This window comes from Enoplosus armatus, chromosome 11, assembly GCF_043641665.1.
Source record: "Enoplosus armatus isolate fEnoArm2 chromosome 11, fEnoArm2.hap1, whole genome shotgun sequence".
Classification (NCBI taxonomy): Eukaryota; Metazoa; Chordata; class Actinopteri; order Centrarchiformes; family Enoplosidae; genus Enoplosus; species Enoplosus armatus.
Window position 1 is genome coordinate 4,748,960 of NC_092190.1, and position 60,364 is coordinate 4,809,323.

Below are 60,364 nucleotides of genomic sequence, written 5' to 3' on the forward strand. Positions count from 1 at the left end.
GATCACGGGGGGGGGGGACTGAATAAGCAACACGCCTCTTTCACAGCTGCTGCAAAATAAGCTACAAAGACACTGCATGCACGTGCACACACTCACGGACACGTGTCCAGTACAGGTGGTGGTCAGTCATAAAGGGTGAATAAGGTCTCTGCAGGTAGATTTCAGTGTCCATGTTGATGTTTCAAAAAGGTGGCTCAGACTAGATGGACGAATAAATTCTCCCAGTCACCCACAGAGAAATAGTCCCTTTTGGAAGCATTCAGTTTTTAAATCTCTGCATTTGTAGCTGATTGGATTTCAAAAATTAGATTCAATTGAACCAAACAAAATATTTTTGGTTGCTCCATCTATCTTATGTATCCTCAACTGCCTCATTTTGTGCCAACTGTAGTTCAGTGTAAAGCTTTGTCCTTAAGATGGAGCCTGATCCCTCTTCCCTCAGAGGTTGCTGTTACAAATGTCTTTGTGTGTATAAAATACTTCCTGTTACTGATTGTCTATTCTAACTGACAATTTCAAAGCTCACCATCCAAAAAATGCTTAACTTACACCGGCACAAAGAGCATGTGTAGAGTTTGAATGGGGCCTGATTCTGTTTTAGCCCGATCCAAGACTGAACCGCTGTAGTATTTATTGAGCCCAAGCCTTATTAAAACCAGAAATGTCACTGTAGGCCAGACATGCAGTGACTTTCTACTCATAAATTACTGGACGAATTGGATCGGATGAAAAATGTTAACATTCTTGTTAACTGGGGGGCATAATTTTGCGTAATTTCCCATTTTTTGTTTTATTGAAAGAACTGATGAATGGAATGAAACCCAACCTGGTTCAAGAAAATTAAGAGCCAGACCTGGACAGGCCTGAACCTGTCTGGTCAGATGAGGCTGAGTTGGTTTCTGACACACACACACACGCATACACATACACATTCACCAAGATGCACAATTTTACAGCTATTTTGCAAAGATCAGTCCCACAGTTGCATTGTAACTTAACCAGCCTCCTCTATCTTCTGGAGGCAGTCATGAAAACACAAAGCAACATGTTCTTAGAACAGCAAACATGTGATAGTATGACTATGTGCAATACAAAAAAATACATTATATATAGTTTTCTAAACACTTAATATCCTTTTTGAACGTTTAGTACTGAAATGTACAAATATATTGGTTTATATATATTTCCTCTTTTCAGTTACAACATGCTGCTTATTATTGTGGTTAATATTATTTACATTATTATTATAATTGTTATTACATGTGTACCTGTTTTTTCTTTTGTTGTGGCTTAAAGAAGCGTTGGCTTACTTGCCGAGTGTGCTTGGGTTTTGAAAGTAATGAGCTGTGTGCCTTTTCTAATTGAATGTTGGGGTGTGAGTCGCCACTCGATGACGAAGGAGACGACAGTGATGATCAGTGTTTTGCAGAACATCGATGGTAGACTCTTCGCCTTCTGCAGCCAGGCTGGTCCTGGTTGCGGGAGAGGAAGGGTGTAAAGGATTCTGGTTCAGAGAGAGATGGAACAGAGTAGATAAAAGTTAGAGGAAGAGGAGGAGCGAGGCAGGTTGGCTTCAGGAAACGTAATTTGAAACACGAATGAATAGCTTTCTCTGTTTTACAAAACCGCAAATGGTTAAACTTCAACAAAGAGTTAGTTTGGTACATTTTCTTTATTTATCCGAAATGACCACAAGTTTGAGTGTTGTTTAACTCCTGTGCCATGTTCTGTATTAGAGCTCTGCTGCCCAGCAGGCGACACTACCACCCAGTACCTTCTTGCTTATTGACAATCAGTGAACAGTGACTGCTCTCTTTGTGTCAGACTGAACGGTTTGTTCAATTAGCACCAAACTGTTGCAACAGTATTCTGAATTTGACTGGGAATGCTAAAGAAGTGAGAACTTCTCTGATGCATAACTGATGGAAATGTGTGGATCAGATTTGTTACAGTTTGTTGGGTTTTTGTTTTTTTTATTTTGCTTGACAATGTATTGAAAGTTTGTTTTTCTGTAAATGTGCCTTGTTTTCTAAAGTGAGCAGCACAATCTTAAACAATTGCCTTCTTATTTTCATCTCTTTTACCTGTTATCATTCTTGATCTTAGGGAAGCTGACTTTCACATTCACCTTTCACATTCACACTGGCTTTGTTTACATGCACCAACAATCCTCTTCTTGTTCTGCTCAGTAACTTGCAGTAAATAGAATTAGATAAGGCAGAAGTTGAGGGAACGTGGGCAGAACAATAAATTACAACTCCTGACGTCAAAGACTGATGAGATGTATGATCTGATGGTGGCTTTTTCCCTTAAAGTCACATGGAAATAACATTTAGATGCCATTTTTCTTTAACTCCATGTATTTCTGGTTGCAACATATTGTTTTAGGAAAGGGAAACAGGGTTTTCACCTGTACAATGTTGCAACTCAGGTCATGTTTAAATTTATAAAGCTGCTGGTTTGTTCAAATGTTAAATTTCATATCACAGACTGACAGATTTGTTGCATGGATACACAAAAAAAACCCAAATGTAATCACTATGTGAAAGAACCTTTTTTTTTGCTGTTTGTCACAAAAGTGTGTAATTGTGGCTTACACTGGACTAAAGCCAGTGTTCTGCATGTAAACATAGCCACTGTTTAAACCACAGTCTTCTACAGAGCAGCACCACTGGATCCATTATGGATGAAGTAAGTGCCTTGCTCAAGGGTCCCATCATTGAGATTAAGGCAGACGGGTGTTGCTCTTTCACTCTTTCCCATCCAGTTTTTCTTTGAGCTGGTCCACACGTCTGACCAGACTTCTCTGAACCTCTCATTGACTGTGTTGTCAATCCGCATCGACCAGGACGGACTGCTTCGTGAAACATAGCTTTATAACGAGAGCCGCAGCTCTCTGCAGAATGTGTGGGGTGTTTCTGTTTCTAAGGTTAGAGAGTGATGACTGACAATCTTTGACTGACTTGATATCCTCCGATCTGATTTCTTCACGAGACTTACTTGTGTATCTTTTTCATTTTGTATTTTTACTCTAAGGAGCTCCTGATGCTCCTTAATGTATGATACAATTCTATTACTCTTGAATTTATATTTATATACAGATATACATATTTTTTGTATCTTTTTGCCCCCCCCCCTTTTTTCAATTTCCCTTGTGCTAATGTTCAACATGTCTACGCAGTATTATAGATAATGTAATGTGGACAGCTATCTCTTTTTTTTTTTTTTTTTTACATTTATGTATGAACTGAGAATTTGTAAAAATGCTTTCACAGTCCTTGTGTGTAAAATGTATGTATAAATTAAATTAACCAACTTGGACTTGGACGTGCTTTATTTCAGTGCATTCATGTGTGAACAGAAGTGATATATTATATGTCATAGCTCGAGTTGAGTTAGATCACGTAATCATTTTGGATTTTTATATTTTATATAACAATTGGGCTCAAGAGCATAAACTAGTTATAATTATAATGGGGTTATGTTTACTGCACTGTATTTTATATTTCTTTATTTTCTGACATAACCTTCATTTAGAGATTCATCCTGTACTTTTACTCAAATAAAATTCTGAATGCAAGACTTAGAATTAAGTAGTTTTACATTGTGGTTTTGTCACTTTTACATTTTACATTTACAGCTTTTACATAAGTAAAAGTACCCAAACCACAACGTAAAACTACTTAATTGTAAGTCTTGCATTCAGAATTGTACTTGAATTAAAGTACATAAGTATTATCGGTAAAAGTATAAAAGTATTGGCATCAAAATATACCAAAAGTAAAAGTACTCATGCAGAACGGCTGATTTCAGAATAATATATATTATATCACTGGATTATAATGAGTGATGCATTAATGTGTACATCACTTTAATATTGAAGTAAAAAGTGCTATAGTGTCCTCTGAAATACAGAAGTATAAAGTAGTGTCAAATATTAAGTACAAGAACCTCACATAAAAAAGTACTTGGAGTACATGGATAATTAATTGAGCTATTAATTGATAATTGAGGTATTTAGATGTATTTTACTTGAGTATTTCCATTTTATGCTACTTGCTACATCTACGCCACTACATTTAGGAGGGAAATATTGCACTTTTTACTCCACTACATTTATTTGATATATGTATATAGTAAATAGTATCTATTGTAAAAAAGAATAAGCACGACCTTTACCAGCTGTACCAGTGATGAACACATTAATGCATCAATAATTATTATCCAATAATATAATAAACATCACGAGTACCTTTACTTTTGTACTTTTACTTAAGTAGATTTTTAAATGCAGGACTTTTACTCGTAACAATGTATTTCTACACGGTGGTATTGCTACTTTTACCAATGATATATTTGATAATATATTTTCGAATAATTGAGTAATTGTCGGGTTGAACCAGAGACGGTTTAGATAGTAGTGTAGTATAGTATAGTATAGTATAGTATAGTGTAGTATAGTATAGAGTATCTTTGGTTGAACCGCCTGCCGGGTACCAGCGCTGTAATCCCACAATGCAGAGCGCATGGCGCGTCATTGGAGAGGGACGACGATGATGGCGGCGGTCGGTGCACCAGAAGTGATCACACAGCTGGAAAGCGCTGCCAAAGTTTTAATGGTGAGCTATTCAACGTTGTTATATAGCCGTGAGAGGGGCGGCACGTATATCTTAACTTTGTCTCAGGTGGAGTTTGGCGGTTGGGGTCTCCCGCGGTTGTTTGTTTCTTCACGGTTTTTGTTGTTGAATGTGTTCAGTTTTTTTTTTAATCAGAAACGATATGTGAGCGATGCGTGGCGCCTTGCCTTGCCTTGCCTTGCCTGTCTCCATCCCGCAAAAATCCGCTCATCATCCCAACACCTCTTAATTTCCCTCCTTTCTCTCATAAACCACCACCACCACCCTGAAATATCCCCCGTACGTTTGGACACTTTCCAACGTGGCTCAGTTGTCCAGAAACTTCAACGGCTCGTGTCGCTGTCCCTTCCAGCCGTTAACGCGACATCAAGTTTTACCGCTCTCCGGAGACAGTTGGGAGCATCCCGGTGCCGTTCGCATCAACGCGCTGTTGATTCACTCGGTCTGTAGCTTTAGCTCATCCCGTCCCTCCCGAAACACTCATTCACATCCATGTTTGCCTCTCTCAACATCCTCCAGCCTCCATTGGAATAAACGAGGCTGGATCCACCAGCTAGGAGCAAGTGGCTAACCATGTGCACGTCCTGAGCGCGTCCCAACACTGAGTGTGTTGGATAAATTAAGCTAGCTGGAGCCTGTTTATGCTTTCTGCCATTTTGCTCTCCCTTGTTATGGTTTTTAAACTGGACATCGTTGCCCTGTTTTAAATATGACACTGGCTGAGATTTGCTGCCACACCGGCCAAATAAGTGCTTCACACTTAAGTCAACATTTTAGGCAGCAGTGTCTGGCATTGTTTTAGCTATTGTGACTCATAATGTACATTTTAGTGTCTGCTAGATTAACCAGGGGTGTAACAGTAAACTGCATTATATTTTACCACTCAATACAGGGCTCTTGATTTAATATAAACTTGGATTTAACTATTTAATCAAAGTACTGTGGTCTTCAGTCTGTTTCGGGTTGATTTTATTACATGATAAAATGCTGCTTTTGATATCTGTCATCTATCATGCAGTGTGTACATTATTTTTGCCTTTTATTAATAATTAGTTAATAATAAAGAGACAGACATGAGGAGAGGGAGAGACGGAGGACGTTGTGGCCACAAGATGTACATCGACGTATCCAATCAAATTGTGAATTTTGTGAATTGGTTCCCTTAAATGAATACTTGTAAGTAATTACTATGTTAGTTACTATGTTCTTAACGTCCAGTTTGACTTTTTCATAATCCATAGTGTTAACATCAGCTATCCTCTATGTGATTTCCCCATACCTACACAGACATTTTGATATACAGTTGTGGACATTGTTGCTGTGTTAAATATGATACTAACGCCCTGTTTAGTACGTTTTATTAAGGAGATTTCTTCTGAATGGATGTAATTCAGAGCTGGGCGGTGTGCTGATGTATATCATTGATTTTTCTGGCAGTATTTTAGGGATCGTGAACCATAATGTGCAGATTTTAGTGTTGCAATTAAGCAGGGGTGTAACAAGAAGTTGTGTAATATTTGTACCATTCAGTGTAAGGCTCTTGATTATGTACATGGTGAATTGAACAACGCATTCAAAATTTGTTGAACAGTGTAGTGTAGTGCTGCTGAATTGGGGTGTTTGTAATATTTAGTCTACACTCATTGATATGACAGCACCATAAATGACATCACCTCTCTACAGTTTTGACAAAAACTGGACAATATAACCTTCATGAAGGCAGGATTTTATGGCAGGACTGTATTAGACTACTTCAGTTTGAGAAGGGTACTGAGTGTACATGGTGAATAGTAAGTCTGAGATATTTAAAGTAGAGTGTATCCCAAAACTTAAAAAGACTGAAAAAGGCAAAATTTCAGCAGTACAGGGTCGTCAACATGACAGAGGGTGAGGTAAACATTATATTGGTACTGAACTGATTACATCACACTGACAAACAAAAACATAAACATGAGAAGATATATTATCAAAAATCAAAATTGCTGCTGTAAAAAGCACTAAAAGAGGATTCACTAAAAACAGCAAATGGGCTAAAGAATCTGGTTGATTTTTTTTTTAATATATAATAAAGTTCTGTTTTGTTTAAGAAAGTACTCCTAATGGCTCAGGCTTAACTTCATTGTTTAATTCTGAAGTCTCAGATATTGTGCTTTTAGAAAGTTGACTTAATTCAATTCTGTTTTGATTTTTATAACAATTTGGTATTGGTGATGTTTAAAACATCAATATGGCTTGGAGTTATTCCTCACTGTAATAAGGAGCAGTTATGATCAGTATGTCCAAATAAACAATTTAACATTTCTACTTAATCTCACAATAACCTCCAAAGGGATTGATTGATCCGAATCAGTATCAACGTGCAACAATAAACAGTAGTAGAAAGTAGAAAATTAGAAGATAACTGCAAATCAAGAAGCGTAAATATAAAATATAGAATTGACAGTAACGTGAAAGAATTTTATAAAAATGACGTGTACAATATGACTGTTATAGAATGAAAGAGCTGTACAGCTGCAGGGATGTGCAAAAGCTCACCGTATGAAGTATGAAGAACATTTGCAATGTGCAAGATAGTAATCCAAAAGATGTTGTGGCTCCTGCTGAGGTGGGGGAGGTGGATCTGGTGGGGTCACAGGGGATGATGTCAGGACTGTCTCATTCAATACAGTTGCATCATAGCCTTTAGAAGTGATGCATTCATCTTCTTTGGAGGCACTGCAACAAGCTGTAAACACAACATATGCTTATTGGGATCATGTTGACCAATATTTACCAAAACTTTTTTACCAGTGCAGTACATATATGTACATATATGTGTGTGTGTGTATATATATATATATATATATATATATATATATATATATATACACACATATATACACAATAACAATATATATATTATTTCTAAATTTATGCTACTTTTCTACTCTTGAATGGGAGCATACGTACATATTTAATTATACAGTGCTTAACAAATTTATTAGACCACCTTTCATAAAAACAAGAAAACACAAATATTTTAGAAATCTGTCAAAAACTTGTTTCAAACTAAAAATTGTATTGTTATTTATTAGGCAAATAAACTGGAACAACTAAATAGTCCTTATTCACATATATTAACCAAAAATCTTAATATTTTGTATGACCTCCTTTGGCCCTGATAACAGCTTGCATTCTTGCTGGCATTGTTTTTATGTACTTTTCGACAGTCTCTTTTGTTATTGAGTTCCAAATCGTTTCTAGCTGTTCCCAGAGACTTGCTTTGGATGAAACTTTTGTGCGATCTATTTTTGAATTCAATAAATCCCAGATCTGTTCAATAGGATTCAAGTCTAGACTTGGCCAGTCCATCAGTTCCAGTACTCCAGATTCCTTTTTCTTGGTCAAGTAGTCTCTGCACAGCTTTGCAGTACGCTTGGGGTCATTGTCTTCTTGGTATATGAACCCACGACCAATCAGGTTCAATCCAGAAGGGATTCCATGATGCACCGAGATGTTGTGGTAGACCTTCTTGTTCATGATACCGTCGATTTTAACTAATTTGTACATGCCGTTTCCACAAATGGAACCCCATACCATAATGGAATCTCCACCATGTTTCACTGTGGGTGCAATGCATCTAGCATCAAAACGTTCTCCAGCTTTTCTGTGGACATAAACACGACGATGCTGACCGAAGAGTTTAAACTTGGACTTGTCCGTCCAGAGTACCTTCTTCCAGTCATCTACAGTCCAGTGTTTGTGCTTCCTGGCAAATTTTAGGCGTTTTTGGATGTTTGCAGGCCTCAATAATGGCTTCTTAGCAGCTATTCTTCCTTTTAAGCCTTGTTCCTTCAGTCGTCTGCTTATGGTCATTGTGGAGACTTTCTCAGATTCTGATCTAGAAGCATTAATCTCTGCCTGAAGATCAGCAGTGGTCTTCCTTCTGTCTCTAGTACTTAAAATCTTGAGGTGCCTGACATCTGCTTCAGTTAGCTTTTGTTTTCAATTTCAAACTGAATTCACGTTTTTATACCCAAATTTGAGCCAGCACACTGGAATTCTCTGAGAAGTCAGAAATTAATCAAGAATAACATACAACCACTAAAACACATTTTTCTGTTCAGGAATGCAAGTAAATAACTGTAACTTGGCATTTCAATCAAAAAATAATAATGTGCTTTACTATTTTTTTCTGCTTTTTTGTAAAACAGTAAATTTGAAAATTCATGGATAACAACAATAATTATATTTTAGCATTAAAGATATATCATTTTAATTAAAGAGCTTGCACATACTGGTGGATTAACCATTACAGAAACAAACAAAAAATATTTTGGTAATCAGCAATACTGTTAATTTAGGGCAGCGGTGGCAAACACCTTACACTGGGTGGTGGTCTAATAAATTTGTTAAGCGCTGTATGTATATATATATATATATATATATGTATATATATATATTCATTAATGCAGCTTTAAAATTTCTTGTCATCGAGATAAGTATTTGATGTTATTGAGATTTTGATTTTCTTTCAAATTTAATTTTGATTTTATTTGGTCGTGTTGTGTGTCTGCTATCTCATCATAGTATATTATGTGGTTTGAAGTGTGCGTGCGTGTGCGTGCGTGTGCGTGCGTGTGCGTGCGTGCACTCAGATAAAAGGGTCTTTCTTTCCTCTGCTGCCTTCAGCCGCAGAGCTGCTTTTACTGCAATTAGGCCTGGAATGTGACTTTCCTGCTGAGCTGTATCATGGCGACACTCCTCAATAAAAGTCTGTGTGTGTGTGTGTATGTGTTGTGCATTATCACTATTATTCATGGTGTATTCAGAGCTGTAATGCCTTTTTTGTTATTATGGAGGGTTTTTTGTTATTGACGGTCTTGTTTGTACTTATAAAGTACGACTACAATATTAATATCAGGGTGTGTGATGGTAATAGTCCTCTTAATAGTATTGGTTTTATAATGAACTCTGAATGTTTACTATACACAGAGTGATTGCTTGACAGTCTCTAATCTTAGTGAACTACTCATAATGCCTCCTTTCCTGGGAGCAAACTCCAGCTGCATGATTGGCTGTCAATTAGCCAATCAGGGCTCATAATGTCATGTTTCAGCAGCAGTTTCAAAATAAAGGGTCTCATCTGGATTTGACAAAATAAGGAGTTGAAGTTGCACCTGAAATGTCATTTTTTTCCTCTTGAAATATTACTGCTTGTAGAAAGTCTTTTTCCATTTCACACCTTATATGCACTCATGTATGCTACAGTGTAAACAGGCATAATGTTATGTAGTCAAACCTGCATCTTATGAAACTCACAAATGTGGAGACAATCTCATCCAAAATGATCAAGAAAACACAACGTTAATGGAAATCCTGAGGATCTTTAGACTTTTTGAGTTCTGTTGACGTAGCTGTTGACCATAAAATCTATAAACGTATGCCATGCGTGTACAGTGTTTTCACTATGCACATGCACCTTTCAAAGCATATACCTGTCATTGCCTAAATCCTACAGTTTTCTTGAGTCTCTTAGTACTATGCAAACAAGTTTAACCGATTACCTATTACCATTTCTCATTCACTAAAATAGCATGTTCAACCAAACAGAATCTTTAAAATCACACATAAAAACTTGAATTAGATGTTCAGAGAAGTATGGGAATTAAGTTTTCTGGAACATAGTAAAAATAAACGAAGCCTCGTTTAAAAATTGATGTGAGTGATTTTTTGTTTTTTTTATGCGTGTGTTTTGTTTTTGTTTTTTACAGGCACCGCCATCCATGGTCAGCACAGAACAGAGGCAGCATGCTGAACACATATTCCTCTCCTTCAGGAAATCCAAATCCCCTTTTGCCATCTGCAAGCACATTTTAGGTAACTGTTGACTTAACAAACCTTCTGCTGTGGTGCTTATGTATAACCCAAACATTTGTCATGTCATGAAATGCTCTCACTTATTTTGTCCACCATGTTTATATCAATGAGGGCAGACTAAATATTAGAAACACATCTCTGTGTAATGCAATACAATTCTACAGCATCACAAACTACAGCCTCCAAAATGATCATAAAGCTGAATCACACCTCTCTAAAACAATTTCAACAAAAAACTAAACAATATAACCTTCAAGAAAGTAGTATCTATTGTATTGGACTGCGATACTTTTAGCAAGCTGTACTATTATATTAATCTGGGTTTTTCACATTATAAAGAACTAGCTTTACTGTGTGTGTGTGTGTGTGTGTGTGTTAACTTTTAAACTTCTCTTTTTTCTTCTTTTATCTTGCTCATTTCTTACATTTCTCTTCTCGCACCTCCCTTATCTCCCTCTCCAGAGACCAGTAAGGTGGACTATGTGCTGTTCCAGGCAGCCACAGCCATCATGGAGGCGGTGGTGCGGGAGTGGATCCTGCTGGAAAAGACCAGCATCGAGTCGCTCCGGGCATTCCTCCTGACCTACGTCTTACAGAGACCCAAGTAAGGAAGAGGGAAAGGGGCACAATTAAATCTGTATGTGTCTTACAGGACTATTAAGTATGTATGAACTTTATTGACCTCCATTGGTGAGTGGTAGGATTCGCAAGAGCATCGATAGACCTCATCTTCTGTTACATAAGTGTGAAGCACATAAAACTGTGCAGCTAAGTAATTCAAGAGCCATTAATATGCATCAACCAGCCTTTCAAATCCCACAGATATATTATGGCCTTTTTGATGAGCTAGATAATAAAAAATATGAATCTGGGATCACACCAAATGTGTACTGTATAAACGGTAGTTCATTTGTTTGAATTGCATTTTTTTTTTTTTTTACACAATTTGATCCAATAATTCAAGCTTTTATGTGCATAATGAATTGGACAGCAGCATCAGACGGCCTGCAGGTCCTCATACATGGAAAGTCTAGGCTGATGCTCACAATCAGCTGTTTTTTCAGGTGTCCACTGGTATAAACAGCAGAGAAGAAGAGCACAAGTTACAGAAACTGGAATCCACCAAAGTCTCTGACCTGGTGCAGTGACAGGTTACCAAAACTCTGTTCAACAAACAAGCTAGAAGGATTCTTGTATACTTTTGTCTGATTAGACAGTGTGATTTGAAAATAAAAACTAACAGGAAATGCAATAAAGTTCACTCGTCCATGTGATACAGGCCAAAGAAAATAAGCTGCAGCTGTGCTTGAACCCTCAGACACAACATTTCTTTTTCACTTTGTTTTTCTCACTGTTCTCAATCCCTGCTGACGGTCAGTGTTCAGTTAACCTCATGCCTGTTGCGCTTACTTTAAGTTCCTCCCTGTTTCCTCCAGTCTCCAGAAGTATGTCCGTGAGCAGATCCTGCTAGCTGTGGCGGTCATCGTGAAGAGGGGCTCTCTAGACAAAAGTATCAACTGTAAAAGCATCTTTCACGAGGTCGGGCAGCTCATCAGCAGCGGGAACCCCACAGTGGTGAGAAAGACATACATATGTATCAGTACTAGGGCTGCAACTAACAGTTATTTTACATTTCACATTATCGATTAATTTGCCGATTATTGTCACGATTAATCGTTTAGTCTCTAAAATGTCAAAATGTTTAGGAAAATGCTCATCACAATTTCCCAGAGCCCAAAGTGACGCCTTCAAATAGCTTCTTTTGTCCAACCAACAGCCCAAAATCCAAAGACTCTTCATTTACTATAATCAATGACAAATAAAAGCAGCAAATCCTCACATTTAAGCTGGAACCAGCATGTGTTTGTTATTTGATGTATTTCCTACCTTTTAGAAACCTAAGCAAGGTCTCAGGAAAACCTCATGGACTTACAGGAACAAAGCCCTGGAGCACATGATTCCAGACAATATACAACTAACTATTTTGGGAATATGTGCACATTTAGATTCAAATAGGTGAAGAGTGATACAAATAATGAGGTGTGATGATGACCTTTTGTTGAGCCTCTCACAGTAAAAACAGTTACCCACTCGTTAACAAAACTGTGTTTAAAGTTTGATAACATTTATTATATTTGTGACTTGATGGACCACATGCGTGCCCTGGTTACAGACGTCCTGCATGGGACCTGGCTCAGATTACAGAGAGCGCAGTCTGAAAATAAAAAATGGCACAAAGGCTGCGCTGGGAAAGAAGCTCCAGGCGTGTTCCTGTGGTTAGACCAAAGAATGATATCGAGGACCTGTTTTCTTTGCTCATGCACTCAAATCAATTTTATGTACACATTTTGTCAAAGTGCATTGTCATTATGACATATTTTAGGTTTTTGATGCTGAGAACCCGTGTTCATCTTTTATGGGAAAAAAATGGAGCCAAACATTAAGGCTGAATAAGTAAGATGTGCTGTGTATAATTCTATGAAATATAGCTACATGAAGGAAAAATATATTGGCATTTGTCTCAATGCTCATCTGTATTATAAAACTGGACATCTCCTCTTAATCCAGTAGGTGGCACTATTTCATTTGTTCCCTAACCAAACCCTGAACCAGAAAAGGGCAACCACTATATGTGCCTTTCATTTTAATCACAGACTACAGCAGGTGACTTCACTGATAAGGATGCACAAAACCAGACAGGAGATAGTGATCAGTGAGGTCACCTAATGTAGTCTTTGTTTGGGCTGAAATCCCATAACTGTCCCCTTCCTAAACTACATCATCATCCCTCAGTCTTCAGAATCTCGACCACAGATGGCAAAATCCATTTACAATTAGAGGCTATATGAAACGCTTCCTTCCAAAGTACTTGAAAAAAATGTCCTTATTAAAATTCAGCACCTAATGTGAGTGATTTATCTATTGATCTATTGGGTTTTGGTCTGATGGTCGGTCAAAACAAGAAATGTAACTTGGGCTCAAGTAAATGCCTTTTTAAAGATTTTAGTATTTTTAGTAATTTGAAAAAAATAATTAATTAATGGGATTCATCCATACTGAAATAATCGCCAGTTACAGCCCTAAATACCCCATAAAAATCTAATGTAACTACTGTTCTATGATGACTCCAATAAACTCTGACGGTTTTATCCTCAATCCTTTTAAGGGCTAGCTGTATTCTTGAATTAACCGTCTAGTTTTGTGAGAATGGATTTCATGATCATTTGTCCTGTAATGACTAACCAGTGATCATTTATCCATGGTTAGGTTATAACAGTTGTAATTTTTGCAAATACTGGATGTCTGTGCACCAGAACAGAAATATTTGTGCTGTTTCCCAATTCCATACTACACCCCAACAGTATACAGTATACAGTGCACAGTAGACTTGTGCAGTTAGTGTAGTGTAGTGTAAAATCAATATACAGGAAATGATGCAGTATGTGCGCTGACAGAATATCACAGTGACTTTGGAGCGTCACTTCCAAGTAATCCTCACAGGAGAAAACAAAATGTTGTTCCAAAGACTTATTTTTGTTTTCTCAGATCTTCACTAAGCTGTCTCACCACCAACCGCAACTTGTTGTAATGTTTTGCAGCTGTGAGCAGCTGCTCCAGTTCCTTTGTGCATTGCATTGTGGAGCAATATTGTACATTGACAGTAAAAAAATCAAGATGCATACTGACTGTTTTTTCCAGAATATTTAATTTTGTAGTTTTTTCCAGTGTGACACATTTTTATTCAAAACTTGCTTGGAATTAGTATGTAGTATGGAAGTGGGACAGAGTGCCAGTCTTTCCACATGAAGCACCCCCCCCACACACACACACTGGGTCGTGATGATCCTTGCTCAAGTTTGACCTCCAGTATAACTCTTTGTATAACATTTGACCTGTTTGATCACTGTTGCAGCAAACACTAGCCTGCTCCATCCTGACCGCTCTGCTCAGTGAGTTCTCCAGCTCCAGTAAGACCAGCAGCATCGGCCTCAGCATGGAGTTTCACGGGAGCTGCAAGCGTCTGTTCCAGGTTTGTTCCCCACCTCACCTCCTATTCTGTGTTTTCATGTGCTGTCCAGCTGTAAAGTTGTTTAAAGGAGGGGTCATTCTGCACAATATCTTTTTCCTTTTATGTATTGCTGTTTATTCCTGAATTCATCCATCTTTCTCATCCATCCCTCCCTCACTCCCAGGAGGAGGGCCTGCGTCAGATCTTCATGTTAACCATGGAGGTGCTGCAGGAGTTCAGTCGGCGAGAAAACCTAAATGCCCAGATGTCGTCTGTCTTCCAGCGCTACCTGTCTCTCGCCAACCAGGTCCTCAGCTGGAACTTCCTGCCACCCAATCATATCCTTTCTTTATCAGAAGCTGACAGGGATTCTTGCACCTGGAAACGTCAGGATAATGCATTTGACGATATCTAGATCTTGACACGATTGGATAAATTCTGCAAAAATATGGCGAGGAAAAACAGGTCAGTCGCAGTTACCTACATAACTACACATGAAGTGCAGTTTTTGTCATGACTTGTTGGAATTTTTAATAATTTTAATTATGCCTTGTTTGGCACAGAATAAAAACTGAAAACAGTCTCTTATGTTTGTAGTTTTAACCATCACTTTTTGAGATTTTATTCAGCAATTTATTTGCTGTAATCTGGCACACACAAAGTCAGTTGTGTAAGCAACAAAAACAGTCAGATGATCAGGTTAGTTTAACTATTTTACACAAACATGTTGTCAAACTCATTGAGAAGTTTATACAAGGTGAACATTGAAGTTTTCGCTGTATTAACTTTTGCAGACCTACTTCACTGTTGGAGTGAAGTAAGTTAAAGTGCAATGAAGAATTATAGCAAACATGTTTCATGCTTACAAATATTCTAGATGATATGACTGAAATGTGGATTAGGGTAATTTGATCATTGCACCACTTGTATTGTTTACACTAATGGACCTAATGAAAGCACGCTGGCTTGTAAAGCATGTCCCAGAGTTGATGGTCAAAAGTACAAAAATAAGACCCAGGTTGTAAAAAGGTCTGTGTAGGAAATGAAAATGGGTATGCAGAGGCAGAAAGGCTTTTAATGTCCTCATAATTATGGTACTTTGTGTGCTTGTCTGTGGCTAATGCACTGTTTGTGTGTTTGTGTATGTATGTATGTATGTATGTGTGTGGCTCTACAAATATGTGATACCCAGGAATGCATATCCATCCATCAGTTTTGCTTTGTAGTTTGTCTCTTGTGCACACATCCATGTTATCTTTGCAGTTGGCCGCATTGTTGAGCAAACTTAGGCACTTACTGTGTGTGTGTGTGTGTGTGTGTGTGCGTGCGCGTCCAGGCTCATTACGGCCTAAATCCCAACCAGCCTGGCATCCTCTCTGCCTGTCTGAGGGGATCTGGAGTGGCGCTTTGCTGCCAGCCAGGGCCATGTATCACTTTCAAAGAGGTGTCTGTGTGTCCATCTCCGTATCATTCCAGCAACCCACCACCCCCGCCGTGGCTTGTTGAGGCTCCCCTTGGTATGCCTGGCACGCTCAGTTCGATATGTGTGCGATTCTCAAAGACGCACTTTTAAGTCCTCTCTGTGTGTGTGTGTGTGTGTGTGTGTGTGTGTGTGTGTGTGTGTGTGCGTGTGCGTGTGCGTGTGTGTGTGTTAGCTGTTGCAGTCAATTTTTATACCACTGTTTAATTTAGTTTTTTGTGTTGGGTGTGTTTATAAAGCCACCAGAGCAGTTACTGTACATGTAAGACATTCAGGTTGAGGTTAAAGCAGGATACTGTGGGCTTGAAAATTATATAAAATAACTGAATATTAAATATCTTCATTTCGGTTACTAGGGGTCTTATTTTTCAGTATTGATAAGTTTGTTGGATTGCATTTATACATAGATTAGGTGATATGATTATATAAACAATGATTGTCCGAGGTTTTGCTGTATCATTTACACTGTACGAAGGTGACTTTCCCTCTTAATATGTCAGGGTGTATGTACCATTGTGGACAGTGTTGAAACTCAATGAGCAGGACTGCTTTTGGCAGTTTTGGTTGGGGGGATTTTTGCATTAAAATGATGAAATACCTGGATTTGTCAGGTATTTATTTAAATGGATTAGCCAAAACCAGACTTTCCCCCAGGCCAATGTATACTTATAAATTGCTTTTCAGTGGAATTCCCCGAAAATGTATTATTCCATTGATTTACTGTACCTCAATATAAATAGACTTTGTGTTCTAAAGTTACATATCGTATGATAGAAGATCACCCACCTCTAAGTGAACATCTAATCTTTAATTTATTTAGAAGAGGTTAGTATAAACTCCCCTACGAAATCGTTAAGTAAATTTAAATGATATAGCTGGATAATAACAAATTAAATGAGGTTTCCCCAAGGTAGGCTACTAGTTGCATGCAAATACTCTGGTTTCTTGATGTTGATTTGTCACAAATGTTGAAATGACTGCCTCAGGCCATAGAAATAGCATATGAATTCTCAAATCAAGTGGGATTCTCCTTGAAGTTCTGTGTGCATGCGAGTGTATGTAAAGCGTACAAGTGTGTGGGCTGTTGTTGAAAAGGAGGACAGATTGATGAAGACCGCTGGGAGGCTTGAATGAGTGTGGCCGCCTGTCTGCAAGTGTCACAACACGCCTGTGCCTGTGTGATGCGATGCTAACGTATGCCAGCATGGGTATCGGGGGGCCTCTCCTTAATTGCGTGGCTGACAGCCGCCGCGCACACGAATGCACGCGCTCACACACTCCTCAACCATCTCAGAGAACCCTTTTTAAAAAGCCTCCCTCCCGCAGACGAACCGAGCGGCATGCATGTCATCTGTCCTCGCCGCCGTCTGAACCCACGGCTCTGGTGTCATCTGAAGGAGGCACACTCCCCGGGCGTCGGTACGACACCCCGTCACTCCACACTGGTCGTGACTCTGCTCAGGGTCGTGGTCAGGCCTTGAGGTGCTGTAAATGGCTGTCGGAGCTGACATATGGATCACCCGCCATCCCTGCTGCCTCCTTCCTGCTGGATCCTCTTTATGTTGTTTAGATGTGTTTGGTATGTGAGGGGATTCATCTCGGTCAATTATGCTGCTATGATAGCCAGTGGCGCTTTGTTCTGTGGCAATTTCGCATTAAGTTTCTCTCCCATCTGTTCTTGTCCTCACTAGAGAGGAATGTGTAGATTTCATGGTGTATCAGCTCACTAAAACTCAAGTTGTTTCAAATGAAAGCTTCCCCTGCCTCCCCCATTGAGGCACTTAGTTTCTGTCCCTTACTTTTCTTGTACGCATCAGAGAAGAAGTGGGAGACCACCAGCTTCGCATTCCCTTATTTTTAGTGAGGCATATTAAAAGCGACATTAACTTCTCTGAGCGACAATCACCCCCAGCAGCCTTATTAAGAGCTATTCTTGTGCTGAAGAGACGACTGTCAGCCTAACACTTGCCTCGGCCCGGCTCAGTATTCTCATTAGCTGTTCAGAGGTCAATTTATAGGCATTTTGGCCCTCAGGTTAAGGTCAGGATTTGGAGTGTGTAAGCTGATGCTGGATGTTTGCCTTGGCCCTGACCTGTATGGAGAATCCCCAACTACTGCTGTCTAAACACAAGTGGGAGGGTATGTACAGATGGGTAATACGCTGATGGACATTCAGTTGTTTTCTGAGTTGCCTGAGATACTTTCTACATGTTCATATTCTACTGTGTTGCTGCAGTGATTCAGATAGTTTCCAGTTCCTAAAGACGGTGCATTTTACGCTTCTAATTTAACTTAAATAAGTTTAACAAAAAAGACAAAAACAAAGCTTGAAACTCGCAGATTGTCATTTGAAATGAATCTAGGACATATTTATTTTACTATTATTTGCCATAATATTAATTTCTCCTCCAATATGGCCTTATTCCCCTTCTTGCATCTCTTAATAAACATGCTACTTGTTATTAAAATAAAAAGGAGGCGAGCTGTAATGCAGTTTATAGGTTAAAAATCCAACTTGCATCCAATAACCTGAAGTCTAAATCGCCACCTTCATGCACTTACCACTCTCTGATCTCAAAGAAACAAGTTGGCATTGAGCACAGTGACATAATTGATATATTACTGGTTTAATTCAGTAGTGGGAGAATTAATGACAACTGCTGTCTAAACAGATGGGGGGGCCAAACAGTAGAAGGAAATGGGAAAGGAAAGGGTGGGGGTGGGTCAGTGAGGAGGTATTCCTGGACTGTTATTTCACATGGCGAGGCTGCAGGGGAGACTTAAGGCAGGATATATCACTTAAACCCTACCACGCGCCTTAGCATAGCGCTGCGCTCTTAGCACGGCCGCTGGCAGACGCTCAGCCAGTCTTCCTGTGCAGCGGGTCCATCCTCAGTCAGGATCAGCCATAATGAATAGAGGATACAGGAGAAGCTCGCTAATCCACAGCCCTCGGGCACAAAGGTCGCTCAGGCCTGCAAAATGTTCAGATTGCTGAGATTGTCAACTTAAAGTGGTAATGAAAATACTATCAAATCGATCTGTAAAGTGCTTTGTACAACGTCTGCAAATTGTTGGTGAAAGAGGAGCCAGATTTGATTTGTGGTAGAGGGGCTTGATACACTATACCGGGGGTGTTACAAATCACATGCACTTTGCATTGGTTAACCATTTGCAAACCATGCTGTTGTGATTTTGAAATTTTAAAAATGTATTCGAGGCTTTTGAAACTCACAGGAGGGAGAACGAAAAGAAAATATGGAAAGGAGCAAAAAAGTAGAAAAAAAGATCTCTATACACCTACATATTAAATAGAAATGGGAACTAAATGGTGACATTGACCAACATTTGCAAAAACAAAGACAGACTTGATGTTCACTGTGACGGGTTTCAAGGATCTCTTTTTATTTTTTACCACACTGAAATGAAAGAAAACCAACAGCTAGCTAGAAAGATAAGATAAAATATATTAATGAATATAAAACTGTGTGCATTCCATTTCAAAATGGTTTTCAGTTATATGAAATAGACAATGCAGTTAAGGAATTGAAACATGCGTGATTCTTTTTAGCCACACTGTGGCTTCAGTGTCAGTCTGTCAGTGGTTCTTTGTTCCAGACTGAAATATGGCAAAGACTGTCGGATGGATTGCCGTGAAAGTTTGAATAGATGTTCAAGGTCCCCAGAGGATGAATCCCCTGACTTTTCCTCTAGTGCCACCATCAGGTGGACATCTTTTGCTTTTAGTGTAATGTCTTGACGACTATTGTATGACATACCACATATCCACGGTGCCCAGTGGAGGAAATGACAAATTACTTGGGGATCTCTTGACTTTTCATCGAACACTATCACCAGGTCAAAATTTTCCCTCATCCAGTGAAATATCTCAACATTTACTTGATGGATTGGCACACAATTTGGTACAGAGGCTCACGACTCCCTCAGGATGATTTGTAATAACTTTGGTGATCCTCACCTTAACTTTTTTTAAGATGGTGAACATGGTAAACATTATACCCGATAAACATCAGCATGAGCAGCAATCGCAGCATTGTCATTGTGAGGGTGTTAGCATGCTGACGTTAGCATTTAGCTGTGCCTAAGTAGCAGGCTGTAGACTCTGAGTCTTGTTAATATAAGGTTTGTGACAAAGTGACACAAATCAAATCTGTGAAGGCACTGACTTAGTTTCACGAGAGTTTAATTAATAGCTCGTCCATTTGGTAACAAAATGAACAAACCCACAAAGATGAAGGGATTAAAATGTTGCCGTTGACACATTTTGTTGTTTGGTTTTGTGGTCCACATAATTCAGCCTCTCGTGTACATTCATAAAGGGCTCAGCCCACATTTGCTGTTTTGTAGTCATGTGGTTAGTTTATGCTTAGCAACGCACGTTGAATTACAGCCCATGAAGGAAAGAATGATGGCTTTTTATTGCAACTATGTTCCCTCGTGCTTTGAAGTGGAGAGCTGTACATTGATGCACACTACCTGGGCTAAGGTTCACAAGCAAAACCGTAAATAGTGGACGACCAGGTGTCTGTCACCGGAGAAGTCAGCCTGCTTTGGTCACAATAAATAGAATCAGGGCAGGAAATGAAACTTGAAATGCTGGTTGTTTCTTTGCCAAAGTTGCTGGTGGATCAGACAAACCAACCAGCAGCAGTTTTATTGGGATTTAACTGGTGTCTGGTGTTAATTAAGGTATTTAAATGCGTGTTTATATGTGTGTCTGGCTGCAAATTTGGCAACCGCATGTGAGAACTGAGGGTGTGTGAATCTCTTGTGTTTTGATTTAAACTCTTGTGGTCAGTGGTTTACATTGGCTGTGTATTAGGTCAGTTGAATGTGTTTGTGTGTGTGTGTGTGTGTGTGCGCGTGTGCGTGTGTGTCTGTTTATCTGTCAGTCCGTCTTATCTTTCCAGTGGAAAATTGACGTGTCACATTAGTTATTCTTGAGCCTGCTGGAAGGGTTGAGATAGTAGCAGGTGATGTCTTTTAAAAACCCACCAAACCACAGCCACATGTCCTAGTCACTCCGTGCACATTACTCATCCTGGAGGCATTTACGCTACACACACACACACACACACACACACACACACACATGCTCAAACACACACTCATATGCAGTCCATCTTTCTTTTAAATTTCTTTTTTTTTAAGCAGAGTGGTTAGCATGGTTGAAGTTTTAAATTCACTTGTCACCTCAGTTAGTAGATTTTCCACAGAATCCAAGAACTAAATGAACACTTAACAATCAGGAGTTTAACCTTTCACCTACATAAAAGTAGGTGAAAGTCTGAATAATGACCTCAATACCTCAGAAGTATGTTATCACTTCCATGTCTTCAGCGTGTCTTATTTGCAACAGTAAATAATTTGGACTGTTATGCTGCTTTCCAACTCTCAAAAGCTGTCTTATCTCAGAAACGTCAGTAATGTAATCAACATGTTACACCTGGCTTTATCACAAATACTTGTTTGTTCTTTCTCAACAGGCCTTAAATGTTTTATATTCTGTAATCTAATTTCACTTGTGTTATCAAAATTAAGTTTGGAAATCTCAAAGATGATATGTGTTCTTGGTGCACTTGGTCTACTTCTGGACAAATAAAACCATTCATCCAAATGATCAGTTTAAAATATTTGGATAATTGAAAGTCTTCTGATATTCTGCTCTTAATTCTTTTTAATATTCTTGAGCTAACAGTTCCCCTAATTTAGAGAGTTTCTATCATTTTGGTGTCCCAACCTGTCAGACCCATTTTACGTCTCTGTCCGGCTGTGTGAAATACTTGTGTAGTTATCATTCCTGAGGTCTCTTGTGAGTTTTGTCTCAGTCATATCATATGATCTGTAGGACGGTTTGTGCGACCTCTGTCACCGAGGTGGTCCCTCCCTGCGGAGACGGCCTCCGTCTGCAGGCTGCAGGACTTGGTCAGTCCCACTTGCCCCAGGGACCATTTCTTGCCTCGTGTCTCTCTCTGTCCTCATGTTAAGGGATTTGCAAAGTAAAAGCCAGCTGTGCTAAGTTTTCGTGTAACCCGTTAATTTTGTGAAAATGGCTTCAAGACAGACATGAAAGTTGCAGGCCAAGAGTACTAAAGTAAAAGAATAAACAAAAAAATAAATTCAGGACATTTTCTAATCAGAAATGAATAGTTAAACCCTGGGATAAAACAAATAAACATGAAGTTAGTCACACTGCAGCACCCTTCTTACTTACTCCGATCTCTTTCTCATTCCTCCTCTCTTCAGAAAGGTTCAGTTCGAGGTCTTCTGCCTCACCACGACTATTTTTAACAAGGCCTGAAAGCCAAGCATCGGACAGACACACTCACACAACCCCACAGACCCTTAGACAGGTGCCAACTTTTGTGCCGAAAAGTGTGGTGTGGTGTGTTGTGGTGGGGTGTGTGCATGGGGAGTGACTGTGGGCTGGTGTCGGAGGAATGCGTGACCTCGTCGGCCTCTGCCGCTGTTTGGCTTTGATCAAACATTCCTCTGGAAGTTTCTCCTTTTGCTGTCACTGAGCAGCAGGCCAGTGATACGGTTTTGTGTGTGTGTGATGGGAGACGGAGAGAAAGAAGGTGTCATTTTTTATTAATATTTGATTTATATATATTTTTTACAAGCAAGCAAATAATTTTTTTTTTTTGCAGAGTATAAGATATCAAAACAAAACCTGCACAAAGAAAGGAATATTATTATTATTGGTGGTGGTAGTACTTAGTAGTTGTAAAAGTATCGTCTTCCATCCAATATCCTGGATAGGAGACAGTAAAGTAATCCATGCAGCATGTTAAACCCTCAGAACTCCACTGGTGGTCAGTCATTACAGACTCGTGCTGTGCAGCCAAACATTGTTCAAACCCACAGAACGTTATTTTATTTTTATTGGAGATTCCAAAGTTTCCAAATATACCAAATTAGTCAGGTTGAAATTTAGAGAAACATACTATTAATAAAATACACGATACGCGATATCTTAAAATATAAAAAAAAAACAACAACATATGACTTTGGGTTTGAATCAGAGCTGAAACAATAATCGATTAGTCGATCGACAGAAAATTAATCTGCAAGTATTTTTATGAGTGATTAATCGTTTAAGCACATTCAATACATGTATTTGGGTTTTGGACTGTTTGGACTTTTGAAGACGTCATCTTGGGCTTTTTGTGATTGACCAAGTGATTAGTTAGGAAAATAACAGCAGATTAATCTATAGTGAAAGTAATTGTTAGTCACCGCCCTAGTTTGAATGTTTTACTCAGCTTCAATGAACTAGCTGCTACAAGAGGGGAGTTAAAGTTAAGAAACCAATGGCCTTGGCCAATGAAGGGAGGAGTGTGTGTGGAAAAAGAGTTTTCATTTGTTGTTCTTTATTGATTATTAGGTAAATAGTGAAGAGAGATTTTATGTTTGTATTTCCCGAAAAACAAAGTGGGGAAATTCCAGAGGATCTTCTGGGCCCATTTATTTGCAATCAATAGGGCTGACAAATCTGCTGACCTGTTCCAGCATGAAGCCTTCATCAAGAGATTGTATGTGTTGTAATGAAGGAGAAAACAGTTTTTTGGAGGGGAAAGAAGAGGGTTTTGAGGGTGGTTTGTATGATGCTTTGATTGAAGTGTGTGTGTGTGTGTGTGTGTGTGTGTGTGTGTGTGTGTGTGTGTGTGTGTGTGTTGTAAGGGTGAGGAGTGAGAAAAGCCTCGTTTGGAGTGGAAGGAGTAGTAACTGGGATTGCTCTTGATGAGCTAAGGAAAAAGCATGTTGTGGGTGTGTTTAGGAGACTTGAGTAAAGACAGGAAGTGTTGTGGCTGCGTGGGGAGAAAGTGTGTGTTGTGGGTTTGTGAAAAAGCTTGTTGTGGGTGTAGAGAAAGTCTTAAATAAGGAGGACAGTGTGTGTATGTTGTGGGGGAATGGAGAAAGAAAGACTTGTTTGAAAGAAAGGAGAAAAGGGACGTTTGGAAAGCGATTAAGATGAATTCTTTTGATAGTTTTTAGAACAGAGTGTGATTGTGTTGTGGGTGTAGACAAAGTTTTAAATCAGGCGAAAGTGTGTTGTGTGGGTAAGGAGAGACAACATCTTGCTAGGATGAAGGGGGGGGGGCATTTTGAGTGTTAATAGTGTATGAAGTTTTAAGTGAAGAGTGTGTGGGGGCAAAAAGAGTCTTTGGTCTTTGGGAGCAGTCAGGAGGAGAGACAAAGTGATTGGCTGAGGAGGGAGAGGGAGGGTTTTTAGGGCAGTAAGGAGTCTCGAGGACGTCTTGTAGAGGAGTGGACAAAGGCAGAGCAACGCAGGGTCTCGATTGGCTGCAGTGAGAGTGTGTGTTATGTGTTTAAGATCTTAAGGAAGCAGAGGAGAGAAATCTGAGTGTGCACACAACGAGGGAGTGCTGGTTAGGAAGAGAGGTGAAGAGGAGGACAAGAAGGGTGTCAGTCGAGTCAGAGGGTAAAGATCGGAACAAGGCAGAGAGTTTGGGGGGGTGAAAGGGGAAAACAGAGGAAGGTGAGGAAAAGTGGACAAGAGGGTGAGAAAGAAGGCAAGAGATTCTTTGCGGGTGAAAGCTGTGGCAGATAAAGAGCTGACGAGGGAGAAAGAGAGGGAAGGGAGGATTAGAAAACAAAGCAACAAAAGAGGGGAGGGTGAGAAAAATAAAAAACCTTTTGTGGAATAAAGATTGACGGGGTTAATGAGAGGGAGAGCTAGCTAACAAGTGACTAACAAGCTTCTGCTGCCAGCCACAGGAAACCAAAGACTAACACACAGAGACCAAAATACCCATCGAGAGGCAGCTTAGTGACAGGAGCCGGTGTTTTTGAGTGTGGCGCTTTCTACTCCTCCTTCTCTTCCTCCTCCCCCTCCTCGTCTTCATGCTGTTGTTGGCCTTAACTGGCGGCGGGTCACTGGGGCGCCACTACATCGCCATGTTCGAGGCCACGCAGAACGTCACGCTCAAGCCTACGGAGTCCTGGAGGGAAGCGCTGCTGGACACCCGCGTCATGGACCTCTTCTTCACAGTGAGTATCCTGTCCATCGTCGATGAGTTTGTCCTCCGCAGACTATCTGTAGGTTCGGAAAAAGTTTTTAGAAATGTCTCGGATTACTTAATTCGCACCTTAAACCTGTTTTAAGTGTTCAGTTTTGTGAAGTTGGGCCTTCGGTTTTTCAAGTAAGTTGTCTTCGTTTCACTGACAAAATCTGTCGTCCATTTAATTTTAAACTGCGTTACGAAAAAGGAAAAACATTAAATGAACTTACCGAAAACCTGCAGATATGTTGCTCTCTGATGTACTTTATGTTTCACTTTGTCAGTTAATCTGCATCTGTCTGTCTGTACATCCTTCTGTTTTCCATCCGTCCATATCTTTCTGTCAGGGAGGTCGCTGTTCAGGTTTTTCATCTAAAGTTAAGGTCTCATACATTTCCATTAGAGTTTCCTTGTGTCCTGCTTTACCCTTTCCTCTTATTCTTTTTCCCCTGACCTCAAGATGGTGGTTTATTATTGATAAACAAAGAGAGACAGTTTGCCTTTTCATGTTGGGCAAAGAAATCTCTCTTGACCTCCGTCTTTTTGGCGGCCGTTAAGTTTTTACTAGTTTTGTGGGTTTTTCGGACGCACCATTAAGTAGATTTATGGGTGCTTTGCAGTGGGGTCGTGTTATTGTGTTACTGTCCAGAGGACCGCCCGGTGAAGTAAATGTGTATTTTTGTGCAGTGACTTGTGTGTTTAAAGAGTCGGCCCACGCTGGCTAAGCAAACGGTGTGGGAGAGAAGTGTGGAACAAACCAGTCAGCTCCTCTTCCATTCAGCAGCATCCAAACCTTCTGGCTGCCCATCGCCAGATACTGCTCCACTACTCTGCCTTTCAGCTGCCTGCTGCCATATACTGCTCCACTCGTTTAGTCTTTACCTGCCACTACCTGTTTCACGACCACAACCGCCGCCTACATGACCTCTGTCAAATGCCACTCTGCAGTTACACTGCTGTGTGTTGCTGAACTGAACACGGCCATACTGCGTGCACCCTTTGGGCCCTGACGCACACTAAACGTAGGATGGCATTGCGCATCGTTGGTTAGTTGGATGATTCAGCAAGTTGAGAGCTATGAGACCGGCTGTTAGTGCAGTTTTTACTTCTTTTTTTTTTCACTGTTCGCTGTAGTCTTTGAGGTGTGTTGAAGTGCAACTCGTGTCAGAACAAAAGAGATGACACATCAGTTTGTGTTTTCTATTTGTTTGTAGTTGTCTTGGTGAGTCAGGGCTTTTGCCTGCTACCAAATACTGCTCCACTGCTGCTGTACAGTAGCACATATCTTCATTGCCAAATGCTTCTTTTGTAAGGCCTAACACAGCATACCTTTTGGGTCTCTCATGCTGTGATGTAAAATAGGTCCTCTAAATGGTTATTACATTTGTAAATCACTCTTAACTTTACTTGTACTTTGATGGTGCAGATTTGTACTCCTTAAAAGCGTTTTGCAACACATGATAAATGATGTGTGTTGCTGTCAGAAAGCAGTGCCACGTTCTTTAATGTTGTAAAATGAAGTGCTCTTTAACTCCAAATTACATCCTGTCATTGCTTGTGGGGCTCATTTTTTTTGTTCAGTTACAGAAGTAGAAACTCACCGGCTGGATTTGTGTTTGTTATTCGACGTTTGGACCATTTCATCAGGAAGTAGTGGTAAATGATGGGCTTCAAGTTTTTGTGAGAATTCTATTTAGTGCTTGTATTCTTTAACAGATGCTCAAAGGAAGCTCTGTTTTTTTGGTTTTCTATTGTTGGAACAAAATTTCATTCGACATGTGATTTTCGTGTTGCCAACAGCCTATTGTGATATTGATTGGTTAAATGATTGGTTAAATGGTTTTGCACCCCAGTTCTCACTGTTTGCATCTGGGATTTGTCTAAAAGATGGAAAAGCATGTCTCTTCGTCTTTGGCTGCATATTTTGTTCAGCATTAGGGAGACAAAAACCTCTTCTGAATCCTCAGGTGTGTCTGTTTCTTCTTAACATCGGGGTTATTTAAGGTTGGTCGCCACTGTTGAAAGTTTCTTCTGTGGTTACAGTTATTATCTCTATGCAGCTGGTTTAAAGTGAAAATAAACAAAGCTGCTGTAAACATACACAAACAATGTATTCAGTACCACATATGACATTACTTGTCTGGTGAAATAATAGTTGGGCTTTGTTGCAGATTCTTATTTGTGTTTTTTTTAATATCGCAGTGCCTGATAATCATCACTCATTGATGGTCCTTTTTTCAGTCTGATTGTTATGACTTCATTCACAAAGCAATCACAAATAACCGTAATTGTCTCTAAACTGCGAATGTAATCAGAGGTTTGTTGTACAATGCACATGGGCCTAATCACGGATTTGATTGGCCAGTCCCAGAAGTTTGGCATGAATAAAAATGTTTGTCATTTTTTGGTCGGTTCTCTTTGCTGCTGGAATCTGCAGGATGTGTTTTGTGTTGGTTTCAGTTTTCAGGCGTCCAGTCTCATCTCTCGCTCTGGTATTTCTAGTAGCTCAACTGTTTGTTATTGTAAGGCTGCTGTGGCACTGTCAGCTGTCTGTGTGTGTGTGTGTGTGTGTGTGTGTGTGTGTGTGTGTGTGTGTGTGTGTGTGTGTGTGTGTGTGTGTGTGTGTGTTACAGCATCCTCCTTGTGTTGTGTGCATTTTTGTGTGTGTTTCTGCATACCTGTCTCTGCGGGAGTGTGTCAATTTGAGTTTGTGTAGTGTATGTTTGTGTGTGTGCTCACTTCGTGGATCTGTGTTGTGCCTGTGTGTTTCCATGTAGTGAGTGTTTGTGTCAGTAGGTGGGTGTGCATGTTATGTATGTTTGTGTGTGTGTGTGTGTGTGTTTATTCAATTTAATGGGGTCCAATGCTGTCTCAGCTGCTGTATCTCCTCAGCTGTGAGAGGTAACAGGCTGGCCGGTGTGTGTGTGTGTGTGTGTGTGTGTGTGTGTGTGTGTGTGTGTGTGTGTGTGTGTGTATGTGTGTATGTGTGTATGTGTGTATGTGTATGTGTGTGTGTGTGTGTGTGTGTGTGTGTGTGTGTGTGGAGGGGGTACTCACACGCGCCATCAGGGTCACAATCCACAACAGACCGGTGGCAGGATTAGAGCCCGGCCCCAGGATTAGGGGCCCCTGTTAACAACCGCAGTAACCCACCCATCACACACACACACTCACCACCCTGTTGAGGGGCTCTGGGGAGTCTCCATCCCTCTGTGGGTGGGTGTCTGTCAGTCTCCCATTAACTGGCTCCGGTGCTCCCTCTCTGATCAGTGTTGAGAGCTAACAGGAGGCTGCTGTCAGTTTGGGTTGTTTTTTTTCCTCCTAGTTTATTACATTTGCTTTTATTTTCGCAGTTTTGCTCCACATTGCTATCTGTAATAAGTTACATGCTGAGATGTGGGAATGCAGCTACATCACGAAAAACGAAACACAAGCAGTCAGATGGTCTGACAGGTTTTGAGCAAACTGCCAGGTTAGCTAAACTTATTTTGAAACAAAAGAAGGCAGACTGATATTGTTACACAAACTGTCTGTTATAAACATCCATCGACTTAACAGACCGACTTCTTTGTCGAACTTTGACCTGCCGTACTTGCCGTGTGCGCACAGTGTTTCTGTGCAATGAGGGATTATTAGTGACATTTCAGGTGTGCTCACTCTGTTTGACCTCCAACTAAATGTATTTAGATATTCTGATAAACTGTTGGCTTGTTTACAGCCTGTCAGATCATCTGACAGCTCGTGTTTCTTGTCATGCAGCCGCTACACTTTGATCAGTAGCTTGGGGCGGGAGCGCGCCGCTGTAAAGGAGCCCTAGTTACCACTCTGAGATTCAGGGATAGAGTGATTGAAGATGGATGGACGGAGCAGGGGGAGGACAAGAGTGAAAGAAAGAAGAGTTGAGAGAATGAGAAGAAAAGAATCAGGGTAATGGTAAGAGAGTAGAGAAATACAATTTAGAGTGAAACGTGGATGCAGTTTGCAGGAGGAGGTTTGGGGATAATTGGGCCATGGTAGATTGAAAAGGAACAAGACCCCGGTGATTGTTGGCCCCCTTCAAAATAAACCCACTCCACTGTTGTCAATTCAACACCTCACTACCACAGTGCACACCCCGACTCCAAACCAAAAGAAATGAAGGAGAAGAAAAGGAGAGTGCACAAAAAAGCACACACAAGCTGCAGCGTCTGTAATTTTGGCCTCTGCAGTGTGTTTTTGTCTGTTTGTGTTTCTCTGGGTTTTTAGTTTCTGTTTGGCTCTGAGTGATTAGAGAGCAGCATCAAATTGTGATTTGAGTGTGTACCCACATGCAAACACAAACATCTGGATGCGTCTTGTTTCATCGCATCGAATGGGCATTTATACATACACACTACAGTAACACTGCAAACACACACATGCACACACCCCACCACTCCGTGCATGCGTTTATTCACATACATTTAATACACATCCAACCGTGTGTAAACATTCTTACACACACACACAAACCCACATATGTTTTATGCAGACACGCTGTTATTCATGCAGATACACGTTCAGAATTACATAAACAGACACTATAGCACAGAAACACACACACATTTGTAGTTAAATACTTGTGAGGACCCTCACTCACTTATTACATTCCCTAACCTTAACCATCTGCAACCAAGTACACACACGAGGCTGAATGTTTAGTTGTGTGTGTGTGTGTGTGTGTGTGTGAACGGCTTACGCTGTAGCTACAGTACAGAGCTTAAATATGCATGTAGCCTCCTCAAAACTGTAACTAAAAGCTGGGGCTGTGGCAGCTACAGTGATACCACATGGAGACCAACACAACCGTGACTCATCAGCATGAGCTGCTTGTGTTTTCTGCTGCCGGCGACCCACGGCCAGCAGACTTTACTGGATATACGACATGCGACGTGTCCGTGGACAAAGGCTGATATACCAATGGAGCTAGCCTGCACTGTGCCGACGGCTCGCCAAAGCATGTGGAGACCCAACAAACCACCAATTCCCAGTATCTTATCTAAGAAACGAATGTCCACTGAATCAGTAATGAATTAAATATTTCTGTGTGGATTCCTACATAAACATTTTGTGAGAATATTGTATAAGCAAATTAATGAGTACCACCACTATGGCAATAGTTCAATATTTCATTCTCTTGATTAGCCAAAAACATGAACTCCATTGTGGTGTTTATCAAAACATATTGATTTTCCAGAAAATGTACTATAGTATGATATATATCGCTATTGTGTTGAAAACCTACCCCTTGTCCTCACAGAGATAGAAGTAGAAGAGCACACACAGTAAAGTGTTTCATGTTTACCCAGTAAACACAATCAGTGTGGAGTGCAGGGACTGATGAGGCTGCAGCAGAGGCTGATTCTCTCTCTCTGACTTGGCCTGCAGGCACACAGTAACCCAATCAGGGAGAGGGAGAGGGAGAGGGAGGGATGGTGGAAAACAGCGAGCGAAAGACAATAAGTTGGAAGCACAGTGTTGATTTGAAAAAACAGAAAGATGAGCCTCTGAGCCCCCCGAGGAAACAGACACCAGGCTTTGTCTCCTTCTATAAATATCGTTCCTCATCCCCTCCCTTTCTATTTCTCCCATACCCCTCTTCTGTCTTTCCCTCTCCTCTTCTATCACTTAGCTCTCTCTCGCCTCCTCCTTCATCCTCTTTCCTTCACCCTTTCCCTCACCTCATTCTCCACCTGCCTCTCTCCATCCCTCAGTTTTCTGTCATTATAGCTAATTTTCTTTCTCTTTCTCTTCGCTTGACTCTCTCCCTCATTACCTATTGCCTTTTTATTTTCTACCCAATTCTATTCTTTCTCTTTAATAGGTATTGATACTTCTTTGGTATAGACCAAAATGTGTCTGCAGTAAGCTTGGTGTTGAATAGGATTTTTATTAAATCTGAATCCAGTATCTTCAAATCCTTATCCTTTCAAATCTTTTATCAAATGTATTTAGGTTTACTGTTCAACATTTCTAAGTAATTAAAGTTATAAATAACCAAACTCAAAGAGTCAGTTGCCCTTTTATCAGCTTCTTTTTTTTTTGGCTCAGACAGCAGGAACACTGCTGTTTTGAGTGTTAGTTTAATTAATGTTCACAACATTTAGCAACAAAAACTCCAACTTGGAGAGAGCACAGTAACGTTTAAAAAAAAAATTATTGATAGAATCTGCCGCCAGCTCCTGGTATGTTAGTTTTTGCCTAGCTCAGAGTATGAAAACTGTCGGGTACCTGAAGTTAATCGATGACTCGTTTTAGTCATTTTTCAAGCAAAAATGGCAAGAATTCGCTGGTTCCATCCTCTCAAATGTGATAATTTGATGCTTTTTTTTGTCATATGATAAATGAAACAACTTTTTGACTCTCAAAACAAGTCAATGTCAATTTACAGACATCAACTTGGGCTCTGGGAAATTTTGATGAGCGTGTTTCATTATTTTTTGACATTTTATAAAATAAATGATGGACCCATTAATTGAAAATTTGGAGTCATCTTTGTTTATTCTTTTATCTTTGACAGTTTCTGTTTATGTCATAATTTTGCCAATTTTAGACTTTTATTTAGGCTTTGCATTTTTGCGGCTTCTTTAACATTTGAGACTGCTTGTTTTGGTATCGGTACTGAAGCACCGTTATCATAGTAGCCTCTAGTATCAAAAACATTTCAATCAACACCAAACCCTTTTTGTTTCCCCACTCTGGGCCTACTGGTACTCTATTGGTATGATGTCCTGTCTGCTGCCAAAGCAAACTTAATAAGCACTGAATTAGCAAGAACAGCAACAAATGCTTCTCTGATACCAAATCCATTGATTAATCAGTGTGCAATATCTACTGTCGTCTGATCTGCATACCCAAAATGTTCCATATTGTTGTATCTTGTTCTCTCTCCGTCCATCCATCCCACTCCCCGCATACTGACACTCACACACACACACACACACACACACACACACACACACACACACACACACACACACACACGTTGTGTATCTCTAACTATAGTCAGACTCAAGGCGACTGACATTACTGGCATCGCATGGATCATTCACTGGTGCAGCTGCTTTTTCAGAGCGCTGTTCAATCCTTTGGCCTTGCACTACCTCTCCACCCCCCTCTCTCTCTCTCTCTCTCTCTCTCTCTCTCTCTCTCTCTCTCTCTCTCTCTCTCTCTCTCTCTCTCTCTCTCTCTCTCTCTCTCTCTCTCTCTCTCTCTCTCTCTTGCTCACTCACCCGTCACCCCCCTCCTCCTCCCCCTCCACTCACTGAGCTCTTCCAGAGGATGACTTCACGCTCTGGAAGAGGGCAGCAGCAGCAGCGAAGACTCTGGTGGCTACGCTACGTTAGCATCTGAGATCTCTTCCCAGCAGTGTGGCTTACGACCAACCAGGCACCCCAGCTGGAGAGTAGACAGAGAAGAGGAGGGGAGGAGTGGGGAGAGGCAGCGGGAAAGAATTTAGGGGGGGGAGGAAGTGAGAAGGGGAGAGGATTTCAGAGGAGGAGTAGGAAGAAGCAACAAGGAGAGGGGAGGCTGAAAGTTTGATTGCTCCTGCGATGGGGCCATGCGCTGGCATAGTGTGTAGAGCCAGTGAAGAAGCACTCACTCTGGATTTAAAAGGATGACAGTTCAAGAGGCGGGAGAAGAAGAAGAAAGAGGAAAAGAGCTCGGACTGGCTGAGAAGAGAGCCACAGCTCACAGGAGGAAGGCAGTTGAGCTTCAGACGTCCACACTGTACCGTCAGTGGAAACATGTTGCTGAGAGGCTGTGATGACTCGCAGTGCTTTTGCTGCTGCCGCTACCTTGCTGTATGTGTGTGTCTGTCCGTGTGCACAATTTCAACCAACAATGCCTCTTCTCTTGTCGGAGTGTGACAGCTCAGCACGGAAAAACCCAAATCCCACAACTGAACAGAAGCTCAGAACTGAGATGAGACTAAATGGAGCAGATCTTTTCCATCAGGAGCCGGATCCCTCCACTCTGGGTTTGATTGAGGCTGTCTGTGGGCTCAGACGAGCTCAGTGATTGTTTGTTTGAGACCGGGGTCACAGTGTCTGAAGACAGACGTGTTGAAAATCAATTCGCCATTCCGCTTCGCCTTGCTGGGTAGTGGGTGACACCAGTGAGTATTAATCCAGCCTGGTATCAGATGATCTGCTTTTGAAAGCGGCGGCAGGAGGATGAGACAGGTTCACCCTTTTTGTTCTTTGTCTACGACTTTTCTATCTCAAAGTGGTAATTCTTTGCTGTTTATTTGAATTAAGCAAGAAGCATAATAGCATCACCTGAGCCATCAGGGCAAAATCAACACTTGTAGATAATATAAACAAACAGGAGACAAATGCCTGCTCATCTCAAAGTATCTGCAGGGATTGAATAGTCTTAAAAAGCATTTAATTCAGTTCCCTCAAATAAAGGCTTTAGAAAGTATAAAGAAGTCTTGAATCTCATTTACAAAGGTCTTGAATATCCTACCTGTTGTAGACAGTAGCATTAGCTATAACACTATTATCTGCCGCTTATCTGGATCCAAGTTAGTGGCAGAATTATAAATTATATTTGAAGGAATTACTGTTATATACAGTTAGGTTTTCTGTCATTCTACATATCCTAAAAGGGAACTGCAGAAATCCTGTCATCTGTGTTTTAGCAATTGATGGAGCAAAGCGCACAGGTTGGTCGCTTATGCTAAGGAAACTATTACTGGTGGTAACTACAGTAGATCAGTAAGATATGCCTGAAAAGATAAAGGATCATTTCCGTGATTAGCATCGTCGTTAATCCGGCATGTTTTTTACATCTGGTTGTTTGAAAGGCAGGTTGACTTTCATTTGACAATCCTTGGCTTGCACATGTTGCCACAAAATAAATGCTTCCTGTGAATTCATAATCGTGACTTTTGACATTTTTAATTTTGGTTTATTGTATGTCAAACTGCACCTGTTTTTACAAATTAAGTTGTCCAAACTTAAAAAATGTTTCCTCAGAGCACAGCACCACGTGAGGCAAAGCCGTCACCATTTAAAAAGTTTTTTGTGCTTATTCTCCTGTTTTCTTTCGTCTATAAACACACAAATTCTCTGCTGAGAGGTGTTGTTTTTGTATGAGCATTTTAGGACTTGTACGGTAAGTTTATTCTGCTGTTATCTTTATATTTAACGATGCCTTGCAGTCGCACAGGTGGTCATGAGAATCAGGGAGGATTTGAGACACCGACACAGACTCATACTACGTACTCGATGTAGCTTTCTGTCGTTATTAAAAAAAAATCCAAAGGGAAAAAATGGAAGCTATCCTTGTTTTCTCTTCTCATGTTCCAGGTGGGCAAGAAGACAAGACTGAAATGATCTGTGCTTTTTCAGCAAATTGTAAAAAGTGACATTGTGCAGAAGTTCTTCCCACATATTTTTAGTCTGTCTGTCTTTTTCCCAGTGCACTTATTTCCATCTTATATCCAAAGTTCTGTACAAGTTCTGCCGTTGATACGATTCCTCTTTGGAATGAGACCGAAATTTCTTCTCTCCTCTTGCAGGTACACAGGAAGATTCGGGAGGACTCGGACATGGCCCAGGACTCCCTGCAGTGCCTGGCCCAGCTGGCCTCCATGCACGGGCCCGTCTTCCCCGATGAGAGCGCCCAGGTCTCCTACCTGGCCCACCTAGTGGAGGGTCTGCTCAGCATGATCAACGGGTCAGTTTGTCACTCTGCTGGAAAACTGAACATATAGATTGTCAGTAGTAGCTTGTGGTAGTAAAGTAATGGAGATCATACTGTGTGTACTTGTGGAAGTGGCTCTGTGGGTGGTAATGTCCGTCAGTAGGTCGGTCCACAGTCCACATTCATATTCCCAGAGGATAGATCCCAAATCCCCTGACCTTTACTCTAGCGCCACCATGAGGCTTTGAGTGAAATGTCTCAACAACTATTGAATTGTTTGCCAGGAAGTTTTAGTACAAATATTCCCCTCGGGAATTGTAATAACTTTAGTGATCCCTGACTTTTCATCAAGCTTCATCATCAAGTCAAAATTTCATGCTAAACTAAGATAGTGAACTTTATACCTGCTGGACGTCTGTATGTTAGCATTGTCATCGTGTGTGCGTGTTAGCCTGCTGACGTTCACATTTAGCTCAAAGAACAGCTGTGCCTGAGTACAACTCACAGAGCTGCTAGCCTGATACAGCCAGTTAAATGTTGCCATCTAGTTGTACTCTAGCTTGCTGATTAAACAGTGATGGTGTTGGCAGATCAACACACTGTAGTGACCACTCTTTCTACATTCAATTTAAGGATTGGACCAGCACAGTTTCTCTTAAGAATATTTGTTGAATGGCGACTGTTGATAATCTGCAAAACCTTCACATAATATCTGCTGCACTGACAGGTGAGGCTTTAGAAATAACAGATGGAACTAATACAAACCTGCCTATTGAAAGCGGCTCCCCGGGGGATGCAGGCGTTATTACACATTCACTGCCCTATAATAGATTAGCTTTCCCTTTGCTAAATTAATTTTATTGTGAGGGGATGTACTGGAAAATAAAGACATTCTGGGCGTAAAAATCTCATCAAGTCAAAAGACTGTATTTACAAAATAAATATGGCTATTGAGTGCATGTAAAACCATTTTCCTTCATTGATTTCTTATTAAAACAACATTGACCACACAGACGGAGTTTAGTAAAAAGCAGATTAGTAAAAACTGATCTTTAATCTTTGATACAGCTCAGATGTACATTATGTAATAAAGGCTGCATATCTGCCTTTCGTATGTTTAATCTAAATGCAATGCTTTTATAAGACCTCAGGTGTCCATGTCCTGCAAATGTTGTAGCATTCAGAGAGCGGGATCAGTAAGCACAGTTGCTGTGATATTACCTTGGCTACAGTCTCAGTAGCTGTTTGTCTTCCTCCAGTATCTCAAGGATTTCATGTTTCTTAAATTCAGAGTCTCAACAAGTGGAGGCCAACGCAAGCATGTGCAGTGTGACTCATACCGTACCATTTCTACTTTATTTACAGGAAGTAATTGCTTGTTGAGTCTCTGTTTTTAATGGCCTCTCATTCTTGCATCTGCACACACTATGGGAAACTGGCTGGAGTGGGAAGAGCTTGTCTTCCAGTTCAGTAACAAATAGAGTTAACCAGGAACTTATGTTTCCCAGTTTCCTCTAAAACCAAATTTATGGATCAAATTATGCCTTTATTCTTCTCACAGAGACACTGTTTTTTCAACCAGAGAGGAAAATCATCACTAGCAACCACTCAAACACTGGTAAATAGAGTGTGGGTGTGTTTACATGTATCAATCCTACAACCGCTTAGTAATCATCCTCTAATCTAATATAGAGCTGCCTGACCATTATGATGAAACTGGACTGTTTCCCAATTCTAGCTGGAAGCGCTGCTTTAATGAACCTCAATACCATTGAAAGTTGTAGTGAGTGGCATAACTCTCCCTCCCATTTAAAACTATATTTCTATTTAAATAACACAGCTAAACTAAATCTATCTGGTAACTGTGGATCCTTGTTTTCTGTACATCAATTACAAGCAGGAGGCAGGCATCAACAACAAAATGCAATTTCAAAAATGTTAGGGGTTAGGAAGTGTTGGGAGGTAAGACGATATATATTCTGTGAGACAATATGTTTATGGTCATAGATTTTTTTTAAATAGGTATCTGTGGTCATATTAGATCACTGCGGGCAATGATGCATATTTGCTGAAGAAGCTAAAACCAGACATCTGGTTCTTTCATCCATTGACAATTTCTCAATTGATTTTCCAGAAAATTCACTATATTACGTGTATGTATATTATCATTATATTATATTACAATAAAGAAATTACATGTATCATGAATCTATATTGTACACTCTTAGTATTAGGTAAATATTAGGATTAGACAATTAATTTATACAACATATTTAAAAACACAATGTTGTTTCAAGTTCAAAATATGAAAAGATAAATAAAATAAAATGACATTTACAAAATGAAAACAAAGAATACACATAAATGTAGGTTAGTAGGAAACTAAACTTTTTATATCTACCACCTTTCTTGAGCATGATCACAACATCATCACAATAAAAGACAACAGCAAGACATAGAATACAGACACAAAACAACCACAAACCACAATACTGCAGTTATTGGCCAGAAAAATTACGTTCAAAATTTGAGAAAGTGTAGTCATATAAACGTGCTATTACATTTCAATTAATTTGTCACTTTTGTTTTCCTCAATGACAAAACAAGAAAGCATTATTTTTCCCCCCCAGATATTCTAAAGAAAAACAAAACTGATAAATAAATATAACATGAATATAGGTTGAAACCAGGGCGGATTGAAGTCTGAAGGGAACTCAAATCAGATCTTTCGTTAACTGCTGTGGTCAAAGACTTGAGGCTGTGATCTAAATGTATTTTTCAGTATCACTGGTGATACTGTGAGAGTGGGTGGTGAATTTTGGCCTGTTGACAAAAAACAAAGTTAGCTATTGCCCTTGTTTCAGCATTACTGCGCTTTCATTACTCATAAAGCAGCAGATGCATCAAAATGGCAATAGGTTTCCTCTAGAATAGATTGTGTGTGTGTGTGTGCTCCAGTGTTCAGCTCAATTTATTTTGCTGAAAACGCCTTTACTAAGCAGGACTGAACCTGGGTGTTCTGAGCAAAGGAAATAAATGTTTTTCATTCCCCAAAGCTCAGCTCAAAGCCAACTTTCCTCAACACCTCACATTTGGTCAATCTTTCTCATATGAAGCTGTTCCCTGTCACATCCCGTAGAGGTGTCTTTTTGGACTTGTGAGTAATCAGAGCTTCCAATCCGAAGTAATGCCAAGTAAGGTCTTGAGCCTTCGTTTAGTCAATCTTCACTGAACTGGCTTTCTTCAAGCAATCATTACTAAAGCGACCTACAGACTATATTTTTACCTTTTAGATTAAACAAGACCACATAAAACCAATATTTGGTGTATATGTTAACTAGATTGTAAGTTGTACTGGAGGTGATTCATGACTGACATGGTTTGACTGGTATTGCGTGAACTGGTGTGGGCAGGTGTGTGGCGTTAAGGCAACTGAGCCGCAGGGCCTCCTCAGTCCGTGATTCTTGTGTCGCCTGCTTGTTAGCAGAGGTCATGCGAAGAAATAGATCTTCTGCTGAGAAACATTACGAGTTGTGTGAGCCTGTGGCTGTGTGGAGCCTATTGATTGTTCCTGTGTGTGTTTTGGGCTTCAGGAAGATGCATTAAAAGAGATTACTGCTCTGTTTTTAGCAGCAGGATGAGGCGGCAGTTAGCTAAAGGTTAAGAGAGAAGCCGTATTTTAGACTGAAAGAGTCGACAGTTTGAGACCTATACCAGCTTCAAAAGATTAAAAGGGGAAACACTCTCCTGTTTCACGCGCAAAAACTTTGCCCCAATCGTTCATGTATTTTTTTTACCTCTTCTGTTGTAAAAGGAGTCTCTACTAGGGCTGCAACTAGCGATTATTTTCTCCATTAATCGTTTGGTCAGAGAATATTGAAAAATGTCCATCACTATTTCCTAAAGCCCAAAGTGACGTCTTCAAATGTCTTGTTTTGTTTGACCGAGAGTCCAAAATCCAGAGATATTCAGCTCATTGTGATATAAAGCAAAGTGAAGTAGCAAATCTGCACATTGGAGTAGCTTTAACCAGAGAATAGTTACAGTTTTTGGGAGGAAAAATTACATAAAGATTAATCAAGTTATCAAAATAGTTGCAAATTTCTGTCGATTGATTCATCAATTAATTGTTTTAGCTGTAGCTTCTACTAAAGAAGAATCTGTACCTTTATACATGTAAATCTAAGTCGCTGATGAGGGAAAATGGGCTGGTTGTTTGGTTCTTTGTGATTTCTCTCAAATGTTTTGAGTTAGTTTAACCCGTAATGCAGCTTTTTAATGCAGATTTCATTAGAACTTGACTCGCTGGATGTGATCAGATCATCCTCCCATAATTTGATCTCCTGTTTTATCTGCTTGGTTTTGACCTACAAGACCACAAGACTTTGCTGTAGTAGCTCCTCACAAACATTGTGGCGTTGCTGCCTTTGTATATCTTTATCCTCTCTGCAAAACTGGTGACTAACACTGAGCTCCTCTGTATCCAATCTGAGCTGCAGTCAGTTCAGATCAGGTGCATCTTAACTCTCAGCTAGCTAACATCAACCTTGGATTGTGACCTTGCATCTATTTATGTATCAGTCCCTTTTTATTAATTCAATTTGAGTTGAATTGAGAACTGAAGAGTTGATTGAAGTGTTTTCAATCAAGCCTAATTCCTCACTTCTTTTATTGGAGAGATCTGATGATTGGACTGAAGTAAGCACATTTTCCGGAAGAAAATATGTGGCTATAATACATATGCAACGGTCAAGTGTAAGAGCACAAAACAAAGTACTTCCAGCCACAGTTAAAGGAGCTAATGGTGAAATACAATTTAGCCATTAAAACTAATTCTCCTAAATATGATTTTGATGTTGAATGTGAAAGATTTCTTATTTCTTTTAAGAGGTAAAAGATATATATATATTCGAAGTCAAAAGACTTATATTGTTCTCATTGCTTCAACTTTGAGTCGCTTTCAGGTCATATCTTCACAAACTTTCATAGACTCAATGTCTGAATTTGACTTCTTGTTTTGATAAATTTCCTGCAAAGTGAATCAGAATTATGGCCCCACAACCACAATGTATGCTTTGATTTTTAAACAGATGATACTCAACTTTACCTCCCTGTCAATCACAAATCACCTTGAGGAATTTAAGTGTTGGACGGTTGTTTGTTCCAGCTCAATGAGGATAAGACCCACTCAGCTCGACAGTTAATGAAAAATTAAGTTTGTGCAAAGCAAAAGTAAGCCCTCTTTTGGAAATCATTTTAGACTCATCCCCACTGACTTATTTCAACCAGCTTTTAAAATGCAATAAAAAAGGACTAAATTGTCTGCAGTTGGTTCAAAATGCAGCTGCAACATTTGTAACAATAACTAAGAGGAGAGAACACATTATCCCCATTTTTTATTATCCCTCCACTGGCTTACAGTTGCCTTGAGAATACTATTTAAGGTTTTATTGTTCAGTCATAAAGCCTGAAATGGATTTGACCTATTTTGTCACCATGGCCCCTAAAAGATGGAATGATTCAACTTGTAAACTACTCTGCAGCCTCCCTGTCCTTCTTAAAACGTCTCTGTAAACTGGCCTTAGGGCTTGGGTTCTTTTTTAAATTTTAGTTTGGGTATAGATACGAAACAAAACTTTTTTGATACCTCACAGTACTTTCTCAAATGTTAAATGTTGTCAAAACACAAAATTAAAAATTTGAATTAAATCAGTAGCTGTCTGTTGAAAGAATAAATACACAAGAATCTGACCAGACATTTGATGCCAACTGTGGGTCCAATACTTGGTGCAGCACACACACACACACACACACACACACACACACACACACATTTGTACCAAAAAAGTGAGCTTCAGTACCCAGCCCTACTTTTAATATTTTACTAGTTGTATATAGTTTTTTAATCATTATGTGGTGTTGTCTAAGCACTTTGTAACTATAAAATAATAGGTTAGTAGAGGTTTTTGATAGATATAGCGGTGTTCATGGGAACTGTGTGTTAGACAAAGTGAGACAGAGAGAGAGAGATGAATATCTGGGGCCAATAAGCACAGAAGAAGTATTTTATGTTCATTTGTGGGTGTGTCTGTAGTTAAAGTGGTTCTGACCTGAATTAAGGGGCCACACTCGCATGTATATATAACTGAGACAGACAAGCACTTGAATGTGCACACGAGCTTGTTGTGGACCATGTGATTCAGTGAGTAGGGGTCTCTCTCTCTCTCTCTCTCTCTCTCTCTCTCTCTCTCTCTCTCTCTCTCTCTCTCTCTCTCTCTCTCTCTCTCTCTCTCTCTCTCTCTCTCTCTCACAGGCTCTCATTCACTCCCTCTCTCTTCCCTCCTCTCCTGCTCGGTCTGTAATCACCTATTCTTGGAGCTTTTTTCCAATTGCCTCATCGGAAAACCATGCGGAGAGGGATGGCCGATCTGCAGTGATTGAACAGTTCTGCTCGCAATTTAGCTCCATCTGATAGGGGTTAGCAAGGCCTCTCTCACACAGTGTTCCTCTCTGACTGGGGCTGACTGTGGAAAGGTGCGGCAGTTCAAACACTCGTTCAGGATTAAGACAAAAATACACAGAAAACTTCAGAGGTGGTGTTGGTTTTTGTAGAGGGGCTAAAAGAGGTTTTCCCCTTGAGCGTCACGTCATATTTAGACTTTCATCTTATTAACTGAGCAGAAAAGTTGGAAACTTCTTGAGGCAGACGCTGTGACTGCCGAACAGGTTTGCAGTATATGCATCATCGTATAAGAACTTAAGCCTGTTTGGTTTAGCTTCCAGCTGAGTGGAGGGGCACGCGCTCATGAGCAGAGCACCGACGATAATTCAACAGCCAGATGTTATCAGTCGATCACATGTATATCGGTGTCAGCATTTACGTCGGCCGATAAATAACAAGAAACCGCAGTACAGAAATGCCAAAGATAAATGCATGTTTGAGATGATTTAGAAACAGTAGACATGTAGACCAAAGCTCAGAACATATCTTGGTTACAGTTTGATTTGAAATTTGAAGGATCCTTATCAGAAATGTGTCTTTCTGTTGTGTATTTACGTAAAAAGAATATCAGATTAATATCATTCAGATATTTTCTCCCTCTAACTCTCAAATGTAGCAGAATTAAAGATAAAATGAGAATTCATCAAGATTGTCTGTGACAACGTTTAAGGAAACCTTTTTTTTTTTCATGAATAATATTAACTCTGTAATGCTCTCCTGCCTAAAACAGTGCCATGTTTGTGGTGATGCACATTGATGATTAGTTTTTGTGGCCTTGATAGCTTAAGCTTACAGGATAATGCACTTTGTGTTAGGTGGTTGTTGCCCTGGGGGGGCTGCAGCTATAGAGAGACATAGCTTGTAAAGTATATTTTAAATTGGAAAGTTCCACTCACTTTTTTTTGGATAAATCCCAAATCTTTCCAGTCTGGTGTCCTCGTTTGTGACTTGTTTTGTTCTCGATTTTGTATTGTTCATCTGGAGCTTTGTTCCTCGTACGTCTCTCTCACACAGTGAGTTTTGTTTTTGTTTCTGCCTCATCTGCCTGCTCACAGTTTTGTCATGAAGTGTAACGCAGTCCTGTCATTTGTTGATGCATCTTTTCGGAGGAAATTCAGAGCGCTTTGTGTGTTTCAAATACAGAGGAGAATTGTTCCAAACGAGATTTCATAGAGAAATGAATGGAAGTTGAGATTTCAAGATGGTTCATCGAAGTGCTTTACAGAGGTATAGAAATACATTAAAAATAAGACATAAGAAAACATTAAAATTGCATTGAAAAGACAATAAAAACAAAAAACAAGCAAATAAATTGTCATTAGCATTTACCTCAAAGCACCACTGTGCATAAGTACATTCTCACAGAGCCACTTGCATGGCTGTAGACTCTTGTTAAACAATATTTGACACCTGATTAAACACCTTAAATTGTGTTAAAAACATGGCTGCATTACCTCCTCTTGTGCTCCTCAAGTGTCCCTTCACAGTGATCGATCAGGCTCTGCGGTTAGATTTGTCCAGATAGTGTAGAATTTGAATCACAAGCCACTTTTATATCTGGTTTTAAAATTCATCAACATATGAGCAAAATATGATTTTAGCGTGTCCAGACCTGTCACTTCATGATTTATGGTTTCATCTCATGATAAAAGTCTCTTTAAAACAGGAAGTGTAATTACAGCCAGTCTTCCTATCATCTTGCACTCTGTGTACTGTACTATGAGGCAGAAATACCATGAAAAAAAAAAACCTCAGATGCAGCTGTGGAAAACTGCTCAGGGGTCAAGTTGCCCGCGAGTTTTGGTTAAGGATCAATTTTCATGCCTGTTTCCAAACCTCAGCCACCAGCGGGGAAACTGGAAAGTGACCCCAGTTTAGCCTCAGCCTCACCCTGGAGAGTGGAAACTGTCCTTCCTCAGGCCAAAGCACGGGTTTGACAATGGAAAAGAAGCAGTTTGGACTTTCTTAACCTTTTCTGTCAAGAGAGGGAAATTGATTTTCACTGCTGAATGTAATGTCAGAGGCAGATGGATTCTAAAATTCACAAGGCATCAACATGCTGAGTTTTTATTTGGCTGGTGTTAAAAATCCCTGATTCTCCCAGCTGCATTAATCTTGGCACTCTCTTTATTCGTATCAGGGTCAGGAATCGGTCAGATCTTTTCTTTAGATCACATTTTATTATCTGCATTCCCAGGATTGAGATCGAGGACTCTGAGGCGGTGGGCATCTCCAGCATCATCTCCAATCTGATCACCATGTTCCCTCGAAGTACTTTAACGGCGCTGCCCAGCGACCTCTTCACCTCCTTCATCAACTGCCTCACGCTGCTCACCTGCTCGTTTGGACGCAGTGCCGCCCTCGAGGAGGTGGTGAGTAATAACACCTTCATCTCTCTCAGCCCTCTCAAAAAATCAGATCAGCGTGTGTTTACATTAAGGTTCATCAACGAGAACAAACCCAGAGGTGTTTGATTTGTTTTTGTAACCAGAAAATATAACATCTGTCATATAAGTGGCGTCATTTTTAACATTATAGCAACTAACTTTTCTTTCCTTCTGATCACAAATCAGATTAGATTTTCTTAATCATTGGTTCCCAACCTGTGGAAGCAATGTTGACTTGAGACTGTTGCCGGTTGCAGTAGTCTCCAGGTTGCGACCAGTTCATCCAAATAATGATTTTCTTTGTTTTATTTACTATAGTATATATAAGTTCTTGCACTCCAGAGAGTTTTATAGATGGTTGTATCAGATCGTAAGCTGATTGTCAAAGAACCAAAAATCCCCACATAGTATTGATTACTTGTGATTACTCACTTCATACAACGCTTCGATTTGTCTCAAATAAATTGACTACAAGTGATTAACAGTGAGCAGGATTTGTTGCTTCTTTCTTTATTTTAAGACAGACAGCATAGATTACAGGAAAATCTTAGAGGAAACTCCTATCCTGTTTGTTATCCAAGATTGGGAACCACTGGCCTCACTATTGCTGTTGATGAGCTTCCTGAATTCATTGGAAATGATGGAGATGGCTGTTGTTGTCATGAACCCATGAAGAGATGTGAATAGTTTCATTATGAAAAATCGTTGACGTTTGGTCTTTCTCAGCTGGACAAGGACGACATGGTTTACATGGAGGCCTATGACAAGCTTCTGGAGTCGTGGCTGACGCTCGTCCAGGACGAGGAGCATTTTCCTCGCGGCTGCTTCGTCCAGCCGGCAGTCCAGGTCTTCAACTCGTACATCCAGTGTCACTTAGCTGCTCCCGACGGCACCCGGAACCTGGTGAGGCTACAACTACGTTTCACCTTTCATTCATGATAATGAACTGTTCATGCCTAGTGGAGGATATTTATGCATTCTTTATTTTACCGTTTTAGTGTACATGTAGTGTGTGTTTTCAGATTTCCACATCAGTATGGACATAGAGCCATGATCACTCTCTGTCCTCCTCCTGACATGTTAAACTTTTTTTCTTTCACGCTTTCTATTTCCAATTCATAAAACCCTGAACAACGCTCACCTCCCCTCAGTCGGTGAATGGCATATCGTCTCATGAAGAAGAAGAGATCAATGAGCTGCAGGAAGACGACAGAGAGCTGTTCTCTGACCAGCTGTCCAGCATTGGCATGCTGGGACGTGTGGCCGCTGACCACTGTATCCCCCTGCTCACAAGGTAAACACAGAAAACTTCTTCATGAGCTCTTCATGTCCTTTCCTGCTGTGATTTTGTGTGTTTTGTATCTATATAATGAAAACACACAGGCGGGTTTTGTGACAGACATTTCTTCAGTGACTCAAAGGTGCATTAAAGATGTATGTGGCAAAGCTTCATTTTCTTTCGGTATGATTGTCCTTTTGTAAAAATCTGCACACAACTTGTATAATTATAAACTCACCGGAGCTTTAGTGTGACCTTGGCTGCAGCGGAAACTGTTTCCCGTGTTAACATTGGTCTCGTGACCTCGTCCTGTAGCCTGCTGGAGGACCGGGTGACGCGGCTGCACGGTCAACTCCAGAGGACCCAGCAGCACCTCATGGCCTCATCAGACCCCGGATCAGTTGACCGAAAAGTCCTGGACGACCTCTATGAGGACATCCACTGGCTCATACTGGTCTCAGGTCAGCATCAGGAGGTTCATCTTCTTCTCTCTGATGTTTCTGATTGCACACCTGTATGTGTACACACTCACTACATGGATCAGATGTGACATTTAGTCTGTGTTTCGTGTGTGTATAAGTAGTGTACAGTATACTTTTAGATATGTAAATTAAAATGAAATTTTAGAATACACACACACACATACAGGAAAAGGAACATATAAATGATAACTTTACTGGGAAAAAGCAATATAATTAAACAATTCACTATTTAAAAATGCATACATTTAAACTAGACTCAAGTATAACGGGCTCCAAACATGTATATATGTATATACTTGGGGGGGGACAGAGTGAAGTTATACTGGTTCAGGTTCCATGAAGGCTTCACACTATTTAAAAACAAGTGCATACAAAGTGAGGTACTGGAGGCACTTTGAAAAAGTTAATAAAAAGTCATAAGATGTTTTAATATACTAGAATGTGGCTGTTTTATAGTGCTCACAAATGACTTTTCCAGTGCATTTTATTCCACTAAACTGCCTTTATTTGTGAACAAGACAGAAAAACAGAACTCCACCCGATGCTGTGGGTTTGTGTTAATGAAATATTGTCTGAATCAGCATCATTAAAGACAGTTATGCAGATTCCTCAACATTAACTTACCATTGCACCACTCTGCCTAAAGGAGCCGCCTTTAAAGAGGAAATCTGTGTTTTATTGTTATTCTTTTAATGTTCAGGAGATGTACAATAAAAGACTCAAACTGGCACATTTGTGTGTTCTGACTTTACACCCCACCACTGAGAAGTTTTGTTACGATGTTGAGTCGTTTTGAGTTGATTAATTGTTTGGTCTATAAAAGGTCTGAAAATAGAGAAAGATGTCCATCACAATTTTCCAGAGAAGTTGACATATTCAGATATCTTTGTTTTGGCTGACCAACAGTCCAAAACCCAAAGATATTCAATTAACTATATATCTAAAATATTCAGAAATGAGAAGGTGGGAATAGAAGACTTTTGGGCATTTTTGCTTTAACCCCCCCCCCCCGACTGATTATGAAAATGATTGGCTATTAAATCAATTAATTTTCTGTGCGCCCCCCAGGGTATTTACTAGCAGACGACCCCCAGGGCGAAACCCCGTTGATCCCCTCAGAGGTGATGGAGTTTTCCATCAAACACTCAACAGAAGTGGACATCAACACGACGCTGCAGATCCTGGGGTCGCCGGGGGAGAAGGCCTCGTCCATACCGGGCTGCAACCGCACAGACTCAGTCATCAGGTACTCTTTCTGTTGTGTTGTTGATGTTGTCAATTGATTCTTTTGTGTAGCGCTCACGTGGCTCGGGACATTTTTGAGATGCTGCTGAAAAATAAGTCCGCTTAGGAATCCAGTGCTTTATTTACAAGATATGCTTGTTTTGTCTTCTGACTTGTGAAGTTGGCCAGTCTACCAAACACTTTGGCATTGAAGACCCTAACCAGGTACATCACAGAGTAGAGACAATTAAATATAAAGTCAATATAAACTAGTTCACGTTTTGGCAATTGGAAGCAAACTGATTTGCAAATATTTATTGTCCCATAGTTTTTAGTGTCAGATTTCCAAGAATTTAGTTTAATATTTATTTTATACTGGATAGTTTTAAGCTTTTATTCTTTCACTTTTTTGCCTTCAAAAGACTTATGAGCCAATTATTTGGGTTGAGGAACTTTGAAGTTTTGTATTTTACATTGTGCGAAAGACTGCTGTCAGACAGATCGCGGTGTTGGAAGAGATGGCACTCCTTTGTGTCCAGGCAGTCCTTGGATGTTATGACAGTTCATCTCACTTTACCAGCCAGAGCCAGAGCCCATAAAGCTGCCCAGAATAGACTTCCTCGCTGTCCGTGGCTAGTTGGACTTCCAAGTGTTGTCACAGTTATTGTCCTATAAAGCTGAAGGTGGGTTAGTTCCTTCACACTCACACTCGAACGCCATGTGAATGTGCAGCCAGTAAAACGCAGTAACAAAGACCCTCTCACTGTGGTTTATAAAACTGTCACTGCTATAACATGGGCTCACTTTCACATAAACTGTAAGGATGAGACACATGGAGGTGTGTCCTTCAGAACCTGAGCTTCCTCAAAAAATCCACAGGGACCAAAAATAAATGTGAACTCAGATAGTGATTCTTTTCATTATCAATGAATCTGTTAATTATTTTGTTTGATTCCATCAGTTGTTGTTGTGTATAAAATGTCAGAAAATAGTGAAAAATATCCAACATAATTTTCCAGAGCCCAAGGTGACCCCGTCAAACTGTGTAACTTATTAGACCAACAGTCCAAAACTCAACTCGATATTCAAGATTTACGATGATTTAAAACTGAGACAAGAAGCAAATTCTCACATCTGAGAAGCTTGAAATAGTGAACGTTTGATTTTTGTTGCTTGATTGAATTACTTAAACAACTATACTCAATTATCAAAATTGCAGTAGATTCGTTTTCTGTTGATTTTAAAATGAGGCTTGTCCTGACGCACTTGCGTCTAGAAATGTGGATATCAGCCTCTGATCACAGCTACAGTCTTTACAGAGACACACACACACACACACACACACTTCGTTACATGCAATCAATCAGTTAAGCATCTGACAGAAAAAATGTTTGACAATTTTGATCATCCATAAATCATCAACCTTGTTTATCAATACTGATTACTTGTTATATCAGTTTAAATTAAATATCTTTGGCTTTTGGATTGTTGGTCGGATGTAACATGTCAGCTCAGGGCTCTGGTCGGTTTTGTTTTTTTTACTGTTTCCTGACATTTTGTAGATGGAAAGTAACTGTGGGATTAATCAGTAATGACACAAATGTTCCTCCCCATGTGGCTGTCGAACGTCAATACAAACTGACTGCTCTGAAAACACACCAACATGTCATAGAATGGACTCGGGGATGTGAAGCGTATCTGCTGTTATCAGATGGGATTTATTTTTCAACAACTAATTGTGCAGCCCGACAGTGTGTGACTGCGGTGTTTGAAACCTTGTGCAGTTCAGGGCTGTTGGCAGTCACTCTGGATGCTCGTCTGTTTGTGTGTGTGTGTGTGTGTGTGTGTGTGTGTGTGTGTGTGTGTGTGTGTGTGTGTGTGCGCAGATAATCACAGTGACCACAATAGATAGTCAGTGACATTGTCTGTTGAAGGTCATTGAGCCCCTGTGTTTTCTAGATTGTTCGTTATGTAGAGGAGTGTGTGTTCGTTGTGTGTGGTGGTGGTGGGGGGGGGGGTGTGTGTGTGACAGCAATGACAGAGGATTGCAGAGACGAGTGGTCCACGGCATCAGGTTTCCTAACAGCGAGCGGACGACCCCGGCTCCGTAAATGTCAGCGTGGTTTTGTTTTCTGCAAACAATGTGAAACTGTGCTCTGTCCTCGTCTGAGGGGGGCGGACCCATAAGCTGCTTTAAGCCCTCTGTCTCTCTGTCCTTTATATCCTGTGTGTGTGTGTGTGTGTGTGTGTGTGTGTGTGTGTGTGTGTGTGTGTGTGTCTGTGTCTGTGTGTCTGTGTGTGTGTGTGTGTGTCTGTGTGTGTGTGGACTTGACTCTTTCACACACACACAGGGCATCAGGATGATGACTATCTAGATCTACTGAGGTTTGATCATTTTGTTGTGGGGGTGGATGATTTGACTTGAAATCACAATGAACTGTCACATTTCCCTCTGCAACAGTGAATGAAACTATATCTTATTATTAATTACACCTCTGCACGAGAATCTCGTCCTCGCAGGGCACCATTTTGTTCCAAAGTTACTGACATGGCATCATTGTTTTGAACCAGCTCCTCGTCATTCATCTGCACCTGCACCCCCCCCCCCCCCCCAATAATGACAAAACAATGGCACCCAGCACGAGTTACGTCTAGTGTGAAAACAAACTAAGAGGCGTGTGTTTTTCCCATTAACTCATCAGCTGGTTGTGTGAGCTCACAGGGCCTATAAGACATTTCAGAATGAATACTTGTGTATGGTGGGGGTTTTTTTCTAAGATTATTCATAAAAATTAGATCTTTTTCAATCAAGCAGTGACATGGTTTGTATGGTGGGCCTGATTTACCACATAAAGGCATGAAAGTAGTCTGTATGGGGTCGATTACAGAGGATTACACGATCGCACGTCTGTCAGACGAGCCGTGCAGACCTCTTGTGGACATGGGCAGATGACAAAACTAACACGGATGCAGAGACGATAAATGTTGCTTTACTGTTGCGAACATTGTGACATCTAGGCCAAAATGATTTTTAAAAAAGTATTGTTCACTCATGAATAAAAAGCTGCTTTTTATGTTGTCTCTCTGCTGAGCTCCTTATCTTGTCATAACCTTGTTTGTATCGTCTGATCTATTTCAGTCTTCATTTTTTTCTTCTCTTCTCAACCACTACCCCTGTTCTCATGCCTTCTCACTCTTTTATCCCCCAACCTCTCATCTTTCTCCTTCTCTGTCCTCTTCATCTGTCGTCTCGTCTTCTTTTCCCCCATGTTTCTTCTTCTTTGATTATTTCAGCTTTAAATTTCAACTACCCTCTCTCATATTCTTCGGTCACAGGTTGCTGTCAGCTGTGTTGCGGACGTCAGAGGTCGAGTCCAGGGCCACGAGAGCGAGTCTCACGGGGCTGCTGAGCCCACAGATGGGAAAGGACATCATGTGGTTCCTCAGACGATGGGCCAAGACGTACCTGCTGATGGACGAGAAGCTCTACGAGCAGGTATGAGGCTCTCTGCTGCTCCTGTGTTCCCCCATAGCTGATATACCTCTACATAACATCATATATATAAACCATCACATCCCATCTCTGTCAGCAGTCACTACATCACACACTGCAGTACGTCTTTCCTCCACAGTAACAATAAACCAGATGTTTCTCCACCAACTGTCTCATCTTTTTTTTACCGTCTTCCCTCAGATCAGCATCCCCCTGAGCACAGCGTTTGGTGCAGACACCGAGGGGTCCCAGTGGATTGTGGGATATCTTCTGGAGAAGGTGATCAACAACCTGTCTGTGTGGAGCTCAGAGGCGGAGCTGGCCAACGACACCGTTGAGCTGCTGGTGACGCTGGTGGAGAAGAGAGAGAGGTGGGGACAGTGATGGAGGGCTGCAACGATGAGTCGATCAGCAGAATTTTTTTATTTATTTTTTTTTAAGGAAGAAATGCCAAAAGTCTGTTTCCAGATACTTAAATGTGAATATTTTCTGGTTTCCTTCATCTTTTATGATTGTAAACTGAAAATCTCTGGTTTTTGGATTGTTGGTCAGACAAAACAAGACTTTAGAAGATGTCACTTTGGGCTTCAGGACATTGTGATGAGCTATTTTCACTATGTTCTGAAGTTTTATACGACGATTCATCCAGAAACCGAGGTATCCTGACTTTTCCTTTAATGTAACCAACAGCGTTTCTGCTTGTTGCTCAAATATACTGAATAGTTTGAAGCCTCTTGGCTGCCCACAATTTAAAAAGGGGAACCATTGATCTGCTGTTCTGGTGATTACTCGTCATGTTGTCACTGTTGGGGGGAAAAAACTCTTCATCTCCAAAATGTCAGCTTTTCATGAAGTAGGAAATTGAAATACGCACAGAAACATCTTTTCTTTCAGTCAAAAATGAAAACATGGAGATCAATTTGATTGAGAAGGTTTTCACAGCAACATGCAGCTTGTGGGGATGGTTATTTTAAAGTGGGCGTTACTTTGTTAAAAGTGGTCATGATGGTGCAGATTGCGGGGGGTCACATCCGACCCCACCACACCACAGACTCTTAACAGACCCTCTGCCTCTCTGTCTGTTCAGGGCGAACATCGTGGTGCAGTGCGAGAGCTGGTGGAACCTGGCAAAGCAGTTTGCCAGCCGCAGCCCACCCCTCCACCTGCTGTCCAGCTCCGTGCAGAGGTCTCTGATGAAAGCTCTGGTCCTGGGAGGCTTCGCACACATGGACTCTGACACCAAACAGCAGTACTGGGCTGAGGTAAAGTTGGTTTTCACTAATAGACATGTGTAACTTGGTGCTGAAGATAGTTGTTAGTTGGAACCCTACACAGGTTTGTGTCTGTAAATATTGTTTCATTGATCATTCATTGAGGTGGACTAATCACTGATTCATTTATCAATGAAAGTACCCAATAACAGGTCCATAATAACAACATACATAACATGATTAAAGTAAATAATACAGACAGTAACTTCTTAAAAACTATATGTCTCCTTCTTCCAGTCTAAAATATCTAATACAGACAAATACGCCCCAAATAAAGTCTGAAAAATCAATTAAAACCATTCTGACAGTTGGCAGTAACACTGGGCTGAGGAAGGGGTACGAGGGGGGAAGCCTTGTGGGGTTGTAAAATATTTTATGAAACTAAACTAATTTGGTTCTCTGTGTTAGCAGCTGTTTGGGGCATGGAGACCCACCACACCTACAGCTGAACATAAGGCAGAACCTTTTAAATTCTATAATTTAATTACAAGAACAAGTCAAATGTCCAGACTGTTTTCTGTAGCTGTGTTTTAAAAGATTCTAATTAACTGCAACTTGGGACTTATTTTTGTAGTTTTTAATGGTCTGTTCTAAAGATCTGGTAAAGCTGCAGCGCCACTGAAAAGAAGTCAGACGAGGAAAGAAACACGAGCAGTCAGACGATCAGGCAGGTTGTAAACAAACTTAAGTGGAAGAGAAAACAAAGGCGAGCAGTAAGATTGTCCCCCAGGCTGTCCCTTGTCAACGTCACAGTTGGCACACGGTTCTGCTGTGTAATGAGGGACTTCTCCTTGTCTTCCCCCGTCGCACCTTATTGTAGAAATGTCACTGTGTTTCTAGATGTCAGCCATTACTTCAGCGAGTACAATTATTCTAACTGATAGAAAAGATGACCAAAACTAAAATAAGCTGTAATTCACTGAAGTTGTCCCTTTTTTAAGTTGGAACATCCAGCAGAGCCGGCGTGTCCTCTTCAGAGTTACAGAGCTCTGCAGACTCCAGTAGATCAGAGGAGGAGGAAGAGTGATGGATGTAGTCGATAATATTCCCCCGTGGAGTCTTTCTCCCGTGTGTATAACCTGATCCTCATCGTGATCCTGGAGGCCTTTGTCTTAATAGGCTGACAGTAGTAAATGGGGGTGCGAAGCCACAATGACTCCAGAGTAATTATGGGGGGTGTACGAGTGAGACGGCAGCTGTCGGCTCCTGCAGCTGCTTTGTCTGAACTCGGAAGGCTCTATTGGAGGAGGAGGAGGAGGAGGAGAGATGGACCCAGCAACTGATCAAACACTCCTTCGTTACATCTCCGCATTCCTCCTCTCTCCTCACATGCACCGAGAAATCACTTTTATCCCCGCTAACTCAAGTAACTCAGATTTAGTTTGACACATTACGTCATAACTGAGTTCAGATAATCAAGTTTGAGGCTAACACCAGTCAGAAGTTCCAGTCTGCCCAAGACCGCAGGCTGTATGTAATTAAATAAACATAAAATAGTCGCATTAGCTGCAAAATAAAGTGAAGATAGCCGCCGAAATTTCTGTTTCATGAAGGATGACATACAGTATGTCCCCTCCGGGCAGCTCACGGACATTTGTCAAGGCTCCCTGTTTGTCCCCGACTGTCCGTCCAGGTGCTTCATCCTCTGCAGCAGCGTTTCCTCAACCTCATCAACCAGGAGAACTTTGCTCAGATCAGCCAGGAGGAAGCCGTCAAACAGGAAATCGTCGCTACGTTAGAGGCGCTGTGCGGCATCGCCGAGGCCACGCAGATCGACAACGTGGCCTCGCTCTTCTCTTTTCTGATGGACTTCCTGTCCAGCTGCATCGGCCTCATGGAGGTAAGAGCGGGTTGGGAAGGCGAATGGAAGTCGGTGAAAGGTGGCCATGTTGTTCTGGTGTAGCTTAGAGAGTTCATCTTTGAGTTTCATATGACTTGTGCTCCTGTTTGTTTCAGGTCTACAGCAACACGCCCGAGACGATCAACCTCATCATTGAGGTTTTTGTGGAAGTGGCTCACAAGCAGATCTGTTACCTGGGAGAGGTGAGTGGCACCTCTTCAATGTACTTTACCTGCTTCACCTGCAGACTTTGCCGGTAATGATTTTGTCGCTGTATGTACAAAAGCTGCCAGAGTTGAACTTTTAGCTGATGAGGGTTTGTCACACACACACGTTATCTCTATCAACAGGTGTCCATCAGTCAGTTTTCTTCTCAGTAAAGACTTGAACTGAAATTCATCTTTGACTTTGGCTAAATAAGATTATACTTAAGGAAATCTTTGCTAAACGTAACTTTCATCTGCTTCTACATATATACAAGCATTTCGCTTAACGTGCACCTCTGATCTTTTCCTTGTTACTTCTTGGCTGTTTGTTGGTGTAAGATAGAAATCCTAGAAGAAAGAGGCACAGTCTTCCTGTGAGATGCACTTAGACTAGACTAATTTAAAGGATTTTTATGTGGGAAATAGAATTTTACAAATATGTCAAATTAACTGAGTATACGAGATCTTTTATGTATTCATTAAGAAAAGTTGTGATGCAATTCAGTCCAACTGTGGTAAGAAACAGACTGTCTGTCCTTTTAAAAAGATCATTTTGGTCACGGAGGCCACAAAACTCAGAACGGTGGCTTCAGGTCCATGCAGCTGTATGAGATGTTAACTGTCTCCTCTCTCCTCGTCCAGACGAAGTCCATGAAGCTTTACGAGGCGTGTCTGACGCTGCTGCAGGTCTACTCCAAAAACAACCAGAGCAGGAAGCGAAACGACGCCACAGCCGAGGAGGACCAGTACCAGGACCTGCTGCTCATCATGGAGCTGCTCACAAACCTGCTCTCCAAAGAGTTCATCGACTTCAGCGACACCGGTGGGTCGGCTGGATGTGTCTGTCTTTTAAATATTAACATTAAGAGGAGAAACTGGAGCCAGTTAGAGCCCATAGCCCTGTTCATGTTGCCTCGGTCGCTTGAGATTCTTTTTCTGCTCCGTGTTCTAGACGAGGTGTTTCGAAACCAGGACCAGGGAACACCGGCGTCCAATCGGACGGTATCAGCAGCAGATGTGGTTCTCTATGGTGTCAACATTGTTCTTCCCCTCATGTCTCAGGACCTGCTCAAGGTAAACACAGGGATGTTGTGTGTGTGTGTGTGTGTGTGTGTGTGTGTGTGTGTGTGTGTGTGTGTGTGTGTGTGTGTGTGTGTGTGTGTGTGTGTGTGTGTGTGTGTGTGTGTGTGTGTGTGTGTGTGTGTGTGTGTGTGTGTGTGTGTGAATGACATGTTCTGTGAGCTCATGCTGGTCTCGTTGTTTTGCAGTTCCCCTCTCTGTGTAACCAGTACTACAAGCTCATCACCTTCATCTGTGAGATCTTTCCAGAAAAGATCCCACAGCTGCCTGAAGACCTCTTCAAAAGCCTCATGTTCTCCCTGGAGCTGGGAATGACCTCGTATCCTCCCACTGCCTCTGTGTGTGTGTGTGTGTGTGTGTGTGTGTGTGTGTGTGTGTGTGTGTGTGTGTGTCCGCTGTATTGGGTTATGGCTGCAGATTCAATTAGGCTGATTGAAACTCTTGTTTCGTAGTTATTATGACTGAGTATTGAGCCTCAATGTTGCTTGATATACATCTTTTACATTACTTTTGTGCTGATTTAAAACTAGAAAAGTCTGTTTAGTAGAAATGTTTGCTTCAAAAACGTTGTTTTATTCTGTAAAGTTGCAGGTGCTTGGACCAAAAACTGTTTCTTTTCAGTGAAGTTTAGTGTCAGTGAGTCCTGCTTTTACCACAAGATGTGGAAAAGATATTTTTAATAGCCCAAATCTTGAAATGTGGCTGCAGCAGAGAAGAGTTTTTTTTTTTTATTTACTACATTTCATGTCACATATTGCCTCTTGCTTCCATCTGGAGCTGCCAGCTGTGCGGCTGTGGAAGAAACAGAAAACAGCTAATTGTTATGTAGTTTCTGCTCCTTAACGTCAGTGTTCAGGATGAGTTCAGAGATCAGCCAGCTGTGTTTGGAGGCTTTGTCTCCTCTGGCCGAGCAGTGCGCTAAAAACCAGGAGAAGGACACGCCTCTCTTTGTCGCCACCCGTCACTTCCTCAAGGTACAACAAACACACACACACACACACACACACCTGGCTGGCTGCACCTTAACCACAATAAAACATGTAAATGTTATGATCAAATTTGCCAAAATTTACCCTGAAAACATATCAAGACAACTTGAAAAATATTCATAAATAACAAAGGAAATAAAATTCACTAATGTGCTCTTGTCTTAAAGGAATAGTTTGACTGGAGATATGCTTATTCTCTTTACCAAGACGTCCAAATAGTCCGGCACATACCCCCCCCCCCAAAACTACAACATGTCCGTTTTACACTTCAGTTTTGTATGGTTTTAAAAAACGAGGTACATTGTGTTAAGGTGCTGGTAGAGCTAGGCTAGCTGTTTCCCTCTGCTTCCAGTCTTTGTGCTAAGCTAACCGGCTCCCGGCTGTAGCTTCATATTTACCATACGGACATGACAGTGGTATCTCATCTAAGCGTATTTGCTAAAATGTCAAACTATTCCTTTAAAAAAAGTGTTTTTAGAAAGCTGTTATGGAAACAGAAGTGAAACATCTGTATGTCGATGCTGGGTGCTGTTGAACTGTGGAATCAATGTTTCTAATTTGGCTGTTTGATACATACACATATACACACATTCATAATTTTCCTTTTTACACCGTGCACTCCGTCCTCTGTGTCCTGCAGTTGGTGTTTGACATGCTGGTCCTGCAAAAACACAACACAGAGATGACGGTGGCAGCAGGAGAAGCCCTCTACACACTCGTGTGCCTGCACCAGGTGAGTAAACAACACACAGTGGAGATATACTGGGTATAAAAAATAGAATACAAATAATGTCACTAACAAGGTTTGAAAGTTGAGATATCGGCTCATAGAAAACTGGATTGTTAACTGGTTGGTTTGATGTTTTGTAAATTTGCCTGAAGGCTTTTAAGATGATCATTTTCTCTCTGAGCTTTGGTGCCGTTTTCATCGTGTGATTTCTCCTGTAATCAGAGGTCTCGTTCATAAAGTGATCCTCTGGTCAAATACAGATATATAAAATAAATAAATAAATATTTGATAGAATTAAAGTTAATTTTAGATTTAAACACAACATTTTTCCCCAGGATATTTTTATGAATCAAACGGGCATACTGTGGAAAATTGTCATGCAGTTGCATTTAAGTATGTGAGTATAAAAAAGGTCTGACCTGCTCCCAACACCACCCTCTAGTGGACGGTCAGCGTCACAGCTTATAACTCAGACAGATGAGTCTGTGTTTATACAATTCTGTGTATTTCTGTAACAAACCAAACAAATGAATAAGATAAAAATGAGATAAATAGTAAGTATTTGTTCATCATTTCTATTTCAGCTTTGCCTGCTCACTTTATTTTTTGACTATTTTTGTCTCAATAAATGTTATGCTATCTATGTTGGTGTATATTGTTTTTAGTACCTTTTTATTTAAAGGAACTTATCTACGCATCTGTTCCTGTAGCTCTGCTGCTGTGACACTTCAGTTTCCCTGCTTGGGACCAATAAAGATCTTATAGTAGTAATAATGATAATAATAATAATAGTATTTACAAAACACAAACAACCACTAAATCAGTCTTCAGTTTAGCCCTGGCCTCTCTCATCACCAAGAAGTCTGATTTCTTGATTTTTATTATTTTTACTATTTATATGTATATTATTTTGACCCATCCAATACAGTGTTTTTCCTATCAGTGAGTATTAAATAGAGAAATATTTATATCTGATAACAGTATATCTGCTGATATTTGTTTTTACATCAACACATGATATAAACACGTTGATCTTTTATTATGAAATCAAAGAGAGACAGGAGTGTTGTTAAGGATCCCTGACATTTTATTATTAATGAATTGTGACCACATGATACAGAGCGGGACGTTTTACATTTGAAAATAAACACATCGAGACACTTTTACATTTTCATGCTGCAGCTGATAATATTGTCTCTACTATTAAATCTCTGAGCGTTCTTCGACCCTGAGCTGATGGTGATTTCTCTCCTGCCTGTCAGGCGGAGTACTCGGAGCTGGTGGAGACTCTGCTGTCCTCGCAGAGAGACGCCGTCATCTACCAGCGGCTGGCCGACGCCTTCAACAAGCTGACGGCCAGCAGCACGCCGCCCACCATGGACCGCAAGCAGAAGGTCGCCTTCCTCAAGAGCCTGGAGGAGTTTGTAGCCAACGTGGGCGGCCTCCTTTGCATGAAATAACCACTGGAAACTGGAAACCGACCCCGCCTCGAATCATCGTTTTGAAAAGCAACCAATCAAAGACCCCTTCCTGCTTTCATCCCTAAGAACTATGGGTAGAGGAGACGGCTGGAGGCCTCTGAGGACCTCTCTGTCTCTCTGCCTGCTGGGGAATCCATCTCATGCCTGAATGTTTACCCTGTTTTCACCTCCTCGGATTTCTTCTTTTGTTTTGTTTTGGGTGTCCTCCCCTTCAGCATGATTGACAGACTTGATGATGATGATGATGATGTTGTGGTAGCCATGGAGACTGAACTGCAGAGCAGACGGACTCAGCCGGAGGATCCTGCCCTGCTGACGAAAATGATGGAGCTCTGACCATCATTGACGACGAGAGGTGGAGCAGCAGCAGCAGCAGCTGATGTTGTTGACGGCGTTGTTCTCCCCCCCACATCCGCCTCCTCGTGTACGTGGAGGCTGCCAGAGCACGCGCACACACACACACACACACACACACACACACACACACACACACACACACACACACACACACACACACACACACAGTGACACTGAGGGTAAAAGAAATTGCTGTTATTGAAAATTGAAGGAGACATATTTTTTTCCAGTGTGAGGTTTTGTAGTTGAAGGTATTAGAGGAGCCATTTTGTTTCAAGAATGCCATGGCAACCATCTCTTCTCTAAATGCACACACACACACACACACACAAACACACAAACACACGCCGCCCCAATCCTTCCCAGAGTGCCTTTGTTTCGTTGATTGTTCTGTGTGTGTGTGTGTTTGTGTGTTTGTGTTTGTGTCATACATCAAATAACGACTGTGCCTGCCATTCGCCAAGAATACAGCGGATACACACACACACACACACGCGCGTGCGAAATGTTGCCGTGACAACAAAGGTTGTCTTTGGGGTGTCTGAACAACAGAGCACAGGAGGGCATTTGTTTGTTTGTTTGTTTGTTTGTTGGCCATGAAGAAAGAAAACCAAAATCAGATTGTGTTTCACTAAAGGGTGTATATATAAATATATATATAATGTTTTCAAATCAGAAACATGAGAAATGTATGTTCAGAAAAAACAAAAACGCGACTGAAATGTTTTTATATGCCGGGAGACGGCAGGAAGAGTTGTACGAGCTCAACATGACACGTATGATTTCAGCTAAAGAGGGAGCAACTTTCTCGGTGTTGACCCTTTCTTTGCGGTTTGATATTTCCTCTCTTTGATTGTAGTATTATTATGTTGCCCCCCCCCCCCCAAGATTCATTTCAGTAGTATTTTTCTACAGCAGCACATCCACCGTATCACTCTTCAACACACACTGGATTGAAGCAGAGACTGTTTGAGTTGAAGGACAGCAATAACAAACCAAATAAAAAGGAACAGAGCCACTCGCTGAAGCATTATGTTGGAGACAGAATCCTCCTCGTTCAGAGCACTATCCTGGTTATTGTAGAATGGCTGTTTTGTTAATGAAGTGTAAAAGTGTACATAAACTTATTGTATAAAACGTTCTGGCCTCTGCACTTTCCTTTACACGCGTCTTTTATCTGCTTCAGTAATAAATTGCTAAATATATTTTCTGCCAGCTACGTTGGCAGCTCTTCTTCAAGACAGAAGCAGGATTTTGGAGGTAAAGTATCAGCCTGAGGACACAAGGACAGTTTTGACTCCAACCCGACTAAGTCAGCTGTAAATATTACAAGGAAATTACATTTCCTCCGTGTATTGAAGGACAAAATCCCAAGTTTGATACTAAATTTAATGTTTGTGTCACAATTTCATGTTTCCTCTGCAGAAGTCTGGACCAGGGTGAGTTGTATTCATTTTCAACTCAGTCGTAGACTGGACAGATACTTAACAAATGTTACGCAGGGTGTCTGCTGGACTCACCATCTGGGACTGAGTGTGTTTGATTATTTTTACATACAGTTTTTAATGCTTCATGAGGGGGTGTCTGCACATCCCAACATATCAGGTGTGTACCTGATGGAAAAAGGCAAAAACAATCTCAAGAGAAAAGGGCGCCTGTGCACTGAGTAGATGCACAATAGAAGTACAATTACATGTCAATATCATGAGGCTGAATATTGTGACGTAGCTGTTAAATACTATATTTTTAACACAGGTAAAACTGTTTTTTAGGTACATGTAGCTAAAACTAATGTAGTCTAATACAACAGTACTGCAATAAATTCTCCCTTCATGACGGTTAATGTTTAACTAAATCTATTGCCTTTTTTTTTTTTTTTTTTACATTGTCACACATGTCTAAAATGTTTTTCAAGATTTGCAGGTCACTCTTTATTTTATGTGCTTCCAGTGTCTAATTTCCCACAACTGTTATGCCGCTGCATGGATCTAAATGAGCCTGCCAAACCCTCAACAATAATTCTTCAATTTAAGGCCAAACTCAGGTTTAATCTAAATTCACAAACACAGCTGAAGAGTTCTTTCTTACAGATGAAACATAAACATCTCATGTGTTTTTCCGCTGGTTATAATTTAATATTTACCAACGACAGTGTGGTGGAGACAGATTTTTTTTTTTAAAAAAACACCTGGTTATGTAATCAGATAAACAGAGTGGCGCGGCCGGCTGTGTTGTCCCTCCGCAGGAGCCGTACTTTCTGGAATACGTCATCATCCGGCGACGACTCACGTGTTTTCAACACAGTAGCAGTAAAGTGATCATCGGGACCAGTTTCTGAC

The 60,364-nt window shown here is 40.7% G+C and overlaps 1 protein-coding gene across 2 annotated transcripts; it reads left to right on the forward strand.

Moving 5' to 3' along the window:
* The first annotated feature begins 4,526 nt into the window (after positions 1–4,526).
* Positions 4,527–57,663, forward strand: xpo4 (exportin 4). Of its 2 annotated transcripts, XM_070914794.1 has the most exons (24): positions 4,527–4,619; positions 10,391–10,496; positions 10,959–11,100; positions 11,933–12,071; positions 14,410–14,526; positions 14,690–14,843; positions 24,909–25,021; positions 34,580–34,737; positions 43,404–43,578; positions 44,320–44,496; positions 44,745–44,887; positions 45,188–45,333; positions 46,423–46,600; positions 49,915–50,074; positions 50,273–50,442; positions 51,159–51,333; positions 52,976–53,182; positions 53,299–53,385; positions 54,031–54,211; positions 54,341–54,462; positions 54,657–54,787; positions 55,325–55,442; positions 56,098–56,190; positions 57,450–57,663. In XM_070914794.1, exons 1-24 carry the CDS (start codon positions 4,527–4,529, stop codon positions 57,645–57,647), a joined length of 3,483 nt encoding a protein of 1,160 aa, XP_070770895.1. In that variant the 3' UTR covers positions 57,648–57,663. The 2 variants fall into 2 exon arrangements, with proteins under 2 accessions (XP_070770895.1, XP_070770896.1); XM_070914795.1 differs by lacking the exons at positions 54,657–54,787; positions 55,325–55,442; positions 56,098–56,190 and having other exon boundaries at positions 4,555–4,619.
* Positions 57,664–60,364: the final 2,701 nt, after the last annotated feature.

Coding starts and splice junctions, on each gene's coding strand:
- xpo4 (XM_070914794.1), top strand. CDS start 4,527: ATGGCGCGTCATTGGAGAGGGACGACGATGATGGCGGCGGTCGGTGCA. Junction 45,334..46,422: donor CTGGCTCATACTGGTCTCAG/GTCAGCATCAGG, acceptor TGCGCCCCCCAG/GGTATTTACTAGCAGACGAC. Junction 54,212..54,340: donor CATCGACTTCAGCGACACCG/GTGGGTCGGCTG, acceptor TCCGTGTTCTAG/ACGAGGTGTTTCGAAACCAG.